We start from the raw sequence: 72,089 nt of genomic DNA on the forward strand, positions 1-72,089 counted from the left end.
GCTGGTTAGCACGGGTGGAGTCCAGGCCGTGTTGAACCTAAGGATTCCGTTGTGTTGACCTCGCCCAGGCTGTGCCCAAGCCGGTGCTGAGGCACCACGGGCCGTGGTGGAGGCCGTGGTGGCTACAGAAACCGTGCCAAAAGGCACTATTGGAGGGCAGATAGTTGGCAATTCAGCACGGTTGGAGGCCAGGCCGTGCTCAACCCTCGGGGTGCTAGTCCTCATCCAATTTGATGGATTTTGGTCCGTAATCACGCGTATTTCCCTCGATTGTTGATAGTGTCCTTCAAAAATGACCTAAAACGTGAAAGGAAACAAAAGATAGGCGATTCTAGCATAAAACGAGATAATCATGCACAAGAATGTAAACAATCGGGCATGTAAATACGTATAATATGATGCCTATCACTAGCATTAATGTTATGCCATATAAATTGTTTAACGACTAACACTTAGAGAACCTAAGCCAACACTCATGAGTATTTAATTAGCTGATAAATCTATTGTATATCCTAGGAGTATCATTGAGGATGTCTTAGTTAAGGTTCAAGAATTTATATTTCTTGTGGATTTTGTAATTATGGATATGGATGAAAATGTCGATGTTTCCTTTATTTTAGGAAGAACCTTTCTTACTACTACTATGGCCATTATTTATGTGCATGATGCTAAGCTTATTCTTAGGGTAGAGGAAGAGCAAATAACTTTTTAAATTTCCAATTCTATGAAACATCCACTTGTACTTGACAACCTAGACTTTAGTGATTATAAGATTGAACATGAAAATGTTAATTTGATTTCATCTATTGTTGCTAAAGACCCCCTTAAGTTGTGTATGGTACAGGAATAGGATAAATGTGAGATGGTAGATGCCTTAGAGCAACTTGCCTATCTTGAAGCAGTAAAACTAATGAGAATGAAGGCATTGGAGTCTATTGAAATGCAGAAAGAAGAGTGGACGAGACCATCTTGTAAGGACCCATCGACCTTAGAACTTAAGCAACTCCTATCTAATATAGAATACGCATTTTAATGGAAGGATCCAAACTACCAGTAATAGGTAGTGCTGAGTTACTAGAAGACCAGAAAGCTAGGCTATTAGAAGCGTTGAGGAGGCAATAAAGGGAAATAACCTAGAAAATTGCGGATATTAAGGGAATAAGCCCTTCATTTTGCACACAAAAGATTTTAATGGAAGAAGAATTTAAGATTGTAGTGCAGCCCCAAAGGCATCTCAACCCTAATATGAAAGAAGGAGGTGATCAAACATTTTAATGCAGGGATAATTTATCCCATTTTAGATAGTTCTTGAGTAAGCCCAATACAAGTGGTGCCTAAGAAAGGAGGCATGATGGTCGTGGTAACTGAAAACAATAAGCTTATACTAACAAGAATAGTAATACATTGGAGAGTGTGCATTGACTATAGGAAGTTGAATGATGCAACTAGAAAAGATAAATTTTCATTAATTTTTATTGATCAGATGCTAGAAAGATTATCAGGGCATAAATATTACTTCTTGTTAGATGGTATGTTAGGGTACTTTTCGATTCCAATAAGTCTTGAAGATAAAGAGAAGACCACTTTCACATGCCCATATAGAACCTTTGCCTATAGAAGAATGCCATTTGTTTTATGTAATGCACCATCTATGTTTCAAAGGTGTATGATGGCTATTTTCAATGATTTAGTAGATGATATTATGGAAGTTTTCATTTGTGAAAGTTATTAAAAATTTTCTTTGACATGCGGGTTTCTACCGTAGATCCATTAAAGACTTCTCCAAAATAGCTAGACCCCTTCCTAGGATTTTGGAGAAAGATATTGGTTTTGTGCTGATGAAAATTGTATAGCAGTTTTCTCCTCTTTAAAAGGAAAGCTTGTTAATGCCCCAATAATGGTAGCACTAACTGGAGTTTACCATTTGAGCTAATGTGTGATGCGAGTGGTTTTGCTATTGGAGCCATTCTTGGTCAAAGAAGAGAAAAGCACTTTCAACCCATCTATTATGCAAGTAAAATGATGACTGAATCGTAAAGAAACTACACTACTACTGAAAAGGAATTGCTTGCAATTATCTTTGCTTTTGACAAGTTTTGATGATACTTGATACTGTCAAAAGTAATTATATAGAATGATCACTCGGCATTGAGGTATTTATTCTGTAAGACTGATGCAAAACCGAGATTAATAAGATGGGTTTTACTTTTGTAGGAATTTGACTTGGAGATACAAGATAAGAGTAGGGTAGAAAACTTGGCGGCCAACCATTTATCACGCCTCGAGAACCCTCATTTGGAGGAGTTACATGAAAAGGATATTAATGATCATTTCCCATATGAGTAATTATATGCTATGGTAAATTTGATGAGTAATTCTAATTTTTCTATCCATGGTATGTTGATTCTGCAAACTAGTTGTTGCGAGAGAGCTTCCGAAAGATTATTCTTATCAACAAGAGAAGAAATTCTTTACTGATTTGAAATATTACTTTTAGAAAGATCCATTTTTGTTTAAAATATGTGCTGATGGGATAATAAGGAAGTGTGTGGAATGGCTGGAATCCATGAGCATTCTTGGTCATTGCCATAATGAACCAGCAAGATGATAATATAGGGCAAGTAGAACGGCTCAAAAAGTACTAAAAGTTGGGTTTTATTGGCCAACTCTATTCAAGGATAGCCAAGCATTCACGCAAGAATGTGATCGTTGCCAACATGCAAGTAACATTTTGTTTCATGATGAGATGCCCCAACATGGTATACTCGAATGTGAAATTTTTGATGTATAGGGCATCGACTTTACGGAACCATTTCCTAATTCTTTTGGTAATAAATATACTTTGGTGGCTATTGACTCTGTTTCTAAATGGGTTGAGGCACAAGCTTTACCTTGCAATTATGCTAAAATAATAGTAAAATTCTTAAAAAAGATTTTCTACAGGTTTGGCATCCCTAACGCCATTAGTAGGGATAGGAGAACACACTTTCACAATGCTCAGCTAGAGAAAGTGTTAAGAAAGATTGGTGTCATGCATAAATTTGCCACTGCCTATCACCCTAAAACTAGTGGCCAATTAGGATACCTGAATAGAGAACTCAAGAGAATTCTTGAAAGACTGTTAAGTAGTCTAGGAAGGGTTGGTCTGTGAAACTTGATGATGCTATGCGGGGTTATAGAACTTCTTTTAAAATAGCACTAGGCACTACTCCATATGGAAAATCTTTCCATCTACTTGTTAAGATTGAACATAAAGCTTTCCGGGCTATAAAATAGGTTAACCTTGATCTAGCTAGTGGAGGTTTGAGAAGGAACTTGCAGCTTAATGAACTAGATGAATGGTGGCTTCATACTTATGACAATGCCTGTCTAACAAAGGAACACACAAAGAGATGGCATGATTCAGCGATCAACCCAAGAAGAGAGTTTCAAGTTGGAGATAGGGTACTCCTATTCAATTCGTGACTTTGACTTTTTCCAAGTAAGTCAAAATCACGTTGGTGAGGTCCATTTATAGTTAAACATGTTTTTCCATATGGAGCAGTTGAGTTAATGCATCTTGTTAAGTTATTAACCATATATTGAAACTATACCTTTGAATAGAGGTTGACTCAGGAAAAGAAGTCTTACAACTTCTCGAGTCAACATGAGAAAATATCTTGATGTCTAGCTAAGATGACATTAAAGAAGCGTTTGGTTAGGGGCAACCTACTCTTTATATTTATATTTATTGGTTTATTATTATTATTTGATTACATTTAGATTATGTTATATTTAGTTTTTATTTTTTTAAACAATAGTGGGCTCACATTCCTCAATTATCTAGGCCCTAGTTCAGTTTTTATATGTTAAGCCCATTTTAGTTTTAGTTAAGATCTAATATAGGATATTAGTGTTTTATTTAAGTTAGGAATGACCTACTAGTTATATTTCAATTGTTCTCTTATTTTCCTTTTTTGTAGGGATTAGGAGTTCAGCTTTATTGAGATATATAGAATCCTAGTTTTGTTATAATAAAGATTCAAATTTCAACAAGGATTGCAACTCGTGAGATTAGCTCTATAAATAGAACCTCTTCCACTTCCTCTAGATTTTACATTCTTCTCGCCATAAGCCATGAGTTCTAGGGATAATCATGTATATGATGTTTCTTCATCACCATCTCCATCTCTACCACCATTTAAAGCTACGGGTAGGTCGAGATCACCTACACCATATCCAACTAAGTTTGGGAGGAGGAATTTCTCCATACCCCGTCCATCATCTCCTAGAAGGTGGGTGTTATCATTGGAAATCAGAGACTAGAGTTATATAAAGCCCGATGATGAGAAGGTTTAGTTGGCTGCAGAATCGATAGACAAAAAGGAACCATAACCCTGACATCTTAGAAAAATTGCCCAAGAACATAATAATAGAATAATTAGTATTAAAATGAATAAAAAGTACCATTGAAAATAATGGTGATAGGTCTAGAAAATTGTACTCGCGTGGGCTTAGTTTAAGCTCATGCGAGCTCAACCTGAGCTTACGCCAGCCTGTCTAGGCAGCACATGGCCCATGACCTCACGCGTGCCTTAAGTAAGCTCACGCACACTCAACCTCAACTGGCTAGACTAAAATGTGTACACGCACGAGTCGAGTAGTTGACTTGGGGGCATGGACTCTGCATCTGGCCTCGCGTGTCCTTGCTATGACCTCGCTCGAGCTCAGCCTGGACAAAGCTGACCTGTCGCTCATCCGTTGGCTGGGAGGTGTAGGCGGGAAATAAGGGAACAACACTTAGCAAACCCTATAAAAGACAAATGTGAACTTTGTGGCAGGGGTTGGAATTTTTAGGATTTGAAACTTCTGTCAAGGAATCAAAAGCTTACGGAAAAAGAGAGTTTTTGGTGGTTTTCTAAAATTTATTGCTAAAACAAGATTTCTTTTCAAAAGAATAAACATAAAAATTAAATTTTTCTTTGGGCAATCTTTCTTTGAGCAAGGCTATTTCATTCTTTTCAGATTTTGGGAAGATTAATTCGTACACCAAGAAAAACAAAGGTAGCCACTAGAGGGCAAAAAACTACTCAACTCCGCTTTCACATTCTTCGCATTCATTACATCTAAATTTTGCTTATTTTCTTAAGTTTTATTTATCTAGTTTATTCATTATTATTGTCCATTTGTATTATCCCATGCATCATAATTTTTAATTTTTATCCACAAACATTTTCTCTTTTTTTCATATAATAATCTTAATTTAAATAACTTTATGCTATTTTTTTAATTTCTATCATCTTCTAGGGGGGTTGAGCTCGCACGAGCTTAACCTGTGCTTGCGCGAGGTCAACCTCTTTCACCTACAGAATTCTTGTCCTTTCATTTGTATGCTTCTATGTTTTGACTAAAACGATGTCGTTTAATAGACATAGGGACCTAAACCATTAAGCTCTCGCGAGGTCAATCTCTGCGCACGCGAGGTCAGGGGGCGTAAGGCCTTAAACCGATAGCGTTTACCTCTTAGAGTTGTGTTTGGAGTGTTCTAGGGACTGGGTTCTAAGCATGCGCGAGGTCACCCTCTACCCGTGCGAGTCCAGTGAACCCAATTAGAGACTCTTTAGGCAAAATGATTTCGTATTGATCACGATCAAAGTTTACGGTCTAACCTCATACGAGCTTAACCTGTACTCGCGCGAGCTCACTCTCTCTCTTCCATAACAAGTGGCCTAGCATCCAAACAACATTGTGAGCTCTCTCTGTGTCCTGAGGGACTAACCTCGCACGAGCTCAATTTGTACTCACACGAGGTTAGCTCTTTGATGAGACATAAAATATTTCTCAATTATTTCATTATGTTGCTCTTATTTTCATCTAATTCACTCCTGCCTACTTTAATTGAATGACATACCTATTTAATTTACTTTATTGTACTTTTATTATGCCTTAATTCTAACCCCTAAATGCAGAGTAGTTAGCCCATGGAGGTCCGCCCCCAGAGGAGGACCAAGAATTTATTTGTTTACCCATTGTATGATTAAACTTTTGATTTGTACTAAGGCCAGTAAGGCCATTTACATGCATAGTATTCCCCTCATTACTCCCGTTTTCCTTAATCCCTTTCTAGTTATATTCTCCTCCCCCTTTCTATGTATGTCTAAATTCGTGCTTAGGAGCACTTCACATGCATATAAAGGATAAAACTGGACTTAGTAAATGATATGATCATCCCACATGCAAATATAATAAAATGGAAGCTTGCTAAAGTAAGCCCCCCACGTCTTGCATGCTTTCACCTAAAATGCTAAGGCTAAAATGAATTCATCACCTAGAATTAGGATAACAAAAATGGCAAATAATATGGACACCATGGCATGCCAAATATAAAATCGAAGGCACCAAAGTGCCTCCCAATTAGGATTAGTAAAGGCACCAATGTGCCTCTCATTTAGGACTAGTTGAGGTACCAAAGTACCCCTACCTTAGGCTAGGTTCTTGGTTGCTTACCTCACATGCTAAGAAAGATAAAAAAGGTTGATAGATAAAATGAATATAAGGTAAACCTAGGCTAAGATAATTTTATTAGGCTCGAGAAAGTTTCGTCTACTTTAGTGGAGGTTAGGCTTCACTGCCTAGGCAGATAAGGGTGCTTTCAGAAAACCTTCTCTATTCATACCTAACTTTCCGAACTTAGAGTTTATGATTTTAGGGAGGGGGAAACTTAGACTCTCCGTGAGGAGTACTAAGCTGACATCCTCACTCTCGAAAATGTCCCAATCTCAACGGGTGGAGACTCCTTCTCCGAAGTCATCTTAAGACCGTTTAATAATCCCTTACGGCGCTCGACAAGTGGCTTATGTCGAAACGGCCTTAGTATGAAGAGCGAACCCTAACCAGCAGTGGAAATCCATTCGAAAAGTTAGCCGCTCATAGTGGCAACTCTATTGTGGAACTCGAGAAGTTGACTCCGAGGAGTGGATGAGCTTTTGCCTTTCCTAACATTATTGACTTAGCCCTGCATTGCATTTGCATTAGAATTAAGGAAGGCCCTACATTCTCGGTGGCTTCGCTGTAATGGCTTACATTGATGATGATCACCACCCTTGGGCTATAATAAGGAGGTTACAAACTTATCATGTTGAGTAGCGCCAATAAAATTCCCTGCTACACTAAAAAAGGGATAAGTTTCTCCAAAGTATAAAAGGGTACTCCTTACTAAGTGAAATTCATTTTTGTTATCCCAGCCAAAGCTCATATAGTAGAATCTAGTCCCGTCCTCTAAGACTTACACATTGTTTACTTGTGTAATGGTCAGAATGTTGGAAGAAGGATCCGAGACTAGCCAAAGTACTCACTCATTTAAACTGAGAATCTGTGTCTTTGTATGACCTAAATTGACACGTTCGATGGGTAAACCTGAGGAGACTTATTGTAAAACTGGTGGGCATGAGGCTAATCCCCTAACCTTCTCCCTAGTATCCCAAATCTCTTGATGCCTAGACCCAAAATTCTTCTAAAATAGTCAACCCGCTTCCAGGTAATCAGTACAAGGTAAACTTGATGGGATACTGCGAAATCTGATCGACTATTTTCCAAGAAAGTATGTATGATATGTACTAACTAATCTCCTTTTCGGTTTGCTTCAGAGGGACCATGAGAGCTTGCCGGGGCATGTACATGACTGTCAATGCTAGATCGAGGTCCAACAACACAGGTTCGATACTCTGATTCTTCAATTATCTACTCTTCAAACTCAGGGGATGGATATCGACTCTGACAACAGGATGGGGGATTCGAGAGAGAATCCCGACTTTTGATTTCACCACTATTCTCTATTCTTTTGTCTTTTTGCTACTTTTGCAGAAGTTCGACTTTTGATATAAAATTTGAGCATTTCAATTCATTCTTCATCATTAATTTCTTTTAATTTTGCATATTCTATACTTATATGCAACAGAATCCGAGAAAATGCCCAAAAGACTCAAAATTGGCCAATATTACATGATTAGACCATACAACCGATCGGCTCTACGATGGTAGAGTCTAGATAAAAAACTAATTTGGGGTCTTTAAATACACATGCACACCCTACGCTTACCCATACATAATTTTCACCTTCAAAAGTAAAAGTACAAGACTCAAAAAAAGTGCGAAGAGCATACATACACTTCTAAAAACCGTAACTAGTGATAAATGGATCAAACTTGGAAAACTTTATCTTTCTTCCTTCAAAGCCATGCAACATATCAAGCTTGATTATGGGTTTCGTTATTCTGCTGTCACACTTTTAGTGCCAAAAAGACCATGTCATCATATTTAATGGGCAAGAGTTCTCTACTATTCTTGAAGCCTCATGGATCTTCCCATCCGATTACTTTGCCAAAGGTTGATAATCCTTTTCTCGGCAAATTGGTGGAACTATTCAACATGCCCCCAACTGAAGTACTTACCCATTATGTTGGTGAGTACATTACCCTTACTTCTCTAATCTCTTGTGGTGAAGAAAAGGAAAGGGGTACACCCGCTTGGATCCGGATGCTGGGCTTTTACCTCTATGCCCAATTCTTTTTTATTTGTCCCTAGGGAGGGGGAGATATTAAGATTGTTGGCATCTTTGATCAGATGGTGCATGGAGCAGATTGAGTTCCCATCATCTTGGCTGAAACTATCATTAGGTTAGACATGTACAAAACCCATTAATGGTATGGATGAGAACCTATGTAGCACAAAAAATCCTACTCGAACAAGGAATCCTAATTCAACTAGGAATCCTATCCAACAAGGAGTCCTGATGATGTTAGAAGTTCAAATGAAGATGGGAATCTTGATTCAGCTAGGAGTCCTACTCTGACTACGAATCCTACTCAAGCTAGGAGTCCTACTCCAACTAGGACTCCTAATCCAACTAGGATTGTACACGAGCCACTCAAATATGATGGACCAATGACTAGAGCTCGCATGAAAAAGTTCAAGGATGCTTTAGGAGTGTTCGTGAAGCAAGAGTTGAAGCTTGGGTTAGAGATCCAAAGTCCAATTGAGATTTGGTTTAATCAAGAGAATGGGACTCAAGATACTCGTATCAACTTAATTCAGTATATGGAGACATGAACAAGACAAAATACGCCCAAAATAAAGAAGTCAAGCTAATTGGAGTCCAATACTCAAGAATGGCCTGCTTATTACATGCTACTTAAACCCAAATGTCATGTTTATTATATGGGCTAGGGTTGGACGGATTTTAGGAGTATTTGCTCATTTAAAGAAGTCTTTTAATAGTTAGGAGTCTTAAGTTATCTTTTTAGTTTAGGAGTTCTACTCCTAGTCTTATTATTATTTGCTTCCTTATCATTATAGAATTAGGATTTTTCTAAGGCCTATATAAGCTAGTACAAATGTCTATGTAAAGGGAATTGTTGAATATTGATTATTTTGGAGTTAATTCTCTTCTTTTGTTCTTTATGAACTTGGTGAATTTATCAAGTGAAGGCTTAGTATTTTACAAATTTAGTTTAATTTAAACTTTTGTTTATGTTAGATAGCCTTTAATTTTTATAATTAGGTTCTTAAGTACAAGTTATTTAAGGGTCTTGTTGGGAGTTAGAGTTTCTTTGCTTGATTAGTTAAATGATCCTTAGCAAAGACATCAACATTGAATACGAGTTTGGCACAAGTTAGCCACGTAAAAATAATAATCAATCCTTTATTTTCTTCTTCTTTCTGATTCGTTTTCTTATTTAGAGTAATTTTTTTGTTCAGTTCATATTCTTTGCTATTTTTTAGAGTCCAATTCATTTTTTTCCTTTATTTCTGAAGTGTTAAATACGTTTTTTATTCTACATAAATCAAATCTATCCTTTTCGTTTAATTCATTCATCAAACTTAGTTCTTTGTTCATTCATCTTATTCTTGTGTGTTTTATTGTGTTTAGACTTAATCTTGGTCATTAAGTCTAGTTTCATTTTTTTAGTTTGTATTCTTGTGTGTTTTAAATCTGATTCGTTAGTTGTTGAGTCGTTACAAATTTGGTTCTTTGGTATTTGGTTAGTTGTTTGGAGTTAATTCTCTTCTTTTATTCTTTATGAACTTGGTGAATTTATCAACTGAAGGCTTGGTATTTTACAAATTTAATTTAATCTAAACTTTTCTTATGTTAAACAGCATTTAATTCGTTATAATTAAAGTTCTTAAGTACAAGTTATTTAAGGGTTTTGTTAGTTAGAGTTTTTCGCTTGACTAGGTGAACGATCCTTGGTGAAGTTATCAAAATTGAATACGAATTTGGCACAAGTTAGCCACATTCGTATCAGGTATGTTGGCAGCCTCATCCTCTTGTAGGTATGCAACCAAATCTCTATTCTTTTATTATTATCATTTTTGCCTATGCGAGGTCTCTAGTTCAAGTCCAGGATGGCCCAACTACGCTAAAGAAAAGAATAGAATAAGCATCTGACTCCTTTGTGCATGCTCCACTTGGCTCGGGGGGATATAGCTCAGTTGGTAGAGCTCCGCTCTTGCAAGTGGGTCGCTTTCGGATTTTTAACTTAGCAGGCTTTTGTTTTAACTTTTGCCTAAATTGCCCTTTCGGGTTTTCAACTCAGCATACTTTATTTTTGCTTAAGCCACCCTTTCAGGTTTTCAATTCATACTTTATTTTTTCCTAAGCCACCCTTTCGGGTTTTCAACTTTCTTTTGTAGATTTGGTTGTGTAAAAAGCTTTAGATACTAACTATCCTGAAGCACGTGCAAGTTCGATCCATTATTACCCCACGAGACCATGATGGCTGGATTTCTTAGTTGAAAGGTATTCCAGACACACTCATTCGCTGGACTTGGCCCTGGTGGAGGATTAAGCATGCCGCGCTCATGTTATGGCGATTGCGTACCTGATACGCTATTTATGTAGCTACAATCTAAAGCAGTGAAGCTATCGATGCAGACTAGTACTAATGGAGAGTATCAAGGTTGTATTCTCGGGAAAGGGTGATCCTAGAACTACTCCAGCATCTTATGTTATCTAACCTTAAACAAATTTGATGAAGTTACTATTCTATGACTAGATGCAAGCTAAGTGATTAGCTAAATGTCAAACAATCTGCAAATGTTTAGTGAAATAATCAAAGGGAGAAAGCAAACCCAAGGGGACCTAAGCTAGTTGTATTTTAGTGAAGGTAGAGATTAGATTGATTACCAGTTGTGATTACCTGTGAGCAGATTCTAAATTGAATTTGATTTCCCTCTCGAGAACACCGAATTCCTAAACCTAAGAACCAAAACGACGGAATCTCTTCCTAACAATTGATTTTAGGTTAGTCTTAAGATTAATCCACTGCTATTAAGAGTTGTTAATTCTTAATTCGGCTAGTTAATTGCCCTTATCTCTAAGTGATCATTAACCAGTTCTTGCTATTCAAATTTCCAACTACCAAATGAATTTCTTAATTATATAAAGCAATCTGAACAATACAATTCACAATGTCTCATGAATAACGTGATATCTTATTAATAATGAAAGCAAGAAGAATACAAGCATTGATAATCAAAATCTCATAAACATTAAGTGCAATCCAGTAACAAAGGAACCCCAACGGGTTCAACAGTTCTAGTTACTCATGCTAACGAATAACACAAAATAAGGAACAAATACAAAAAAGAAAATTGAAAACATGTACACCCTTCTTCTTTAAGTCAGATGAACAATCCTAAATCTTCAAATCTGAATAATGAACCTCGAATTGCCTCTTGAATGCCTCCAAATCCACTCTTGATCTTCAATGTGATGCTTGAACCACTAGAACCCGCCCTTCAATATGTGAAATAGTCTCCCAAAATCGAATATTGAAGTTTGAAAAAGGGTGGCTCACGCGCGTATGTGAGATCTAAAGTCAGAAAATTGAACCCTAGCAAAATATATCGATTTTTGCCTATATAAATGTCCCACCACGGCCATGGTCAAGCCCGTGTTGGTCAGCACGGGCGAAGTCCAGGCCGTGCTGGACCTTCGAGTCCTAAAAAATGGTCTATTTTCCCTAACCGTGCCCTTGCCAATGCTAAGCCACCACGGGCCATGATGGAGACCGTGGTGGTCTCGAAAACCGTGATGAAAGGCCACCTTTGAGGGTCAAATGTCGATGGTTCAGCACGGCCAGAGTCGAGGTCATGCTCAACCTTGAAACGCTAGCCTTTGCTCAATTTTTGATGGATTTTGGTCCGTTTTTGCACGTATCTCCCTCGAATACTAATAATGTCCATCGATGATCACCTGAAAAATCAAAGGAACCAAAACACAGGTAATTCTGGCATAAAACAAGATAACTATGCACAAAAATGGAAGTAATTGGGCATATAAACATGTATAACATGACGCATATCAAATCACCCACACTTAAGCTTTTACTTGTCCCCAAGCAATCAATAACTCAATACATATACAAGCAATAATCACCCCTCAAAATCCATTCTAAGGTTCACAACTTAACCTTATTCAACATTTAAAGAATGAAACTCAAGTAGCTAAACAAATTATACACCTTCAAAAAGCTATAGTAATACCATCTCGAAGTACAACTTATATAACAATTCAGCATTAAAGACCAGGAACCATTGCCTTACAGGGATCTCTCAAATCACTCATAGTGTTTACAGGTAAACAAAAAGATTCCCTCAATGCAACTACACAAGACCTGTTTACCATAAGCTTGCTCATAAATCCCATCTTCGCTATTGCGAATAAATGAATACCAAGATCAAAGGGTCTTTACAAGGGTTGAAATGTGGCTAAGGTAAAGATAAGAAAATTTGGACAGAAGTGTAAAGTATACTGAAAAATCATGTAATTATTTAGAATGAATGCTTCAGGAGCTGAATGCCGAATCAACAAAAGTACTCACTAAGCCTTATTTGAAGTAGAGGATGCTCAAAAGAATTGAATCCAGAAGAGAAAAGAGCTAAGAAAGAAGTCTGAAAAAAAAAATTTCTTTTCTTTTTTTCTTTTTTATATGCCACAGCAGCTTACACAGAGGCTGCATGGTTAATGACATAAACAATGAGAATAGTTATACAATTTGGATTGAAGGGAGCATCAAAGAATGATTAAAAGAACTAAGTGAATTTATAACAAAATTAGGCACTATAATTCCATAAAAGAAGAAGCATAACATATAATTATTCAGTATACAGGGTGAAAGAAAAGACAAATGTAGAGAATGGTATAAATATAGTGTATAGGTGTAAATCATGAAGAAAAGTTTAAGGCTCAAAACTGGCTGACTAATGGAAACAAAGGGTAGGCTTTTGGCCAGATGTGGTGAATCCTAAGTTGCCTAAATCATTTAATAGTATTCAAAAATTCATGTAACCTCAACAAGTATTACAAAGCAAGTTCTAGAAACAACATTAAGTACAGCGCACACTAAAACATAAAAAATCATGAGCATAATTTGCAATGGATGCTCAAATTTTGGTTTAAAAACTGAATGATGAACTTTGCGCCTATAGGAGGGTAAAGCCAAGCCTGAATGGAATTCATATCTTCTTCGTCTGGTCGAGAAGGGACTGTGACTCTTCTATTACATTATGGAGAAGTCCATTTTCGTCATGATCGATCCACGTCCTACCTAGGCTTAGAAAGCTAGCTTACTAAGGCGAGGGACTTTTTTTTTATTGCACGAGCTAGCTAGCCAATCCAGCCGTTTTCTTACTTCCATCCACCTATCTAATCTTTTGAACAGGCCTTCAGCTTCAATCAAATAGGCCATAGATATAGATCGAGATTCACTCATAAGACAAGCGACTACCAACATGGATAAGGTTTGGAGCACTACAACCAGCCTTTATACCCATCGAAGAGATGGATCCTCTGGACACTGAAGGTAGAACACCATAGAAACTTCGCTGACTTTCTCATAAACCTTGATTTTGCTACGCTCAATAAGAATCTAGAATAGCGAAAATCGGTTCGTGTTCCGGTGAGTGTCGTCGAGGGACGTACCCCCTACTATAAGGTCTTTGGGGGTAGGAAGTAAACTTGGAAAACCATCCTTAATAAAAGGTATTGATCGAAAATGGAGCTACAGTCAATATCATCCCCATTCAAACAATTAGAAAACTCGAAAGAAAGAAATAGAGAATATAGCGATATTTTAAGGCTTCAATGATGGCAAAACAAAGGCTCTTCCATTCTCTTAGAGGTCTAGATAGGCTATTACAGAAGCCTTACAAAGACAAAGTTTTATGTGATCGACGCCCCATTATAGTACAACGTACTCTTGGGAAGAGAATGGATACACAAGCGACCAACAGCAACAGGTTGGAGAGGATTTGAAGTTGCCACTTGGCAGCCTTTTTGTCCCATCTCATTCGCTTTTTCCCATATCTTCTGTCAATAGAATCCTTTTTCAAATTGAAATCTTTTTCCATACCGCTACTTTGTCCTAGTGTATCCTTGATCCTTACAGATCTTCTCACATGATGGTCAAAATGCTTTTTGGCAAAGGAAACTGATAGTCGCATTTTGTTTCTTGCAACATGATTATAATTATAAAAATCGCATTAGCTTTCCCCCTTGTGAAGTGGCTAAATTTGCAATTGGTTCCTAGAGTTATCAATTGAATCATCACATAAATTGTATAAGAGATTGGCATAATCAAAGTTCAAAGATGAAGATTGAAAATTTGCAAAGAACTCAAGTAACACCGATTTAACTCGGCCAAAGTGAAATATTGAATACAGTGAAATTGCATTCCAAGAACAAAAATCGAGAGAGACAATCAATTACAGGTGTGTGAATTAAATCATTATTTACAAAAGAACAAACTAAGCTTAAACGACATGAAGAACCTAGGTCCTAACATCCTAAGAATAGTCCATTATCATTACTTAAACACAACATATATGAATAAATACAATCAAGGGATAATAAAACCACAGATTCCTACCTCACAGTTAAATAGAACACTGCCCTCAATGTTAGAAAAAGTGGGTATATGACACAGCTAGAACATAAGAAGAGTGAAGATCATATTAAATATTCATAGCATAGGGGCAAGGCAAAGTGTTCAACTAAAATAAATAAGATGAAACAAAAATAAAATAAAATAAAATAAAATAAAAATGCGAAAGAAATAATAATAAAATAAAAAATAAAGAAAGAAAATAGAAAGGAAAAGGAAAAGAAATAGAACACAAATTTTTCACTACTAGTAGTCTGCCGGAGGCACATCCACACTGGCTGGATGGGCTGGTGGGTGAGGAGTAGGGGAAGGCACTGAAGGAGGGGGCGGCGGTGGTGGCATAGGATCCGTTAAACAACCTACTAAATCAAACTCCATGTCATCAATGAATCGCTGAGATTGTGCTCCGGAATCTGCCATCTTTTGTATCTACTCCGCCATGAGGTCCGTCTGGGTGGCCTGCCTATCCAATCCATGCATAAGCTGCTGGAGCATATCATTTAACCCCCGGAACTGTGCCCTAGTCTCATCTTGAAACTACCCAAACTCCTTCCTGTGCTGCACAAACTCAGTATAGTGTTGCTACTGTAAATCACAAACTTGATCTAGTCGGTCAGCCAAAGCACTAATCTGAGCACTCGATGTCCCTACAGAGTAAGAAAAGGAAGCTCCAGATGTAGGCATAAATACTCTAGCTGGGTTAGGAATCCTAACATCTAGAATCCCAGCAGTAGGGTCTTAAGCTCCTCGAGCTGCTGCCACTCTAGCCTCCTTGATTATTGTACTGACGAGCCTGTACTCAATGCCATGTGGGTGTAGAGTGGTCGTGATCATTTGCATGTTGATCATCTGTCTAACCCCTAATGGTATCATGTCGCCAATCCGAGAAAGCTCAACTAGACAGTCGTCCAGTACATCCAATCTCTTGGCCAATCTAGTCACATATGGGGCAAAGCAGTAATGCATTTTCTTTTAGGCGTCGACTATGAAGGAACGAACTTGACGAGCAAACAAATACCCCATGTCAAGCTTCTTACGGTGTTGCATAGCCCAGACAATGAATACATCGGTCTATGTGACTGCTCCAAAACTATCTCCTTGGCCTGTAATAGTGTAAGCTAGAAGTGCATGAAGATAGCGGAGATGATTTGGAAGGCTAAATGCCTTAGACCTACTGGGATATTACGGTTCTGGCCTAAGTACTATTGAATCCCACATGGTGTCATACGAGATGGGGTGGACGTAGATGCATCCCTGATATTCCTCGCCTGAGATCTCATGCTCAGCCTATAAACCCAAGTGCATCCTGAACTGCGAAACTGACATTGAGAACTCCCTTCCTCCAAGTCTAAAGTAAACTGCATCAGGCTGATGCTAGTTTATGATTTGTTGCTGTAGGAAGAAGGTGCTTAGAAATTCAATAGTGCGCTCGTGGCAGGTAGGCTCAATGATGTCGAAGAAGCATGAGTAAGGCAGTGTGTCAAACAGTGCACGAACATCCTGAGGCAATCCAACTCTCTCTAGGGATACAAATCAATGCGTCGTCCGGCCATTACTTGCTTCCATCTCATGACTTGGAAAAAGCTCTCGTTATCAGCATTTTGAAATGTCCATAACGGGTGCGGGTGGATTTGCAGCTGTTATTCTTCTTGCTCAGACTAGCTACTGTTGCGGTGGGGGTGCTGGTGCTGGTGGTTGCCCAGGTGAAGGTAAAGTAGAAGAAGAAGTTCCCTCGGCATGCGAGTGCTTGCTAGTAGCAGCGTGTTGTGGTTTCTAGCGACAGGCTTGATCTCGGTCCCTCATATTGCCTAATACAATCAATCATTAGTAATCGAACAAGTAATCAAGTTAACACAAATTCCACCAAAAATTTAGCAGTATAACGGCTAGAAATTTATTAACAAAAAGCTTTAGGCTTAACACTAAGACTAAAGCCTCAATTTCCTATAGAAAACTAATGTCCAATGGCATTCGGCCCACAATATTAATCACCAAATAAAGAGAATTTATGCTATGAATTTATCAAAATAAAATACCATAAATTAACTTTACTACTCCTGGACCCCACACTTAGCATGTCATTATTAAAATCACACAAATGCAATAACTAATATGAGCTAATTATAATCCAAATCAAACTCGAGCAGTATAAATAAAAAAAATTAAACCAATCAAAGCAATAAATATTGAAGAAAATACTAACAATTAAAAGGAAGTGATGCAAAGAATATAAGATAACAAAAATTGCATATCAAAATACTTGACCATATCAAAATGTCCTAAATAATAAAAAGAATAAATAAAGAACTCAAACTTAACCAAATAAAAGGCAAAAAGCAAAGAAACTTACTTGAAATTACCGTGACAGGTAAGAAAAATTGAGAAAAGAAGGAAAGCACCTTAGAACTTTAGAGAAGGAAACTTGTAAGAGGTTTGAAATGGCCTCTTTTTATAGTCACGAGGATCAGCAAGGGCGAGGGCATGGCTGTGTTGATCAGCAAGGCCTGGACTCGGCCCATGCTGAAGCTTGAAGTGGCTTCTATGTGCATATTCATCACGAGCAAGGGTGTGGCCATGCCGATCAGCACAACCTGGTGTTGCCGCCCGTGGTGCCTTCGGTAGCCGTGGTGGACAACAAATTCTAAGCTGCTTTACATGCATATTCAGCACGGGCTAGCGCATAGCCGTGCTAATCAGCATGACCTAGTGTTGCAGCCTGTGGTGCGTTCGGAAGCCATGGTGGGAAACCAATTCCCAAACTCTTATACGTGCATATTCATCACGGGTAGGACTCTGGCCGTGCTGATCAGAACGGCCTGGTGTTCCAACCCGTGATGCCCATGGAAGCCGTGTTGAACCACTGAAATCCAAGCCTTTCCTTATCCTTCTTCAGCAGGGCCTTGACTCTGGCCGTGTTGAACCTCCAAGTTCGACATCTCCAACCACCCATATCAGGCTAATATTCAAGTAAAAATGTATCAAACAGTGAAGCTAATATTCACCAATCACTAAAAATCTTACTTAAGTTATTAAAAACCTAGCTTTAAACAATTAAGTTTAGTAATTAAGCAAGTGCTCTAACTACCACCAATCATGCAAACGACTGATAGAAAATGTAAAGCTAAATATGGGAATGCCTCCCAAAAGCCCTTCTTTTTTGTTAAGTCTTTTACCTAGACTCAACATCGGACTACTCTCACAGGCAAAACACCATGTTCATTCGCTCCTCAACTGCTAGTGAGTTCTCGTGATAGTGCTTCAGCCTATGCCCATTAATCTTGAAGTCTCCCTCCTCCAGATGATGCAGCTCCACTGTGCCATATGGAAAGACCTATTTAACTACGAATGGTCCTGACCATCGGCTCTTTAGCTTACCTGGAAACAACCGAAGACGTGAGTTATATAAGAGAACCTTGTCTCTAGCTTTGAACTCTTTTGAGCCTTTTAGTCGTTGATCGCACCACTTCTTTGTCCTAGCTTTGTAAATTATGGAGTTGTCATAAGCTTGCTAACGCCACTCCTCTAACTCATCCAACTGCCATTGTCTTTCTTTACCTGACCGCTGGCATGCATCACAAACCTAGACAAAGGTTCTTGCATCCTGAAAGATTGTAGGCCAATAGAATCTCGCATCCAACACCTTCCTAGCCATATGATTGGCCGCCTGATGGCCTCAAGTTGGTTCCTATGGAAATGCTCAAGGATTTTGAGAGTTTCCTCCCCATATACACATTGTCGGATCACTTGATTTGCATAAACACGAAATAGAAAGGAGTCTTCCCAAATGTAGTATTTCAAGTCAGCAAAGAATTTCTTCTTTTGCTGATATGTCATACCTTTTGGTAGGACCCTCACAACCAAATAATTCGCATAATCCGAAAACCAAGGGGAATTAGTATATACCTGCAATGAACACAAATGCTCATCAGGGAAACTATCATCAATGGCCCTCTCATCAAGTGCCGCCAAGCTCGGGTTCTCCAACCTCGATAAGTGATCCGCTGCCAAGTTTTCAACGCCTTTTTTGTCTTTGATTTCTATATCATACCCTACAAGAGTAGAATCCATCTAATCAGTCTTGGTTTAGCATCATTCTTTTCGAGCAAGTACCTCAATGCTGAATGGTCCGTATAGACGATGGTCTTCGATAGCACAAGGTATGAACGGAACTTGTTGAAGGCATAAACCACAGCTAACAACTCCTTCTCAGTGGTGGTATAGTGCTCTTAGGCATCTATCAACATCTTGCTAGCATAAATGATAGGCTGGAACTTCTTCTCGACCCGCTGTCCAAGAACAACTCCAACTACATAGTCACTAGCATCGCATATAAGTTCAAAAGGCAACCCCCAATCAAGTGAAACCATGATAGGAGCTGTGGTTAGTAACTTTTTTAATAACTTAAAAGCCTATAGGCAATCCGAATGAAATACAAAAGATACATCCTTAACAAGAAATTGAGTAAGAGGCCTAGCTATCTTAGAAAAATCCTTAATGAATCTCCTATAAAAGCCAGCATGCCTGAGGAAGCTCCTAACAGCCTTAACAGAACTAGGGGGTGGCAATTTCGATATGGTCTCTACCTTAGCTCTATCTACCTCCATTCCCGCATGTGAAATCTTATGCCCCAACATAATACCCTCTCTCACCATAAAATGACATATTTCCCAATTAAGAACTAAATTTGCCTCAACACATCGTGCAAGCATGCACTCTAAATTAGACAAACAGTATGAGAAAGAGTTACCAAACACTGAGAAGTTGTCCATGCAAACCATAATAGACTCCTCAATCATATCGTGGAAGATTGCCATCACACATCTCTAAAAAGTGGCAGGTGCATTGCATAAACCAAATGGCATCCTCCGGTATGTGAATGTCCCATAGGGGTAAGTAAAGGTTGTCTTCTCCTGGTCCTCAGGTGCGATTGGTATCTGGAAATAACCTGAAAAACCATAAAAGAACAGTAAAACATATGGCTTGATAGACGCACAAGCATCTGATCAATAAATGGAAGGGGAAAATGATCCTTTCGGGTTGCATCATTTAGCCTACTGTAATTGATGCAAACCTAAAAATCGGTTACCGTCCTTGTTGGTATCAATTCGTCCTTCTCATTCTTTATCACAGTCATCCCTCCTTTCTTTCGTAAAACCTACACAGAACTCACCCACGAGCTATTAGATATGGGATAAATCAAACTTGAATCTAGAAGTTTAATTACCTCCTTTTTCACCACCTCCTTCATGTTCGGGTTAAGTCGTCTTTGTGGATGCACCACTGGCCTGAAACTATCCTCCATCAGGATCTTGTGCGAGCAAAAACTGGGGTTGATTTCAGGGATGTCTGCAATCTTATATGCGTAGGCCGTAGGTACTTCCTAAGAGACGATAACGTCATCTCCCTCTCCTCAAGAGTCAAGTTTGCTGCCATAATAACTGGCAGCCTCTTTGCCTCATCCAAGTAGGCATAACTCAGGTGCTTGGGTAGTTCCTTCAACTCTAGGACTGGGGGGTCCTCAATTGAAGGTTTCACCTTCTACACATCTGACCTGTCAAGAGAAACAAACAGGTCAGTAGAACAGCTGGGCTCACTAGCCAACAAATAAGCGAGTTATTCCAACACTTGCTCGTTGGACAACTCCTTCTTATCTCCCTATAAAGGATCATCAAGCAAAATCCCCTACATATGAGACTCAACAACATCATCTAAGACATCCATAAAAAATATAGTATCATCATAGTCTAAGGAATGTCTCATGGAAGTCGCTAAGTCAAAGGTGATAGTCTCGTCATCTACCCTAAGTTGGAGCTTCCCATTACAAACATCTATAACGGCCCTAGATGTAGCAAGGAAAGGTCTACCTAAGATTAGTGGCACAACACTCTCATCCTCCATATCCATGACAATAAAATCAACAGGAAATATGAACTTGTCTACCTTAATAAGTACATTCTCAACTATACCTCTAGGAATCTTAATAGTCCTATCGGCTAACTGAATGCTCATCCTAGTGGGTTTAGGCTCACTCAAGCCAAGTCTATCAAACAAACTAGTGGGCATCAAGTTAATACTAGCTCCTAAGTCAGCTAAAGCACCACTAATAGGTAATTCACCAATGACACAGGGTACAATGAAACTCCCTGGATCACACCTCTTAACAGGCAGCTTGTTTTGTAGAATGGCGGAGCACTCCTCTTTCAGGGTCACCAATCCCAAATCCTCCAGTCTCCTCTTGTTGCTCAATATCTCCTTCAAAAATTTTACGTACTTCGGCATCTGCGAAATAGCCTCAACAAAAGAGAGGTTAATGTGTAGTTGTTTAAAAAGGTCTAGAAATTTACCGAACTGCTGGTCAACCTTTTTGTGCCTTAGTCGAGCAGGATCTATGATAGGTGGTTGGTACTCTCTTACTGGACTCTTCTTCTTGTCCTCAGCTCTCACAGGCTCTATCTTCTCAAGCTCTAGCTCCTTCTAGCAGGCTCATCCTGCACAACAACATCATCACTATCAGCTACAAGTAAGGAACTAGACAATTGCCTACCTAATCGCAAGGTGATAGCCTTCCAGTGCTCCCTCAGGTTAGACTCTGCAGTGCTAGGGAGTGTCCCTAGTTGTCTCTTAGCCAACATCTTAGAAATCTGGCCTATTTGATTCTCCAAATTCTGAATGGAGGCCTGTTGATTCCTAAGTGCGCTGTCCGTCTACTAAAATCTATTATCGGTAGAGGACACAAATTTCATCACCAACTCCTCGAGATTGGGCTTCTTCTCTTGAGGTGGAGGTAGTTGGGATGGACCAGCTTGCAGCTGGAGCTGTTGCTGATGCAATCTCTGAAAGCCGGGTGGTCCCCGGGCATTTTTATTCCTCTAACTAAAGTTAGAATGATTGCGCCAATCGGGGTTATATGTATTGTTGTAGGGCTTGTTCTGCTATCTAGGTGCATTACCCATATAATCTACCTGTTCAAGGTCAGCAGAAATAATAGAGGATAAGAAGTGGAAGGTGAAACAAACATACATCTCGCATTACAGTTTGCACCGTAGTGCAGGCCACCACAGAACTCGCAGCTTATCTGTGCTGCATGAACTGGCATCTGAAGTTGGTCTAATTTCTTGGTCAGAAGCTCCACCTAAGCTGCCAAGGCTACTATGGAATCTAGCTGGCTTACCACTCCTTGCTTGACTGGCCGACTACTAGAGGATTGCCACTGGTAGTTGTTCATGGCCATCTTCTCTATCAGATTCTACGCCTACTCCGGCGTCTTACTATTCAGGGCCCCACCTGCTGTAGCATCTACCATCTGCCTAGTAGAGGTTCAAATCGCTATAGGAAGTCTAAACCTGCATCCATACTGGTAGTCCGTGGTGCGGGAAACATCGAAGCAAGTCTTTGTACCTCTCCCAAGCATCATACATGCTCTCGTCATCGAACTGCACAAAAGAGGATATGTCATTTCTCAATCTAGCAGTTTTAGCAGGAGGAAAGTACTTATATAAAAACTTCTCAGCCAAAGATCTCCATGTCATAATAGTGTTGGCTGGGAGTGACTGCAACCATCTTTTCGCTCGGTCCCTTAAAGAAAGAGGAAACAACCTCAACCAAATGGCATCATCAGTCGCTCATTTATCTTGAAGGTGTCATAGATCTCCAAGAAGTTGGCTATATGAGCGTTTAGGTCCTCGCTCGGCAGTCCCCCAAATTGTACACTATTTTGGACCATTTGTATCACATTCAGCTCTATTTTAAAAATATTGGCTACCACAGGTGGTCGCAATATACTCGTCTATGTCCCCTCAAGAGAAGGTCTAGCAAACTCGTACATTGTCCTGTTTTCATCCACAGCCTGGTTGTTGTCTTCCATCCTTGCTGGTCTATTCACAGGGGCTTTAATCTTTATCCACACCTCCTCTTCTTCTTGCATACGCTTCCTCAAAAGATGGAGGGATCGCTCTGGTTCAACAAGAGAGTCTACAGGAGTAGGATTAGAGCTCCTGGTCACAAACTACCTGAAATTAAGAGGCAGCAACCAAAGAACACAAAAATGAATAAAGTAATAAAGAATAAAAAGAAATGAAAAGATAGAAAATAAAAATGGCTAGATTAACACAAACATAGATTCACTCTAGTTCACACAAAAGTTCCCCGGTAGAGGTACCAAAAACTTGATAGGCTATTTATGTAGCTACAATCTAAGGCAATGAACCTATCGATGCAGACTAGCACTAATGGCGAATATCAAGGTCATATTCTCGGGGAAGGGTGATCCTAGAACTACTGCAACGTCTTATGTTATCTAACCTTACTAAAATTGATAAAGTTACTATTCTATAACTAGATGCAAGCTAAGTAATTAACAGTCTGCAAAGATTTAGTGAAACAATCAAAGAGAGAAAGAAAACCTAATAGGACTTATGCTAGTCAGATTTTAGTGAAGGTATAGATTATATTGATTACCAATTGTGATTACCTGTGAGCGGATTCTAGATTGAATTTGATTTCCCTCTCAAGAACATCGAATTCCTAAACCTAAGAACATAAACGATGGAATCTCTTCCTAACGATTGATTTTAGGTTAGGCTTAAGATTAAATCCACTATTATTAAGAGTTGTTAATTCTTAATCCGGCTAGTCAATTACCCTTATCTCTAAGTGATTATTAACCAGTTCTTGCTATTCAAATTTCCAATTGCTAAATGAACTTCTCAATTACATAAAGCAATTTAAACATCACAATTCACGTCTCATGAATAATGCGATTTCTTATTAATAATAAAAATAAGAAGAATACAAGCATTGGTAATCAAAATTTCATAAACATTAAATGCAATCCAACAACAAAGGAATCCCAATGGGTTCAACAGTTCTAGCTACTCATGCTAATAAATAACACAAAGCAAGGAACAAATACAAAAAAGCAAATTGAAAACATGTACACCCTTCTTCTTCAAGTCAGATGAACAGCCCTAAATCCCCAAATCTCAATAGTGAACCTCAAATTGCCTCTTGAATGCCTTCAAATCCACTCTTGATATTCAATGTGATGCTTAAACCATTGGAATCCATCCTTCAATATGTGAAATAGTCTCCCAAAGTCAAATATTGAAGTCTAAAAAAGGATGGTTCGTGTGTGTATGTGAAATCTCAAGTCAAAAAATCAAACCCTAGCAAAATAATTTGATTTTGCTTATATAATTATCCCAACATGGCCGTGGTCAAGCCCGTGCTGGTCAGCACGGGCGGAGTCCAGGCTGTGCTGGACCTACAAGTCCTGAAAAATAGGTCTTCTCCCTGACCGTGCACTCGCTGGTGCTGAGCCCCCACGGGCCGTGATGGAGGCTTTGGTGGCCCCCGAAACTGTGCCTAAAGGATACTTTGAGGGTCAAATGTCTATGGTTCAGCACGGCCAGAGTCCAAGCTGTGCTCAATCTTGAAATGGTAACCTTTGCTCAATTTTGATGGATTCTGGTCTGTAATTGCACGTATCTCCCCCGACTACTGATAATGTCCATCAATGATCACCTGAAACATGAAAGGAACCAAAACACAGGTGATTCTGGCATAAAATAAGATAATTATGCATAAAAATGGAAGTAATTGGGCATATAAACATGTGTAAAATAATGCATATCACCAATCCTGATCTAGTAGACCCTCTACCAGAAGTAGAGTGATCCCTCAGGCAGTTGAGGAAGCGGTTAAACATAGAGGAGAAAGATATTTAGGTTGGGAAAGCCATACACGAGAGTGACCGGATGATGTATGCCTTTGCAAAACCATCGTTGGAGGGGACACGAACATTGCATTATGAGACAGCTATCGCCGCCAATAATTTTGAAATGAAGCCTAATATGATTTAGATGGTCCAGCAAACGGTTCAGTTCGGAGCCTTGCCAGATGAGGATCCTAACGAGCATAAAGTGAGTTTCTTAGAGATTTGTGATACCTTCAAGATTGATGGGATAACAAACGGTGCAATTCGTCTCCACTTGTTTCCATTTTCTTTGAGGGATAGAGCAAAGTGGTGGCTACAGTTACTACCTCCAAACACTATCATTACTTAGGATTCTTTGTAAAAAAAAAAATTATTTAAGTACTTTCCTCCCTCTAATAGTCTATACTTAGAAATGACATATCTTCTTTTGTGCAGTTTGACGATGAGTCGATGTACGACACTTGAGAGAGGTACAAGGACCTACTGTGATGCTGCCCACACCATGGACTACCAATCTGGTTACAGGTACACACTTTTTATAATGGTTTGAATTTGGCTACTAAGCAGATGATAGATGTAGTTGCAGGTGGTTCTTTGAGCAAAAAGACACCAGAGCAAGCCCAAAGCTTGATAGAGGAGATGGCCACAAACAATTACCAATGGCACACTACTAGGAGCAGGACGGGATGTCAAAGGAGTGTAAACCAGTTGGATACCACTGCAGTATTGGCGGCTAAAGTCGAGTTATTATCCAAGAAAATTGATCAACTCTAGATGCTTGTCCAAGAAGCTCAAGCAGGTTGTGAGTTTTGTGGTGGCTCGCATTTCAATAGTAATTGTATGTCGGGAGGTATGTTTGCTTCTTCTTCAACTAACCTTGAGCAGGTAGACTATATGGGCAGTCAGCCTAGGCAACAGAGCAACCTGTATAACAACACTTATATTTCGGGATGAAGAAATCATCCGAACTTTGGATGGAGGAACAATAACAACCAGGGGCCACCAGGGTTTCTTATTTGCATCTTAGAGATAAGTGTAATAACTTACTGGAATAAGAACTAGACATTCTTATTAGTGGTAATTTAGAGATTAATGCTATTCTAAAATCAATTGTTAAGAAGAGATTCTAACTTTAGATCTTTAGGATTAGGAATTGGTTAACTCGAGAGAGAGGCCAATTCATTTAAGAAATTATCCATAGATCGCAATTCTTAATCAATCAATTCATAATTTATTATTTTTAAGCCGGCTAGCTAAAAGGACCCAAAATTGGGTTAACTCATCTCCTTGTCTTTTCCAAACTTTCATTCTCTTTGTTAAAATTTAGCTTTCATTTGCATTCTCATTCATTTTTAGTTAATGATCTTCACCACCTTTTGATCAGTTAGATAAATGGAATAGCGTAAAAGCAGTAGCTTCTCAGTTCTTGTGGGATACGACATTGATACTTGCCATAGCTAGATTACATTCGATAGGTGCACTTGCTTGTAGATTGCTAGTCGTGTTTAGCGAAGCATCAAAATTGCACGCGTCGAGTGGATTAGAGAGGGTAGGGTTCCTCTACAAACCATTCAGGCTAAGATTGATTATTGTTCATATATAGTTAGAACTACTTATGGGGTATTAGGCATAAAAATTTGGACAGTTCTAGACAAAAAATAATAAACCCTTACTTGACTTGTCTTTACATTCTATCTATTAATAAAATAAAAATGACAAACTCTTTGATTTTTTTTAATAATAAAAAAAAGAATCAATTCGAATTATATTTCTATAAAGTTGTTGCATAAAATAAAGAATTCGATTGATAATTTGATATAATTGCTATGCTTAGTGTGTGACTTGTTGGTTTTTTAGGTTCAGGATTAAAAAAAAGGACTGACTCATACTATGAACTAATAAGTATGAATATACAACTAATAACCAACTCATCGCTTTGCATTATCTGGATCGAAGGAAACATTCAAGATATGATATATTGCTCATATTATTATTTATTATTGGAGCAATTAAAATCCTTTTTGCATAAATAAAATAAAAAATAAGAGAAAAACCAATATGATTTGATTAGGAGTTATAAATCAAAATAAAAATTATGCAGATAAATGGAAGGGTGAAAGAAAGAGAGAAAAAATATCAATGATCTATGATTCCAATATGTAAGGTCTATGAATCATCAGATAAAGGCTAATGTACTAAAGCATCAATACCAATTAATCTATAATGAAACTAATTCATTCATAAAATAAAAAATCAAGAGCCTCGAGCCAATAAAGACTGAGAAGATTGACTCAAGAACAAATCAAATTAGAGGCTCCATAATAAAATTAAAACCTAACCATTAATGGAGAAGCAATAGGAATGACGGAACCTGTAAACATATAAGAATAGCTTTTTGAGGTAATCATATTTTTTTCGGTAAATATGCTCTTCAGGCACTTGAGCCTGGTTGGATTACATCTAGACAAATAAAGGCGGGATGATGGGTAATGACACAAAATGCACGCCGCGGTTGAAAAATATTGGTACGCATATTTCCCGACAAACCAATAACTTTAAGACCTACAAAAACACGTATGGGTATAGGGAAACGATCTCCTGAATATTGGCTGGCTGGCATTAAACCAGGTAGAATGTAACACCCCCATTACATGCTAACCAATAGACATTAGCCAGAAAACATACAAGCGTCGTAGGCTATATACTACATGTAGATAGGTCAATATGCAGATTGTTAAGAATCAAGACATAAGGTTATTAACATATAAACATATGATTATACTTAAACATCATTTAACAAGTATTCAAAACATCTTCTTATGCCTTACAAGGCACACTTCTATATACATCACATAACTGCATACAAAATGCATCAGGAGGAGACTCCACAAAACTGGCCCAACCTGACAAAACTGCTAAAAGCTAGACTTCGGATACAACCAACGGATGCACTACTATTTACAAACCTGAAAAGAAAAATTTTGGAGAGGGGTGAGCCTCCAGCTCAGTAAATAAATAATCAACATAATCTATATCACATACACTTAATACAATTTCCACCCAATCACATAACTTACCATGATTCATAGTTTAGGTATAAATTCATACCATTCTACTCAATTCAGTACAACCATCATAGAAGAAATACAATACAACAATTGTGGTTAGTTCTCACAGCTTATGGATCCCCTTTAATGTGCTGCTCCGCCTCATCCTCACCCATCGCACAAGTAAGCTGCTCCGCCTCATCCTCACATTATACACTTTTATAGCCTCTCTAGGCTTTAGCCTCCCAAGGCTTTTATATATAGATATATTTTTTTTTCACAAGGGAATCCACCATTCACATGCACATATGCACTTAACATCACAATTCAATCATTTTACTTATATCATATTCAAGCAATAACAATTGTTCCACTCAACACCAATCATTTCCATCTCATTCATTCAAACAAAACACAATATTAATCAAACACAACCATTCGTAGAACATTTGATTAAATATATGGATATAGCAAATATTAACTATTTACTTACTCAAAATACACTTATTCCTTCAGCATATAAGAACCTCCTTTCTCCACAACTTCCTTTCCAGGCCTTTGAGTACCTGTTAACACATTCATCAATTCACATTTCATGCATATTCCAAATATTCATGTAAATGCTAGTTCTAATGCATTACAAGATCATCCCCTTTGTAATTCATAGGTCTAACTCTTCCTCTAAGACTCTCAATTACTATTTTAATATCATATAAATATTTTCCATTTAGTTATATACCAATTTAACTCAAATTAACATCAAATAAATTGCATAAAACTAATCTCTAACATCTCTGTTTTCTAGACAAAATTTAGTACCAAAGTATATTTATTGCTGGGCAAATTTGGCTCAATACAAAAATCTCGTATTAAATAGACATATACGCTTATGCGTCTAGTTTCATCTCCAAGAAGAATTACTCAATTCCGACTTCTATAGATTTAATTATTCTCAAATTACTGAGCAAGGGTCATACAGCTAGTTGTATCCGAGCAGCAATCTGTTTACTCAATTTAAGCAACCAAAACGGTAAAAATAGCAAAATCACAAAACTACAAAGTTATAGTGGACTCTTCAAAATTTCCATAGACACCAATTGAGCTTAATTTGGACTTATATAACCCATGTTATGCCCAAAATACAGAACATCAAGGTTGCTGGAATTTTGACAGTTTTCTATCTTGACATACTTAAACTTAAATTAAGCTTAATCTCTATGCAATCATTCAATACTCTACTAATTCATGATAATCAGACCTTTAATTAATCAATGAAAGCATCAATTGAAGTTTTTTCAATTTGTAATCAAGAACCCTAATGAAAAATTAATAATACTCAAGTAACAACTCACCAATTTCAGCTTTTAGGTTGCTAATATGCTTAAATCCTTTAGCTTTAGCTTGGCTCCTTCAATAGTTGGTAAAATCCTATCTTAATCTTAAGTTTTTCTAGGTATTTCACTCCTCTCTCTTGTTCCAAATTTTGAGTTTTTGGCTATGTACGAATTTTAGAGAAATGAAGAGGTAAAATGAGCTTGCTCATGGTTCCAATTTCCAAGATTCATCTCTCAATGCCACCACCTACTTAACTAGTTTTATCATCCTAAATTAATTCTTACTAACCATATATAGGTACTAACTTTTAATTGTATCTTTTAAGTCCAATCTATTTACCCAACCTTCAGCTATTGGTTCAATTAATTCTTAAGGCTTAATACACATAACCCAAATACTTAATCAACTTATCTAAATTAATAATCTAATATCATGCTTCTTATTCTCTACTTATAATTAATATATATTTATTCCCATAAAATAAAAATATTATTAATATACCATCATATGCCCAATGATTAAATGTAAATACACATAACATGTATGATGAGAAAATGCAGGCGTTACATAGAATACTTTATGAAATGAGTGGATTAGTAGAAAACATAGCAAGAAGGGCTATTTCAATATCAGCACCAAAAATGCCTATACGAACTCAATTCATTATTTCGGGAATAGGAATATAGAACTAAAGGAAAAGGACTTTTGTTTTGGGGTGCTAAAATAAATCAAAAGTTTTTTTTTTGTTTTGGACAAACAATATATCTTTTTTCCTTTTCATTGAAATAACAGATAAAAGAATGATATGATCTAATCTCAGACCCATTTGAATGTAGCAGATAATAGCGGAGCTCGAGAATTAATGTGTATTCGAATCATAGGGACTAGTAATCGCTGATATGCTCATATTGGTGATGTTATTGTAGTTATGATCAAGGAAACGACACCAAATTCACCTCTAGAAAGATCAAAAGTAATCAGAGTTGTAATTGTACGTACTTGTAAAGAACAAAAATGTGATAACAGTATGATAATACAATATGATGACAATGTTGCAGTTGTCATTGATCAAGTAGGAAATCCAAAGGGAACTCGAATTTCTGGTGCAATCACCTGAGAATTGAACAGTTAAATTTTACTAAATAGTTTTATTAGCGCATCAAGTATTATAAAATAAAAAATTCTAACTAAAATAAAAGATAATACCATTTAAAATTAAGATGAGACCATGATACAGTTATAGTATATAGTTATCGTACTTATTATATAGTTCTTATTGTATAGTTATAGTATCTGAATAAAAATGAAATAGAGTTTCATTAGTAAATAATGTTCCACACATATATCTTTAATAAAATAAGTAATTCAAAAAAAAGAAAAAAAAAAGTATCAAACAATATCACTGAAACAATTCGAAATGCTGAGATAATAACCTCTATTCGAAATGCTGACATGAATAGAAAAGGAACCATTCGAATAGCATTCACTAATATCACTGAAACATTATTAAAATACTTTTACAAAAAGGATAGGACTCTATAGAACTAGTATGTGTGAAACATTATGAAAATGTCAGCAAACACCAGGAAAGCAATAAAAAAATTTTGGTTTTAACCTTACGACATAGAAGGAAGAGGATAGGACTCTATAGAACTAGTACAAATCTAAAACGAATTAGCCAACCTGGTCTACGAATCTATTCTAACTATCAAACAATTCCTATAATTTTGGGCGAGATGGGTATTGTAATTCTTTCTACTTCTCGGGATATATTGACTGACCGAGAAGCCTAACTAGAAATAGTCGGTGGAGAAATCTTGTGTTATACATGGAAATCTTTCGGATGTCCGAATTATATCCCAAGTTCTTATTTGTGAAAAAAGAAAAGATAAAGGAGAGGTTTCTAATATTATTCCTTTTACATTAATTGATATTTGAAGGGGATTTTAGATGGAATGAAAGAATAAAAAATGGATTCAATTCGGGAAGGTTTAATTTCTAAATCACTTTTTCAATAGTATGTTCCAAGTTCCTTTAAATAATGAAGATCTGGTTTTAGGTTATGCTTCAAGAAGGATCCAACATAGTTTTTTTATACCTATACTGCTTAGAAATAGTGTTAAGTACTTAGAATTCGACCAGAGCACTTCCAATTTGTAGACTCCGTAACAAACAAAGATTTGAATGATTAGTTTTTTTTTTTCCAACTTTTAAGGGATACAATTTGCGATTTCAAAGTTTAGAATAACTTATTTTCTTCAAAAAAAGTAAGTATATTCAAAATTTAAAGGACGACAAATATGAAAATAAGAGCTTCTGTTCGTAAAATTTATGAAAAATGTCGATTGATACGTAGACGAAGGCGAATTATAGTAATTTGCTTTAACCCGAGACATAAACAAAGGCAAGGATAACCTTGCTAAGCGGAAATGCTCTAAAGGATCTGATGTACAAATAAAAAAAAAGGATCTATTTTGACATGAAATGGATATATCCATAGACCCCTCACTTATATTTATGAGATAATAAAATATGGCAAAACCTTTACCAAGAATTGGTTCATGTAAGAGTGCGCATAAAATACAAAAAGGAGTTATTCATGTTCAAGCAAGTTTCAACAATACTATTGTGACCCTTACAGATGTACGGGGTCGAGTGATTTCTTGGTCCTCCGCCGGCACCTGTGGATTCAAGGGCACAAGAAGAGGAACGCCATTTGCAGCTCAAATTGCAGCAAGAAATGCTATTCGAACAGTAGTAGGTCTGCAACGGGCAGAAGTCATGATAAAAGGTCCTGGTCTCGGGCGAGATGTAGCATTAAGAGCTATTTGCAGAAGTAGTATATTATTAAGCTTCGTTCGGGATGTAACCCCTAAGCCACATAATGGCTGCAGGCCCCTTAAAATAAGACGTGTTGTAAATATAAATATCGAAGAGATTTCAAGAAAAATAAATAATTCAATGATTTCAATATTATTATGATTCGAGAGAAAGTAACAATATCTACTCGGACACTACAGTGGAAATGTGTTGAATCAAGAACTGACAATAAGCGTCTTTTTTATGGATGCTTTATTCTATCACCACTTATTAAAGGCCAAGCCGACACAATAGGCATTGCGACGCAAAGAGCTTTGCTTAGAGAAAGCAAACGAACATGTATCACACGTGTAAAATCTAAGAAAATACCATATGAATTTTCGACTATAGCAAGTATTCAAGAATCAATACATGAAATTTTAATGAATTTGAAAGAAATTGTATCGAGAAGCAATTTGTATGGAACTTGTGACGCGTCTATTTGTGTCAAGGGTCCTGGATATATAACTGCTCAAGACATCATTTTACTGCCTTTTGTAGAAATAATTGATAATACATAGCATATCACTAGCCTAACAGAACTAATTGATTTGTGTATTGGATTACAAATCAAGAGACATCGCAGCTATCGTATAAAATCAACAAATAACTTTCAAGAGGGAAGTTATCCTATAAATTGTGTATTTATGCCTGTTCGAAATGTGAATCATAGTGTTCGTTCTTATGGAAATGGGAATGAAAAGCAAGACATACTTTTTCTCGAAATATGGACAAATGGGAGTTTAACTCCTAAAGAAGCACTTCATAAAGCCTCCCAAAATTTGTGATTGATTTAATTATTCCTTTTCTACATGCAGAAGAAGAAAACTTCCATTTAGAAAAAAATCAACATAAGGTTACTTTACCTCTTTTTACCTTTTATAATAAATTGACTAAATTAAGAAAAAATAAAAATGAAATAACATTAAAATACATTTTTATTGACCAATCAGAATTGACTCCTAAGATCTATAATTGCTTCAAAAGATCTAATATATATATGATGTGTGCTACTTGTGTTAGCTACAATCTAAGGCAATGTACCTATCGATGCAGTCTAGCACTAATGGCGAGTATCAAGGTCGTATTCCTCGGGAAAGTGAAAGCCCAGAGTTACTCCTTTGTTCTTTGTTATATTAACCTAAAATGAGTGATGAATAATTTCTAAACTAACTAATAGCTACAAGCTAAGTTCTAAGGGAGATGCAGGAGTAATTGATAACTAAAATAACCAAAACAAGAAAGCAAACCCAAAGGGAACCTAAACTAGTTGGCAATCAAACAAAAGATAAAGGATTGGTGAGTCTAATTATGGTACCCGTGGATGAATTCTTAACCGAATTCAGTTTCTCTCTCGAGATAACTGAATTCCTAAACCTAATAACCTAAAGTTGAAATCTCTTCCTAACGATTGATTCTTAAATTAGCATTAAGCTTTAATCCGCCTCTATTAAGCTTTGTTAATTCTTAATCCGGCTAGTTAATTATCCTTATCTCTAAGCGATTATTAACTAGTTCTTGCTATTCAAAATTCCAATTGCCAAATGGACTTCTCAATCACACAAAGCAATCTAAACACACAATTCACAACGTCTCATGACTAATGCATTATCTCATTAATACTGAAAGTAAGAAGAATACAAAACTAACCCAAACAATCCAACAATATAATACTAAGCCAACATAGTAAAGAAATCCTAATGGATTTAATCAATCTAGCTAATCATGTTCATTATCAAAATCCACAAGAATACAATTACAACAAAGAGTAAAGGTAGAGAAAACCCGATTACACCCTTGGATGAGAGTAAACAGCCTCAATTCCTCTTGCTCGAATTGAATCGATTCTTGTTCCTCTTGCTCGATTTGAAAACCAATCAACGAACCTCGCCCAATCTTCAATCTTTAAAGGGAATCCAATTAAAACCTTGATCCAAGTCTCCTCTTTCCTTGGTTTCAACTTAGAAAACCCCTAGAGAGAGAAAAATTAGGGTTTGGGATGTTCTCCCCCGCTCTCCTATCTTTTCTCTTGCTCTTTCTTTTAATTAATTCGTCCTGTCGCCGCGAACACGGCCGTGTTCCTGGCCGTGTTGGGAACATGGTTTAGTGTTCCTGGCCGTATTGGGAACACGGTTTGGTGTTCCTGGCCGTGTTACTCTCTGCGCTCGTGCTCCCTAACGCCTCTTCTTCTTTGATGTCTTATGCACCCAAAACGGCCGTGTTGGTGCCTATGTTGGGAACACAGCCAGTGTTGAAACCAACACGGCCATGTTCAGCTTCCTCATACTCGTACTTAGCTTGTTTCGGCAGCTTTGACGTCCAATTATGCTCCAATTCTTCCCTTTATCATTCTTTGACCTCTTTTGGACCTAATGCACACAAACAGATGCATAGGGTGAGTGTTGGGACCAATTCACATCCAAATGTCCAAAAAATCAATCTTAAAAACCCCATTTAGATGTGTGTATTTTACGCACATCAATATACATTATCGAGCCTTTTGAATAGGAGTCAAGAAGATCTTACAAAAATTGAACATTTTCGTATAGATGATGTAAAACATATATTGGGTATTCTAGAAATAGAAAAAATTTTGCAATTTAATCTTTTTACCAAAGAATAAAATATAAATATGATAGATGTTATCTAGGGAGAATTCACTTTGAAGCAACTATTCCCTAGATACACATACACATCATGATATTTTATTTTACAATTGAATCAATTTAAAAAAGACCTAAAGTTATGGATTTATCAATAGGCAATGTGATAGGCTATTTGTGTAGCTACAATCTAAGGCAGTGAACCTATCGATGCAGACTAGCACTAACGGTGAGTATCAAGGTCGTATTCTCGAGTAAGGGTGATCCTAGAACTACTATAGTGTCTTATGATATCTAACCCTAACAAAATCAATGAAGTTGTTATTCTATGATTAAATGTAAACAAGTGGTTAACTAAGTATTAGACAAACTGAAAGGATTTAGTGAAACAATCAAAGGAAAAAAGCAAACCCAAGGGGACCTAAACTAGTTGGATTTTAGTGAAGATAGAGATTATATTGATTACCAATCGCAATTACCCGTGGAAAAATTCTTAACTGAATTCGGTTTCCCTCTTGAGATAACCGAATTCCTAAACTTAAAAACCTAAAGTTGGAATCTCTTCCAAACGATCAATTATTAAATTAGCATTAAGCTTTAACCCGCCTTTATTAAGCTTTATTAATTCTTAATCCAGCTAGCCAATTACCCTTATCTCTAAGTGATCATTAACCAGTTCTTGCTATTCAAATTTCCAATTACTAAATGAATTTCTCAATTACATAAAGCAATCTAAACACCACAACTCACAATGTCTCATGAATAATGTGATTTCTCATTAATAATGAAAGCAAGAAGCGACAAGCATTGATAATCAAAGTCTCATAAATATTAAAAACAATCCAACAACATAGGAACCCCAATGGGTTTAACAAATTTAGTTACTCATACTAATAAGCAACACAAAGTAAAGAACAAATTCATAAAAGTAAATTGAAAGCATGTACACCCTTTTTCTTCAAGTTGGATGAAAAACCCTAAATTCTCAATTCCGAATGATGAACCCTAAATTGCCTCTTGAATGCCTCCAAATCTCTTCTTGATCTTTAATTTGATGTTAAAACCAATGTAAATCCTTCATTCAATAGATGAAATGGTCTTCTAAAGTCGAGTATTGAAGTTTGGGAAAAGATGGCTTATGCATGTATACATAAAATCAAGTCAGAAAATCGAACCCTCCACAAAAGAACTCAATTTTGCCTATATAAATGTTTCAGCATGACTGTGCTCAAGCCTGTGCTGGTCAACACGGTTGTGCCCAAGCCTGTGCTGGTCAGCACGGCCGTGCTCAAGCCTGTGCTGGACCTCCGAGTCCCGAAAAATCAGCCTCTTCTCCCTGACTGTGCCCTCGCTGGTGCTGAGCTACCATAAGCCATGATGGAGGCCATGGTGGGCCTCAAAAACCGTGCCGAAAGGTCACTTTTGAGGGTCAAATGTCAATGGTTCAACACGGCCAGAGTCTAGGCCGTGCTCAACCTTGAAATGCTAGCCTTTGCTCAATTTTGATGGATTCTAGTCCGTATTCGCACGTATCTCCCTCAAATACTAATAATGTCCATCGATGATCACCTGAAACATGAAAGGAACCAAAACACAAGTGATTCTAGTATAAAACAAGATAACTATGCACAAAAATGGAAGTAATTAAGCATATAAACATGTGTAAAACAATGCATATCAAATCACCCCACACTTAAGCTTTTGCTTGTCCTCAAGCAATCAATAACTTAATACATATACAAGCAACAATCACCCCTCAAAAATCCATGCTAAAGTTCATAACTCAACCTTATTCAACATATAAAGAATGAAACTCAAGTAACTAACAAATTATACACCTTCAAAGAAAAACTATAATAATACCATCTCGAAGTACAACTTATATAACAATTCAGTATTAAAGACTAGGAACCATTGCCTCACAAGAATCTCTCAAATCACTCACAGTGTTTACAGTTAACAAGAAAATTCCCTCAACGCAGTTGCACACAACCTGTTTACCATAAGCTTGCTCATCAATCTCATCTTTACTACTGTGAATAAATGAATAACAAAATCAAAGGGTCTTTACAAGGATTGAAATGTGGCTAAGGTAAAGGTAAGAATATTTGTATAGAAGTGTAAAGTATACTGAAAAATCGTGCAATTATTTAAAATGAATGCTTCAGGAGCTGAATGCCAAAACAACAAAAAAATACTCACTAAGCCTTATTTGAAGTAAAGGATGCTCACAATAATTAAATTCAAAAAAGCTAAGACCTAAGAAATAAGTTAGAATATTTTTTTCTTTTTCTTTTTCTTCTTTTTTCTTTTTTTTATCATATATATATGCCACAATAGCTTACAGAGGGGCTACATGATTAGTGACATAAACAATGAGAACAGTTATCCAATTTGGATTGCAGGGACCACCAAAGAATGATTAAAAAGGCTAAGTGAATTTATAACAAAAGTAGGCACTATGATTCCATAAAAGAAAAAGCATAACACATAATTATTCAGTATACAGGGTGAAAGAAAAAGAAAAATGTATATAATGGTGTATGTGTAGTGTATAGGTGCAAATTATAAAGAAAAGGTTAAGGCTCAAAACTGGCTGACTAATGGAAACAAAGGGTAGGCTTTTGGCCAGATGTGGTGAATTCCTAAGTTGCCCAAATCATCTAATGGTATTCGAAATTCATGTAACCTCAACAAGCATTACAGAGCAAGTTCTAAAAATAAAATTAAGTGCAGCACACACTCAAATAAGAAAAATGATGAGCATAATGTGCAATGGATGCTCAAATTTTGGTTCAAAAAGTCACGTTTGAAGTGGCTAAAATTTGCAATTGGTTCTCAGACTTATCAATTGAATCATCACATAAATTGTATAAGAGATTGGCATAATCAAAGTTCAAAGTTGAAGGTTGTAAATTTGTAAGGAACTCAAGTAACACCGGTTTAACCCAGCCAAATTGACATATTGAATACAATGAAATTACTTTCTAAGAACAAAAATTGAAAGGAGAAATCAATTACTAGTGTGTGAATTAAGTCATTAATTACGAAAGAATAAACTAAGCTTAAATGTCATGAAGAACACAGGTCCTGACATCCTAAAAATAGACAACACCAGTGATAGCAATTTCAGACACATCCAAAAGTCATGGGAAAGAGAACAGAATATACGGTTTACCCACACCCACCCCACACTTGACGAACACACTATCTTTAGTGTAAAACGAAGTGGGTACCCTGCATGGGATGTAGAAATAAAGAAACATTACATGGATGAAAAATAAAGTAAATCAACCCAGAAAATAAAAAGAAGATCTAGGGGGACTGCCCTGATCATCCGCCGAGGCTGGTGGAGTGGAAATTTGGTGGGTACTCGGCATGAGTTGAAAATGAAAAATAAAAAAATAATAGAAACTGAAAATTAAAATTAAATAAAATATGAAAACTAAAACTAATAAAATGTTTCAAAATAAAAAAATAAAATGTTAAAAACATAAAATAAAATTTGGGGTGCTTCCCAAAAGCGCTTCTTTTTGTCTCGAGTCATTTAGCTGGACTTGGTAACCCCTCCTTTCGTGTGCGGGTTTAGCTTGCTCTGCGGTCCAATTGCCAGGTTATTGATATCATCTATAAGAATGTAGGTTGGGCAAAAAGTGAGGCTAATCCTTGGATTGTCAGCATTTTCCCAAGCGAACCCCTATAGGTACTCCCTTAGAAAGGGTAAAGGCATCTCCCTCTCCTCAGGTGTCAAGTCCACTGCTAAACTGACAAGCAACCTGAAATCCTCATCCAGATATGCATAGTTGAGATGTTATGGAAGATCTTTCAGCTCGAGTATTGGTGGTTCCTCAAGTGATGGTCTCAACTGATGCACACCTACCCTGTCAATCTCACGAAATTCCACAGTATTGTCGCTTGGCTCGTGTGCTAACCAAAATTCAAGCTGCTCCAATACCTCCTCATTTGAAAACTCATGCGCATCTTCCATTAGCGAAGCAACTTCTAAAAGGTTTATTCGATCAGAATTAGACCTCCTGGTCATACACTACCTGTAATTAACAAGGTAGCAACCAAAGAACATAGGAATGAATAAAATAATAAAGAATAAGAAAAAAAAGAAATGAAAAGACATAAAATAAAAATGGCTAGATTAACACAAATACAATTTCATTCTAGTTCACACAAAAGTGTTTCCCTGGCAACAGCGCCAAAAACTTGATAGGCTATTTGTGTAGCTACAATCTAAGGCAGTAAATCTATCGATGCAGACTAGCACTAACGATGAGTATCAAGGTCGTATTCTCGGGTAAGGGTGATCCTAGAACTACTACAGCGTCTTATGATATCTAACCCTAACAAAATCAATGAAGTTGTTATTCTATGATTACATGTAAACAAGTAGTTAACTAAGTGTCAGACAAACTGAAAGGATTTAGTGAAACAATCAAAGGAAAAAGCAAACCCAAGGGGACCTAAGCTAGTTGGATTTTAGTGAAGATAGAGATTATATTGATTACCAATTGTAATTACCCATGGACGAATTCTTAACTAAATTCAGTTTCCCTCTCGAGATAACTGAATTCTTAAACTTAAGAACCTAAAGTTGGAATATCTTCCTAACGATCGATTATTATATTAGCATTAAGCTTTAACCCGCCTCTATTAAGCTTTGTTAATTCTTAATCCGGCTAGTCAATTACCCTTATCTCTAAGTGATCATTAACCAGTTCTTGCTATTCAAATTTTCAATTACTAAATGAGTTTCTCAATTACATAAAGCAATCTAAACACCACAACTCACAATGTCTCATGAATAATGTGATTTCTCATTAATAATGAAAGCAAGAAGAGACAAGCATTGATAATCTAAGTCTCATAAACATTAAAAATAATCCAACAACATAGGAACCTAAATAGGTTTAACAAATTTAGTTACTCTTACTAATAAGCAACACAAAGTAAAGAACAGATTCAGAAAAGTAAATTGAAAGCATGTACACCCTTCTCCTTCAAGTTGAATGAAAAACCCTAAGTTCTCAATTTCGAATGATGAACCCTAAACTGCCTCTTGAATGCCTCCAAATCTCCTCTTGATCTTCAATTTGATGTTAAACCCAGTGTAATCCTTCCTTTAATAGATGAAATGGTCTCCTAAAGTCGAGTATTGAAGTTTGGGTAAAGATGGCTTATGCATGTATATGTAAAATCAAGTTAGAAAATCGAACCCTCCACAAAAGAACTCAATTTTGCTTATATAAATGTTTCAGCATGGCTGTGCTCAAGCCTATATTGGTCAGCACGGCTGTGCCCAAGCCTGTGCTGGTCAGCACGGCCATGCTCAAGCTTGTGGTGGACCTTCGAGTCCCGAAAAATTTCTTCTCCCTAACCGTGCCTTCGCCGATGCTGAGCCACCACATGCCGTGATAGAGGCCGTGGTGGCCTTGGAAACCTTGCCGAAAGGTCACTTTTGAGGGTCAAATATCAATGGTTCAGCACGGCTAGAGTCCAGGCCGTGCTCAACCTTGAAATGCTAGCCTTTGCTCAATTTTGATGGATTCTGGTTCGTATTCGCAAGTATCTCCCTTAAATACTAATAATGTCCGTCAATGATCACCTGAAACATGAAAAGAACCAAAATACAGGTGATTCTGGCATAAAACAAGATAACTACGCATAAAAATGAAAGTAATTGAGCATATAAACATGTGTAAAACAATGCATATCACAATGTTGCTCCAATACCTAACCAAAGGGCTACTGCAATACCAACAAAGGAGACAGAAAATCTTTCTTTTGTCTATATCCAGTTCATCCTTTAGAACCATATCACATCCCAAATCTGGTGAAATAGGATGAATTAAGACGGTATTTTGTTAATACATGATTATCTTGAATATATTAACTATTTCTTTATTTTTCGATCGCCTGGAAGGAACAAAAGAAACATCTTGTTCTTTTTTCAACAATTTCTGATCTCTAGTGAACCTCCCAGTAGGATTCAAACCCAGCTGAAGTTTTGACGATCTGTCAAAGAAAAAAGAACGAATGAATCTTGTAGGATTCCCAAGAAATTATTCGATTTCTTCAGGAAGCAAATGATTATTCATCTCCTTCTCACATTTTGTTATAGCCGGGACATTAAGGAATATCTAGAAAGGCATTTAGGGAGTCGATCTGATTCTATCTCTATTCGTTCCGTTTGAAGAAAGGAAGGATCCCAAAGAATCGATCTTTCTTTTAGTTGTTGAATCTTTCTTTGATTGATCAATGTATGATATTCTGAATCCTCATTACTAATGGAATCGAAATGATCTCTGGATTGATCAGAAGATCCTTTCAATTGGTTAGAATTTGTTCTTTGAATGAAACTAGATCTTATGGAATCATATTGAATATTTGACGACATATTCTATGCCTTACTAAAAACCGAGTACTAGAAATTCCTAGAGGCATGCCATCAGAAAAGCTTCCTTGATTGATTGGATAGATCAAGAGAACAATAGTAGCAGCTGCAACAGGAGCTGAATATGTAACAGCAATCTAAGGGCGCATACCTAGACGGAAATTAAGCTCCTATTCATGGCCCATGTAACAAGCTACACCAAGTAAGAAGTGTAGAACAATTAGCTCATAAGGACCGCCATTGTATAACCATTCATCAACAGACGTCGCTTCCCATATTAGGTAAAAGTGCAAACCTATAGTCGCAGAAGTAGGAATAATGGCACCATAAATAATATTATTTCCATAAAGTAAAGATCTAGAAACAAGTTCACGAATACCATCAATATCTACCGGAGGGGCAGCAATGAAAGCGATAATAAATACAGAAGTTACGATCAATAAAGTTGGGATCACCAGAACACCAAACCATCCTATGTAAAGACGATTTTCAGTGCTGGTTATCTAGTTACAGAAGCAACCCCATAGGCTTTTGCTTTTACGTCTCTCTAAAATTGCAGTTATGATAGAATCTTGGTTTATTTAATCATCAGGGACTCCTAAGCACAAGAATTCTCTATAAAAGGAAATAAATCGAAATAGATGATTGAGGACTTGTTATTCAACAGTATAACATGACTTATATATCCGTGTCAACCAATATCAACATTGATGGATATAATTTTATGATCTTATCTATCCATCATTGATCTAAACTTTTTTCACTAAATTTGAAGTGAATTAAAAAATAGAATTCAATGTTCTATTTATATATTATGATATTATTATATAGATATATAGATATATTATATATCTATGTAGAATATGGAATTTATATATTAGATATTAGAATTTGTATTTCTATATATTTATAAGTCGATATCAAATTAAATAAAGAATCCTATAAAAAAATCCCATATTCTTTTAAGAAAATATATTTCAAGTTTCCAACTCAATAAAATATGGGATTCTTTATAAAAGAAAATATATTAATTCCCCCCCCCCCCCACATAACCGTGATTTTGAATCAAAAGAGAGATTTCAAGAAGTGGCATATCTATTCACTCTATCAGTAACCGAGCCGAATGTAGTGCATCATAATGGATTTACCTTTTTTATTGATTCTACGGATTGGATAAAAAATAATTCTTGAATGAGGTATCCAACTCCGGGGATGAATCAAAAAAGAAATCTTTATTGGTTCTACCTCGGTCTATTAGTGAACTATCTCTCTAGGGATTGTGAAAGATGTTCCACTAGAAATATTCTTGTTATTGCTCTGAATAAATTAAATACATGCATTAAGATATGAAGGCTTCTTATTCCACAACAACGAAAGCACTTTTTTACTCTTTCATATACTAGGGGATTTCACTTGAAAAATAAAATGTTCTGTACTAATGGATTCGGGTCCAAAACCATAGGTTCTAATGTACGAGATCTTGTAGCACTTACCAATAAGGCCCTATCAATTAGTATTACACATAAGAAATCAATTATAGACACTAATATAATTAGATATGCTCTTCATAAACAAACTTGGGATTTAAGATCCCAAGTAAGATCGGTTCAGGATCATGGGATCCTTTTCTATGGATAAATCCATGGTTTGTTTATTCCTTATTTCAAAAATCCTATTTTGTTCAATTGGATCAAAAATGATTTAGAATTAAGAAATAGGATTTTGCTTGTTTATTTTATATTTAAATATATATATATATATAATTTTAATATATGTTAATGTTAATATATATTAACAATATATTAACATAACATATTATATATTAATATGTCATTTATGTCATTTTTCATCTTTCTTGTAAAGGTAACACGCAGGCGACCGGTTCCATCTATTTCTTTATCTCTCCGTGAATTGTGTGTTTATAACAATAAGGACAGAATATTCTCAATTCCAATCAACTAGGCGTATTATATCGATTCTTTTGACTAATATATCTAGAAATGCCTATTGATTTTTATTAACACTGTTTTGAACATAGCTAGTACATTCTAAAATAACCCTTACTCGAACATCTTTACCCTTGGCCATGAACCTCCTTGGGGTTTTTATTCACTCAACTCTTCTATTTTCCGATCTGAAGTGAAGAAGAAAGGAGTGCTCTTAGCTCGACATCGTTTGTTCTGTTATACACTGGAACCTTCATTTTTTATTGGGTTATAATGTAAATAGTACATGATTGAGCTCAAGTAGAAAGTATTAATTTATTTCTTAGGAGCAAGAATCTAGGGTTAGCCCTAATCAATAAGTTGGAACAACTTCGTAAGTATATTTTCAATATCGAAATAGAAAGGATCCAATTCTAGCAAATTTCAAGTCCAAGAATAAGGTTTGTTGGAATTGACCAAATTCTTTTAATTAAAAAAGTGTATCACATAGGAATCAATTGTTAGATAGATTTAGAATTATTCATTAAAAACAAAGATATTAGATAGATATAGGATCAACAAGTTCTGGTGTTGAGGGAACTGCATGTATAAAGATTCAAAAAAGAATTGATGTGATTCAAGTAATAATATATGTGGGATTTATAAAATTACTAATAGAAAGTAAACCTAAATGAATCGAGGAATTATAGATAAATGTACAAAAAGAACTAAATTGTGTGAACCAAAAACTCAATATTACTAATACAAGAATTTCAAACTATAGAAATGAATTAGTAATATTGAGTTTTTGATTCTTTTTTATACATTTATCTGTAATTTCGTAGATTAATATATAAATAGAAAGTAAACCTAAATGAATCGAGAAATTACAAATAAATATACAAAAAGAACTAAATTGTGTTAACCAAAAACTCAATATTGTTACTACAAGAATTTCAAACTATAGAAATGAATTAGTAATATTGAGTTTTCAGTTCTTTTTTGTACATTTATCTGTAATTCTAGGAAGGTAGATGATGGGCTACTTATGCAACCTACACTTAAGGCAGTGAACCTATCGATGCGGTCTAGCACTAATGAGTATCAAGGTCGTATTCCTGGAGATCGGGTAAACCCAAAGTTACTACTGTTCGTTATGTTATTTAATCTGAAATAAGGTGTGAGAAGTCTAAATTAATTAACTAATGATTATGAATGCAAATAAAGGAACAACAACAACTGACAATCAAACAAAACAACCGTAACAAAGAAGCAAACCCAAAGGGGACCTAAGTGATGGAATTCTAAGGTTGATTTTATAAACTGCCAATCTTGCTACCCGTGCCTAAATCCTGAATCAAACTCCGCTCCTCTCTCAAGCTCACTGAGTTCCTAAATCTGCACTAACCTAATGAAATCTCTTCCTATCAGATTATTACAGATTAGCATTAAGCGTGATTTAGAACTATTAAGAGTTGTTAATTCTTAATCCGGCGAGTGAATTAACCTTATCTCTAAGTGTTAATTACTAGTTCTTACTATTTAATTTCCAATTGTAAAAAGCATTTCTCAATGTCAAGAAACAACCCAAAAGACAATTAATTTAACGTCTCAAATTAATTGAATAAAATTTTATTACTAAACAGTAAGAAGATTACAAAAATGGCAGATAAAAAAAATCCAATATTTAAACATAAACCTTCAACAAAGATGAACCCCAATGGGTTCGGCAATCCTAGCTACTCATAATGAAAGAAACAAATACAAAAGAAAATAAATAATAGAAAAGAAAATGAAACATATAACCGCTCTTCTATCGAATCGGAGTGGGAATGTCGCAAGTGCCAATTCTGAAACCAGCCTCAAGTATGGATCTCGGATGTCTCGGTCAATCGTCTAGAAACTTCAATCTTTTCTTGAATCCTCCAAATCAATCCTTTGAACTGACGTTGGTCTCCCAAAATGTCAAGAACAGAGGTGCAGGAGTGAGGGGTCGCGCACGTAAAGAAGTTTAGAAATCAGAAGCGGAAGCCCGTCTCGTTTTGCATGCGCCTATTTATAGACAGAAATGCCTTCGCCGTGCCACGGCCCGTGCCATGGGCCGTGCAAATATGCACGGCCCGTGCAATGGGCCGTGCACCGTGCAACGGGCACCAACCTCCATGAAATGCAAAATTTCTGAAATTGTCCAGAGGAGGTCGTGCAAAAGCCTCAAAACTGCGTGCTAACAAGGAATCGACTCCGATAAGCATCTAATACGCGTAAATCATCCAAATAGCTTGGTTTCTGCCCGTAAATCAATCAATCTCTATCGAGGAGTCCGAAAACCTGAAAAATTCATAAACATACCACAGTGCGATCAAACAGAAATAAATATTACTCAAATACGCGAATAAAGGACTGATAAACAGTCAATAAACATGCATAGAATCATCTACATCAAACTACCCTACACTTGAAGTTTGCTTGTCCTCAAGCATTCAACAACTCTCTCCTCAAAATAGAAACCAAATGACTCAATCAAATACATTGGAGAAGGTTAACTCAAAACAAGTCTCGAAACTCCGTGACAAATTTCCTTAAAATCCCTAAATCACTAAATCCTTGAGACAAAGAACAAAGTTAATAAAGCTGCTAAAATTAAAATGATAAACTATCTAAACTGAGAATTTGAGAACCATGCCTTACAAGATGTCACTCGAAACACACAAGTGTATATAGATGAGAAGAATATTGCCAAGCTCTCAGCGCAAAAGTACAGAACAAAGTGCTTACCATAGGCTTGCTTATAGATCCGATCTCCACTACTGTGAAATAGTCAATAAACATGATCAAAGGGTCTTGAGCCAGGTTGTAATAGGGTTAATGGTAGGGTACAAAGAATTATGGAAAGTAAGCTGAAAGTTGTTGGAAAATTATGCAAGTAATGCAAGAATATGGCCAAGGATCAAACACTGTACCAAAATCAAATACTAAGTTGTTCTAATATTAAGATGATGCTCGAACTAAACCCTTATTCTTAAAATTAATTTTTTTTCTCTCCTGCAACAACAAAACGCAGGATGAAGTAATACAATGCTCAATGAAAGTAGTAAAATGATATGTATCATTTGGATTGAAGGGAGCATCTATGAAAAATCAAGTAACTTAGTGAATATATGCAAATTGATCCAAAATAAAATGCAGCATAAACGTACATTATTTCCAGAAATAATGGTAGAAAGAATGGTGGAATGAATAGAAGTGGTAAAATGAGTGTCAGATTTAATTTATAATGAAAGAGAAAGGCTAAGGCTCAAAATGGGTTCACTAAGGGAAAAAAAATTGGGTTAGGCTTTTGGCCAAATTGTGTAATACCTAAGTGCCCAAATCATCTCATGACTATCAACAATTCATGTAATCTTAAAAGTCATCACAAAGTAAGTTCTAGAAACAAAAATTCTGCACATTGCTCACTAATCAAAAAAAAGAATGGAGCATAAAGCCTCACCATTGAATGGGATAAAATTGCACGAATTCTCAAACCGGAGTTTAAACAATTAAACAGTCTAATAAGCATCAAAATTAACAGTGTTCTATATCCAAGATAAAGTGAAATGAAAGGATTAAGGAAAAACACCAGTTTTACCTGGCTTGATTGAAACTAAGAGATTCGTTCATTGCCTTCTTCCTACAAAGATTCGATACAAGCAATAAGGGTCCATTCAAAAGAAAGAAAATCATCAACTACTCAATTAAAACAAAACTCAAGATAAGGACAATAATAATGAATGGACTCAATCAATAAGGGAAATTAAAACAAGATAAAAACAGCAAAGACAAAATTGGTACCTGCACAAATCTACGGTACCTACCCCACACTTGTGAAAAACACTGTCCTCAGTGTGAACAAGGTAGGCACTCCAAAATAAAAGGAATAAAATACGTAAAATGAAGCTAATTATGGGAGTCCATAAAAGAAATTGGAAAACTAAGAGAAAAACAAGACGACAAAAAGAGATAAAAACTAGAAAGTCTACTAGATACTGCCCTTGATGTGTACTTTAACACTTCAAAATATGTTAGTCCTTAAAATTACATACGAACATCAAGTAGGCTAACTCCTGCAAAACTCAAGAATAAACACATCCTAAGCAACATCTAGTAAAAAGTTCAATAAGATAGCATCTCCTCAAAATCAAACTCACTAAAAACAGACTGAAATATCTAACTACAAATAACTACATAAAATAAAATAAAATAAAAATGTCCAAAAATTCAGAAAGCAAAATTAGATTCGGGATTGCCTCCCGAAGGCGCTTCTTTTTGTTTGAGTCGTCTAGCTGGACTCTGCATCAGCATTCCTACATCGTGGGCAAATTAAGAAGGTAGGCTCAATGTAAGTTGGGGCTCAAGGCATATAAGCGCAATGAGAAGGTCCGATGTGTGCAGTAGATGACCAAGGAGGCGCTCTCTGGACCGATTTGGGATGTCCATTCATCCACTCTGAATTCCGCCTAAGTGACCTGTCAAAAATAAACTTGCAACTACCCTTCTCGGGTCTATCATAGCACAAAGTCTCATATTGATACAAGTTGTTTTTTTTAGATGAATAACACATACTAATAGGGGAAGAAACATGTATAGCATCATCCATTTGTACATCTTGTGGTTGTGTATTACATGCAAGATCAATTCCATCAATACTACAAATGGCATGAACATGGTTGGTGGAAGAACTATCAAATGAGGGTAAACTAAAAGTGACACAGTCATCCCCTGCATTAAGTTCTAACTTCCCCTCAAATACGTCTATTTTAGCTCTAGTTGTGGCAAGGAAAGGTCTCCCCAAAATTAATGGTACACCGTGCTCATTGTCCATATCCAAAACCACAAAGTCCATAGGAAATATGAACTTATCTACCTTAACTAGCACATTTTCCATAATTCCCCTAGGAAGCTTAACAGAACGGTCAGCTAATTGAATGCACATCCTAGTGGATTTTGCCTCCCCCAACCCTAGCTTATTGAACAAACTAGTGGGCATGACATTTATGCTAGCCCTCAAATCAGCTAATGCATCATCAACACACAAATTACCTAAAGTGCAGGGAATAGTGAAACTCCTTAGATCGTGACGTTTCTCTAGCAACTTGCTCTGAAACACCGTTGAGCACTCCTCGTTAAGCTGAACATAGGCGACCTCCTCCAACTTCCTTTTTCTGCTAAGTATGTCCTTTAAGAACTTAGCATACGTCGGCATCTGCTCCAATGCATCAATAAAAGGCAAGTTAATATGCAGTTGTCTAAAAATATCTAAAAACTTACTAAACTTCTCTTTCGCCTCTACTTGTTTAGCTTTATCAAGATAAGGAATCTTAGGTTGATATTCCCTGACTGGAATTGATTTCACCTTTTGTCCCTCAGGTTCCCTAACCTTACTGCTCGCCTCAACCTGCACATCAATAGTGGCATCATCAAAAACAGGTTTAGAAGGAGCCGGAACTAACTTACCTGAACGCAAAGTGATGGCGTTCACGTGCTCCCTCGGGTTAGACTTAGTGGTGCTCGGGAGTGCTCCTTGCTGCCTCTCAGACAACATCTTAGAGATTTGGCCAATCTGGGTCTCCAAGTTCTGAATCGAGGCCTGCTGGTTCCTAACTTCACTATCAGTTTGTTGGAACCTCATCTCCGTAGACGTCACAAACTTCATCATAAGCTCCTCTAAATTTGACTTCTTTTCTGTTAGAGGAGGAGCTTGTGCAGGCCCAGCTGAATGTTGCTACGGCTGCTGATGAGGTCTCTAAAAACCAGGTGGACCCTGAGCGTTATTTTTCCTCCAACTGAAGTTGGGATGATTGCGCCACCCAGGGTTGTATGTATTGCTGTAAGGATCGTTCTGCTGCCTTAGGGCATTCCCCATATAGTCAACCTGCTCAACATCAGAAGACATAGCAGAATTAGATGGAAAAGTAGTAGAGGATGAAGCAAACATACCTCTTGCAGTACGGTTCGCACTGTAATGTGAGCCACCATAAAACTCGCAGCCAACGTTCATTGCATGAACCGGCATCTGGAGTTGGTCGATCTTCTTGGCTAGAAGCTCCACCTGAGCTGCCAAGGCTGTTGTAGAGTCCACTTGGTTGACCACTCCCTGTCTTCCTGGTCGGCTCTTAGAGGATTGCCACTGATAGTTGTTCATGGCCATTTCCTCTATCAAGTTCTGAGCCTGCTCGGGCATCTACTGTTTAGCGCCCCACTGCGGCATCCACCATCTGCCTCGTTGCAAGGTTCAACCCGCTGTAGAAGGTCTGAACCTGCATCCACACTGGCAATCCGTGATGTGGGCAGCATCTCAAAAGATCTTTAAACCTCTCCCATGCATCGTACATGCTTTCATCATCAAACTGCACAAAAGAAGATAAGTCATTTCTAAGTTTAGCAGTTTTAGCGGGAGGAAAATACTTATATAAAATTTTTTCACCCAACGCCCTACAGGTAGTAATCGTTTGCTGTGGAAGGGATTGCAACCATCTCTTAGCTCTGTCCCTCAAGGAAAATGGAAACAATCTCAGCCGAATGGCGTCATCGGTTGTTCCGTTTATCTTAAATATGTCACAAATCTCCAAAAAATGAGAGATATGTGCATTGGGATCCTCGCTGGGCAATCCTCCAAACTGCACACTCTGCTGGATCATCTGAATCACGTTGGCTTTTATTTCAAAATTGTTGGCCGCTACAGCAGGTCTGACTATACTAGTTTTCATCCCATCCAAAGATGGTCAAGCAAACTCGTCCATCGTCCTCTGATCCTCATCGGCCTAGGGGTTGAGGTTCTCCATCGCGTCAACTCCTTGAACCTGAACTGTAACTCCGTCCTCCTCCTCAACTGCCTGCAAACGTCGTCTCAATAATCGAGAGCGCCTGCAGTCGATAAAGGGTGCTATGGGATCAGGGTTAGAGTTCCTGGTCATAAGCTACCTGAAACGGAAAACCAAACAACCACCAATCAATAAAATAAAATAAAATAAAATAAAATAATTTTAAAAAATAAAGAATGAATAAATAAACAGATAATGACTAAATTAAGACAGAAACAATTCACTCTAGTTTACCGTTACTCTCCCCGGCAACAGCGCCAAAAACTTGATGGGCTACTTATGCAACCTACACTTAAGGCAGTGAACCTATCGATGCAATCTAGCACTAGTGAGTATCAAGGTCGTATTCTTGGAGATCGGGTGATGCAACCAAGGATTCATCTAAGTCAACTAGCATGGATCCACTAGCCTATGGAGGACCAATGACACGAGCAAGGAGTAAAAAGTTCAAGCAAGCCTTAAATTCTTACTTGGAGCATGTTTTGAAGATGGCTAATGATGGTGCTTTTAATGAAGATAACAACGCCTTGAAGATAGTGACATTAATTGCTATTAATGAAGCTTAAACTTCTGGTCATGGAACAAGGTCAAGGTCAAAGATCAAGGATCAAAGTCAACAGGTTTTCCTAGGGTTTCTAGAAGCATTGGGCCGCACATTAGGGTTTCTAGAAGCATTGGAGGTCTCACCTAACCCTAAGGCAGCCACCACTTATGCTTAGAGAAGGAGGCAGCCGCACATTAGAATTCTTTTAGGGTTTGATTCTTTATTGCTTATCTCTTAGTCCTTTTTAGGGTTAGAATCATTTCAAGACTCTATAAATAGAGCTATGTATTTCGGCTAAAGCACATAAGATCAATATACATTTCTGAATGAAGTTTTATTTGAGTTGTTAACTCTTATTCCTTAAGGTGTTCCTTATTGAATTTCTTGAGATTAAATTAACTTGCTTGATTTAGTTTCACATCTACATGTTTGATCAATCAATTAACTTTTTATTAGTTTCTTGAGTTGTTTGAACATTCTTCATCTATTTATAACTAAAGGGCTTAGTAGTTCTATTGCTAAGTTTGTTAGTTCCATAATCAATTGCATACTTTCAAGTTAGATTTTGGGGCGACAAATTTGAACTTATTGGTAAGGGTGCTTCCTCTTAAATAGGGAGAGCATTTATCAGTTTGATTTTCTCACCATTACTTATCTTGGTGTTTGAACGTATCCAGTTCGAGTTCGTATCATTTGGTATCAGAGCCAAACTTGTAAGTTGGTTCATTTTTTTCAATTAAAGAGTCTGTCTTCTATTTCATCTCAATTTTTGTTCGCATCATTATAAATAAAAAAAAAGTATACTATTTTCATTGCTGCCCGCATACCAAGGCAGATTTCCAAAAAAAAAAAGGAAGGAACGGAAAACTAACCCTAACCATTTGTGTTGGGTAGTTCTTGAAGAATTGACTCTTGATTGATTCATTCTGCAATTCCTTTTAATTAATTGGAGCTGTTCTTCATTCTTATAATTCTGATTTGGGTAATTTTGTTTGTTTTCTCTTAAAAAGCTTTTCTTTTGGGTTAATTGACTCTTGTTCGATTAGTTGTAAGCTTGTTTTGTTCACACGCTTATAATTCGTTTTATTGATTCACGAGTGTTCTATTGAGCTTCAGAATTAATAAACGTTAAGAGGTTGTGAAAAACTTGTTTTTGTGATTACTAGAACAATTTGATTTAATTTCTATAAGGAATTCAATTCTTTGTGAGTGAAACACATGAGGGAGTGATCTTTTCTTGTTTTGCCTTTAACTATAAGAAGCCTCCAGAGTATAACACTTGATCACGTCCTTTTTTTTGTTTTCTTTCCTAGTCTTTTGGTTGAACCATGTCATCTGAACCATCATTGACTTTGGAAAATTTAGCTTATACATTGAGAGATGTAGTAGAACATATGACAAAACAATTTCAAAAACAAGATGACAAATTAACTAGGTTATTGAATGATATGCCTAAAACGTCTAAAGGGGATGGTTCTGATAATGACCAAGAAAGTGAGTCTAAAGGGTCTAGACATAATCTCCAACCCAAAATTGACACTAATTTGGGTAGCATTAAGATGAAAATACCATATTTTCATGGTAAGAGTGACCCTGAAGTTTATTTGGAGTGGGAAAAGAAGGTTGAAAGGGTTTTTGAATGTCATAACTATAGTGAGTCTAAAAAGGTTAAACTTGCTGTTGTTGAATTTTATGATTATGCTGCCATTTGGTGGGATCAATTGGTGAGTGGTCGTAGGAGTCATGGAGAACACGAAGTTGGTTCATGGGATGAGGTTAAATGCATTATGCATAAAAGGTTTGTGCCATCGTAATACCAAAGGGATTTATACAACAAGTTACAAAATTTAGTACAAGGTAGTAAGAGTGTTGAGGAGTATTGGCAATCTATGGAGATAGCTATGAATAGAGCCAATATAGATGAGGATAGGGAAGCCACAATGGCAAGATTTTTGTATGGTTTGAATCGTGATATTGCTAACATAATTGAATTGCAGCATTATATAGAGATGGAGGACATGTTGCACATGGCCATAAAGGTGGAAAAGCAATTAAAAACCAAGAGCAGAAGTGCTGCCCCTAGCTCAAAATGGAGTAACGCATGGAAAGGGAGCAACCAGCCCCCTAACAAGGGTCGTGAGGCATCAAAGGACATCAAGCCAACCCCTAAATTTGATGTTAACACTAAACCAACGATGCAAAGTGACCTCAAATCAAAGAAAGTGCAATGCTTCAAGTGTTTGGGGTATGGACATATATCTTCCCAATGTCCAAACAAGCGAACCATGGCAATTCGAGGTGGTGAAGTGGTCTTTGAGAGTGATGAAGAATCCGAACCAGGTGAGGAGGATTACCTAGACATGCCTGAGTTGGAAGAATGTGATGATGTGCAATTGGGTGAGGTTAGTAATGTACTTATAACTTTTAGAGCTCTTAATTTACAACCTATTGATGATGATGCTCAAAGGGAAAACATATTCCATACTACATGTAAAGTACAAAACCATGATGCTAATTGTAGTTTAATCATTGATGGGGGTAGTTGTACTAATGTAGCCAGTGCTATGATGGTTGATAAAATTAGACTTCCAACTATTAAGCATCCTAAGCCATACACCTTGCAATGGCTTAATGATCAAAGTGGGATTGGAGTTACTAAGCAAGTACGGATTGCATTTAGTGTAAAGAAGTATAATGATGAGGTATTATGTGATGTTGTTCCCATGCAAGCATGTCATATGTTACTAGGTAGACCATGGTTATATGATAGATATGTAATTCATAATGGTCGAACCAATGCATATTCTCTTGTAATGGATGGAAAACCGTATGTTTTGGCACCATTAAGTCCTAAAGAAGTTTGTGAATTACAAAAAGTTGTAAAGGACCGAATGGAAGCATATGAGAAAGAAAAAAGAAAGTGTGAGAGTGCACATGAAAAAGAAAAGGTGCACAAGCAAAAGGGGAGTTGTGTGGAAAATAATGAGGGGCGAGAGCAACGAGTGGTAAAAGGAGAGTTTAGCGAGGGTTGAGGTTCTCCATCGCGTCAACTCCTTGAACCTGAACTGTAACTCCGTCCTCCTCCTCAACTGCCTGCAAACGTCGTCTCAATAATCTGAGAGAGCGCTCCGGGTCAGATAAGGGTGCTATGGGATCAGAGTTAGAGTTCCTGGTCATAAGCTACCTGAAACGGAAAACCAAACAACCACCAATCAACAAAATAAAATAAAATAAAATAAAATAATTTAAAAAAATAAAGAATGAATAAATAAACAGATAATGACTAAATTAAGACAGAAACAATTCACTCCAGTTTACCGTTACTCTCCCCGGCAACAGCGCCAAAAACTTGATGGGCTACTTATGCAACCTACACTTAAGGCAATGAACCTATCGATGCAGTCTAGCACTAGTGAGTATCAAGGTCGTATTCTTGGAGATCGGGTGATGCAACCAAGGATTCATCTAAGTCAACTAGCATGGATCCACTAGCCTATGGAGGACCAATGACACGAGCAAGGAGTAAAAAGTTCAAGCAAGCCTTAAATTCTTACTTGGAGCATGTTTTGAAGATGGCTAATGATGGTGCTTTTAATAAAGATAACAACGCCTTGAAGATAGTGACATTAATTGCTATTAATGAAGCTTAAACTTCTGGTCATGGAACAAGGTCAAGGTCAAAGATCAAGGATCAAAGTCAACAGGTTTTCCTAGGGTTTCTAGAAGCATTGGGCCGCACATTAGGGTTTCTAGAAGCATTGGAGGTCTCACCTAACCCTAAGGCAGCCACCACTTATGCTTAGAGAAGGAGGCGTACCGCATTAGAAGTCTTTTAGGGTTTGATTCTTTATTACTTATCTCTTAGTCCTTTTTAGGGTTAGAATCATTTCAAGACTCTATAAATAGAGCTATGTATTTCGGCTAAAGCACATAAGATCAATATACATTTCTGAATGAAGTTTTATTTGAGTTGTTAACTCTTATTCCTTAAGGTGTTCCTTATTGAATTTCTTGAGATTAAATTAACTTGTTTGATGTAGTTTCACATCTACATGTTTGATCAATCAATTAACTTTTTATTAGTTTCTTGAGTTGTTTGAACATTCTTCATCTATTTATAACTAAAGGGCTTAGTAGTTCTATTGCTAAGTTTGTTAGTTCCATAATTAATTGCAAACTTTCAAGTTAGATTTTGGGGCGACAAATTCGAACTTATTGGTAAGGGTGCTTCCTCTTAAATAGGGAGAGCATTTATCAGTTTGATTTTCTCACCATTACTTATCTTGGTGTTTGGACGTATGCGGTTCGAGTTCGTATCATCGGGTAAACCTAAAGTTACTACTGTTCGTTATGTTATTTAATCTGAAATAAGGTGTGAGAAGTCTAAATTAATTAACTAATGATTATGAATGCAAATAAAGGAACAATAGCAACTGACAATCAAACAAAACAACCGTAACAAAGAAGCAAACCCAAAGAGGACCTAAGTGATGGAATTCTAAGGTTGATTATATAAATTGCCAATCTTGCTACCCGTGCCTAAATCCTGAATCAAACTCCGCTCCTCTCTCGAGCTCACTCAGTTCCTAAATCTGCACTAACCTAATGGAATCTCTTCCTATCAGATTATTACAGATTAGCATTAAGCGTGATTTAGAACTATTAAGAGTGGTTAATTCTTAATCCGGCGAGTGAATTAACCTTATCTCTAAGTGTTAATTACTAGTTCTTACTATTTAATTTCCAGTTGTAAAAAGCATTTCTCAATGTCAAGAAACAACCCAAAAGACAATTAATTTAACGTCTCAAATTAATTGAATCAAATTTTACAGTAAGAAGATTACAAAAATGGCAGATAAAAAAAATCCAATATTTAAACATAAACCTTCAACAAAGATGAACCCCAATGGGTTCGGCAATCCTAGCTACTCATAATGAAAGAAACAAATACAAAAGAAAATAAATAACAGAAAAGAAAATGAAACATATAACCGCTCTTCTATCGAATCGGAGTGGGAATGTCGCAAGTGCCAATTCTGAAACCAGCCTCAAGTATGGATCTCGGATGTCTCGGTCAATCGTCTAGAAACTTCAATCTTTTCTTGAATCCTCCAAATCAATCCTTTGAACTGACGTTGGTCTCCCAAAATGTCAAGAACAGAGGTGCGGAAGTGAGGGGTCGCGCGCATAAAGAAGTTCAGAAATCAGAAGCGGAACCCCGTCTCGTTTTGCATGCGCCTATTTATAGACAGAAATGCCTTCGTCGTGCCATGGCCCGTGCCACGGTCCGTGCATATATGCATGGGCCATGCCATGGGATGTGCAAATATGCACGGCCCGTGCAATCAATGGGCCGTGCATATTGCAACAGGCACCAACCTCTATGAAATGCAAAATTTTCGAAATTGTCCAGAGGAGGTCGTGGAAAGCCTGAAAACTGTGCGCTAACAGGAATCGACTCCGATAAGCATCTAATACGCGTAAATCATCCAAATAGCTTGGTTTTTGCCCATAAATCAATCAATCTCTATCGAGGAGTCCGAAAACCTGAAAAATTCATAAACATACCACAGTGCGATCAAACAGGAATAAATATGACTCAAATACGCGAATAAATGACTAATAAAGAATCAATAAACATGCATAGAATCATCTACATCAGTAGAATAGAAATTAGTATGATAAAATATGATGATAATATAATCAAATATAAAGTAGTCAAACTGAACAAAAACATTCAATAAAAAGATTTCTTCTTACCCAACTCGCTTTTTTTTCTTACGACACGACACTTAAATTTTGATTTTCAGATTTTTTGAACAAAACATTAATCTAGGTTCAAATTCGGATTTGAATTTTGATTCAATTGAGGAGTAAGCCTATATTTATGGTTCTAATATCAGTAATTATAGTGACCAGCTCGCTTTTTTTTCAAATTGTTTTTCATTATTAAGAAAAGGTAACAAAGATAAAATACGAGCTTGTTTTATAGCAATAGTAATTAATCGTTGTTGTTTTAAACTCAATCTATTCACCCGTCTAGATAATATCTTTCCTTGTTCACTAATAAATCAACTAATTAAACTCATGTTTCTATAATCAATTCGATCCTTCGATTGGATTGGGGGCAAACGCCTATGAAAAGATCGCTTGGACTTAAGAAAAGCTTGTTCGGATTTATCTATGGTCTTTTTATTCCTTATTTCGAAAATCTATTTCTTTCAATTGGATCAAAAATAATTTAGAATTAAGAAATAGGATTTTTCTTGTTTATTTTACATACATATATACATATACATATACATATACATATACATATATACATATACATATATACATATACATATACATATATATGTATATATGTATATGTATATATGTATACATATACATATACATATACATATATACGTATGTATATATGTATATGTATATGTATACATATATGTATATATATATATGTAAAATAAATAAGAAAAATCCTATTTCTTAATTCTAAATTATTTTTTATCCAATTGAAAGAAATAGATTTTCAAAATAAGGAATAAAAAGACTATAGATAAATCCGAACAAGCTTTTCTTAAGTCCAAGCGATCTTTTCATAGGCGTTTGCCCCCAATCCAATCGAAGGATCGAATTGATTATAGAAACATGAGTTTAATTAGTCGATTTATTAGTGAACAAGGAAAGATATTATTTAGACGGGTGAATAGATTGAGTTTAAAACAACAACGATTAATTACTATTGCTATAAAACAAGCTCGCATTTTATCTTTGTTACCTTTTCTTAATAATGAAAAACAATTTGAAAAAAAAGCGAGCTGGTCACTATAATTACTGATATTAGAACCATAAATATAGGCTTACTCCTCAATTGAATCAAAATTCAAATCCGAATTTGAACCTAGATTAATGTTTTGTTCAAAAAATCTCAAAATCAAAATTGAGTGTCGGTCGTAAGAAAAAAAGCGAGCTGGGTAAGAAGAAATCTTTTTATTGAATGTTTTTGTTCAGTTTGACTACTTTATATTTGATTATATTATCATCATATTTTATCATACTAATTTCTATTCTACTGATGTAGATGATTCTATGCATGTTTATTGATTCTTTATTAGTCATTTATTCGCGTATTTGAGTCATATTTATTCCCGCTTGATCGTGACCGGTATGTTTATGAATTTTCGTGTTTTCGACCTCATAGAGATTGATTGATTTATGGGCAAAAACCAAGCTATTTGGATGATTTACGCGTATTAGATGCTTATCCGAGTCGATTCCTTGTTAGCGCGCAGTTTTAAGGCTTTTGCACGACCTCCTCTGGACAATTTTGAAAATTTTGCATTTCATGGAGGTTGGTGCCTGTTGCAATATGCACGGCCCATTGATTGGGGGCAAACGCCTATGAAAAGATCGCTTGGACTTAAGAAAAGCTTGTTCGGATTTATCTATGGTCTTTTTATTCCTTATTTCGAAAATCTATTTCTTTCAATTGGATCAAAAATAATTTAGAATTAAGAAATAGGATTTTTCTTGTTTATTTTACATACATATATATGTATACATATATGTATATGTATACATTAACACATATACATATACATGTATACATGTATGTATATGTATACATATACATGTATACATATATGTATATGTATACATCTATGTATACATGTACATGTATGTATATGTATACATATACATGTATACATAGATGTATACATATACATACATGTATACATATATGTATATGTATACATATACATGTATACATGTATGTATACATATACATGTATACATGTATGTATATGTATACATATACATGTATACATATATGTATATGTATACATATATGTATATGTATATGTATACATATACATGTATACATATACATGTATACATATATGTATATGTATACATATACATGTATACATAGATGTATATATATATATATGTATATATGTATATGTATATGTATATATACATATATAATTTTAATATATGTTAATGTTACCCGAACCTTTTTGTATATATGCTTTGCTGTCCTATATAGTTGCATCCGTCAGACCCTTTCCTTTTTTCAATTCAATTAGATGTTAATTGTTAATGTAAATGAACCATAACTATGTAGTCCTATTCCTAATAAATTAACTCCAAAATAGCATATCCAAATTATAAGAAAACTAATAGATGCTACATAGGGTCTTTCTGTCTAGGTGCAGGTGGTCTGCATCTTAACAGACATGTCTATTTCACCGAGCCTCTCTTCGAGACAATGCCCAGATCATATAATATACAAATAGAAATCTGAATTCTATTTTTTAATTCACTTTAAATTTAGTGAAAGAAGTTTGGATGAATGATGAAGCTAGATAGATAAGATCATAAAAATATATCCATTAATGTTGATATTGATTGACACGAGTATATAAGTCATGTTATACTGTTGAATAACAAGCCCTCAATTATCTATTTCGATTTATTTTCTTTTATAGATAATTCTTGTGCTTGGGAGTTCCTGATAATCAAATAAACCAAGATCTTACCATGATTGCAATTTTAGAGAAACGTGAAAGCGAAAGCCTATGGGGTTATTTCTGTAACTAGATAACCAACATTTAAAATCGTCTTTACATTGTATGGTTTGGTGTTTTGATGATCCCAACTTTATTGACCGCAACTTCTGTATTTATTATCGCTTTCATTACTGCCCCTCTGGTAGATATTGTTGGTATTCGTGAACCTGTTTCTGGATCTTTACTTTATGGAAACAATATTATTTCTGGTGCCATTATTCTTACTTCTACGGTTATAGGTTTACATTTTTACCCAATATGGGAAGCGGCATCTATTGATGAATGGTTATACAATGGCAGTCCTTATGAGCTAATTGTTCTATACTTCTTACTTGGTGTAGCTTGTTACATGGGCCGTGAGTGGGAGCTTAGTTTTTGTCTGGGTATGCGCCCTTGGATTGCTGTTGCATATTCAACTCCTGTTGCAACTGCTAATGTTGTTTTCTTGATCTATCCAATCGGTCAAGGAAGCTTTTTTGATGGTATGCCTCTAGGAATTTTTGGTACTTTCAACTTTATGAGTGTATTCCAGGTTGAACACAACATCCTTATGCACCCATTTCATATGTTAAGCGTAGCTGGTGTATTCAGCGGCTTCCTATTGAGTGTTATGCATGGTTCCTTGGTAACCTCTAGTTTGATCAGGTAAACCATAAAAAATGAATCTGCTAATGAAGGTTATAGATTCAGTCAAGAGGAAGAAACTTATAATATCGTAGCTGCTCATGGTTATTTTGGCTGATTGATCTTCCAATATGCTAGTTTCAACAACTCTCATTCTTTACACTTCTTCCTAGTTGCTTGGCCTGTAGTAGGTATTTGGTTCACTGCTTTAGATATTAGCACTATGGCTTTCAACCTAAATGGTTTCAATTTCAACCAATCTGTAGTTGATAGTCAAGGTCGTTTAATTAATACCTGGGCTGATATTATCAACCATGCTAACCTTGGTATGAAAGTTATGCATGAACATAATATAATGCTCATAACTTCCCTCTAGACCCAGCTACTGTCGAAGCTCCATCTACAAATGGATAAGACTTTGGTCTTATTAGTATGCGTGAGTTCGTGAAAATAAAATAGAAAAAGGAGCAATAGCCAATTTCTTGTTCTATCAAGAGGGTTGGTATTGCTCCTTTTTTTAGTAATTGTTTTTAGTAATATAAATATTTATTTTACATAAACATTAAAAAATATATAAAAAGTTTATTTTCTTTTTTTATTTTATTTAATCTTTAAAATTTAAAAATAAAAATAATCTTTTAGGAAAAAAAAAACTTTTTGTGGGTCGTTTTGTGAAGATTATATATATAGTTTATGTACTTATTTTAAATTGAGTATATGTTCTTTTTTTTCTGAAGTTCTCCTTTTTCTATTGAAAATAAAAGATATAAAAGATAAAGCTTTTACTTTTATGTCTTTTTATTTTTGTAGTTGTATTTTATTCTTGTATTATATCTTATAAAATCTTTTAAGAGAGAAAAAATTGAAATTTAAATGCTAGAAATTGAAATCTTTCTACTTCTAATATTTAATCGAATATTTATTTTTAAATAGTTATAATATTAGGGGCAAATGTAGCCAAGTGGATCAAGGTAGTGGATTGTGGTTAAAGATTAAAGAAAATAAAAAAAAAAAAACTTTTTCAGTGTCATAAACTTTTTTGTTTTCGTACTGGAGGGCTTTTAACATTATTTATGTTATAAAAATAAAAGAGTACGAAAAAAAGAATTATTTTCAAATAAAATAGAAAAAAACTTTAGGATTGCTAAATCACTGATGAAATAAAGCAATGGGACCACCATAGTTTTTTGTTTCTTTTTTAAAATAGAAAAAAACTTTAGGATTGCTAAATCACTGATGAAATAAAGCAATGGGACCACCATAGTTTTTTGTTTCTTTTTTAACTCCTCCAAAGACAGGAGAGGGTGGTTATTTGATCATTTACTAATTTAAACATGATAAACTTTATGTTTTATTCAATAAAAAAAGGTAAGTAAATGTGAATTCCATTGTGGAGTCGTATGCAATGTGTAAACAATGCATGTACAGTTGTTCAATTCTATCTTTTTTTTCTTATTATTCTTCATCTCTTCTTGTCATCTTTTTATTTATTATGCGAGATAGAATAGCCATTTTTTTCTTATATCATTAGGATAATTATTCATCAACTTATTGCTCGTTTTTATGAGGCCCAAATAAGAGAATTTATCCTGGAAGCAAAAGAACTACAAAACTGCGTGAAATCCTCATAAAGATTTATGCACAAAAAATGAGAAGACCTTTACAAGTCGTATCTGGTTCTATATTTTGGAAGAACACATATCAAATTGATTTCCTTAAAACTGCCAATTGATGCTGAGGATCTATCTCAATCTGGTACTGCATGGCTCCACTCTGCAAGAACTCTGAATCATTCTTTTGAAGCTCATCTTCTTCATTATAAATGATCCACTTGCCCCGAAATGACTTGGCCCAATAGGGAAATCCCAATTCATTCGGCCTTTCGATACAATCAAATAGAAAGCCCCAACGGTGCTATATTCTAGGAGCCCAAACTATATGATTGAATAAATCCTCCTCTATCTATTGCGGGTCCAGGACTTCTTCTCCTTCCCCTTCTTCAAACTTCAATTTGTATTTTTCATAGAGAAATCTTTGATCAATGATAGAATAAGATCCATTTTGCATCATATCTAAAGAACTTCTTGGTTCAAGCCGAAGAAGCAATGTCACTCGATCATTATCAAACTGACTGCAATCTTTTTCTGTCTATGAGAATTTCACTAGAGCGCTTTCTACTTCTAATAGTCCATGAACTAGTTCAGAATCATTCTCAACAAGTCCACAATAAGGACGGAGTCTCAAATAAGTACTTCAAATGGTATATCTTTGAAATTGCTTGCACCTAATAAGATTGGAAGTAGTGCCTTAAATTCCTTGTAGCCCATATAATGGCTAGGCATGTCTTTTCCACAAGGTTATACTTTGACTCGTAAGGGCAACAACTCTTGCCAAGGTAATAGACCGTACGTTCCACGTCGTTAGTTCGGTACTTTTGATCAAAAAATCAATCTTACCCTTCGCTCGATGAGAAAATGGGTCAGATTCTACAGGATCAAACCTATGGGACCTAAGGAATGAAGGAAGGGAATAAAAAAAGAATTAAAAAAAGAAAAGAGAGGACTACGCTACAATTGCCCCCATAGCTTCTTCCTCTAAGGCCAAATCTAGGATTAGCGGCTTGCCATCCTTTGTCAGCTTGAGTACCGGTGGCTTCATCAGATATTTCTTGATTTTTTCGAAGGCCTCTTGACAATGTATGTTCCATACAATAGGTTGATGTTTCCTTAGAAGTTTGGAGATGGGATCATATACCATCGTCAGCTTAGAAATGAACCTGCTAATATATTACAGCAGTCCCAGGAAACCCCTGACTTCTTTCTCTATCTTTGGTGCTGCCATCTTTTGAATGGCTTTGACCTTATTCGAGTCGATCTCAAAACCTCTATGACTCACTATGTGCCCTAGCAGCTTCCCTGATGTAACTCCGAACACGCTCTTCTTTAGGTTGAGCCTCAGGTCATTACCTTTCCACTCATCCTAAGAACTTATCAAGAGCCTGTTGAAAGTGCCCTTCCCTTGTTTCAAATTTTATCATCATGTCATCAACATACACCTCCACTTTCTTGTGCATCATGTCATGAAACAAGGTAGTGGCTGCTCTCTTATAAGTTTCCCTGCATTCTTCAATCTAAAAGGCATAACCTTGTAGCAGTATGTCCCCCACCCAGTGATGAACGATGTCTTCAGCTTATCTACTACTGCCATTATAATCTAATTATACTCGGGGAACCCATTTGTAAAGGAGTACATTGCATTAGAAGCAGCACTATCGACTATGATATCTATGTGAGGAAGAAGGAAGTCATCCTTTAGGCATGCTTTGTTCAAGTCCTGGTAGTTCACACACATCCAAACCTTACATCCTTCTTCGGGACTGGACAATGTTTGCCAACCACTCAGGGCAGTCGACCATATCGAGAAAATTAGCCTTAACTTGCTTAGCAACCTCCTCTTATATCTTTTCTACCCATTCCAACTTTAGTCTTCTCGTCTTCTATTTAACCGCCTTAATGTGTGAATAAGTTGGGATATGGTGCTCTACTAATTTTCTATCTAGACCTGGCATGTCGTCACAGGACCAAGCAAATACCTCTTTTCTTTTCATTATTATTCTTTCAAATTCCCTTCTTTCCTTAGAAGTTGTATCGTGAGCTATCAGAATATTTCATGGATTTGCATCTGTGCCTAAATCAAATGAATCAATTTGTATAGAATTGATGTCAAACATGCACATGTCATGATTATCAAAATGCATACTACCATCAGGAGAAACATCACACAAGTAAGCAAAGTTGTTCATATCATTAATCTTAAACAAAAAAGAAACATCATCCTCATAAATGTTGGACATTATTACATCATCGTCATAGAATACATCAATAATATTGCTTTCTATTAGAGCAACTAGCTCCTCTAGGCTGATCCTTTCCGATTGAGTGGTAGGCTTTTCTAGTTTTAGCTTCTCCATCTTGGTGGTGTCCTTTTCATGGACTTTCTTAATACTTAGCTCGATCATCCTATTGATGATCAGGTCCTTGAAAATCTCAAACCCTAGTATCTCAGTCCCAGCTACACGAATAGGTTCGGGCTTCCAAGAGTAAGGCTTGAACTCTTGGACGAACACATCTTTTAGAGTCATGCCCTTTGGCTTACCCTTGTCTTCCTCCTCAGAATACCTAAGCCTCGCTAAGTCTTCTGACCTTTAAAGTTTGGCAGCTTTGCAACACCTTGCTGATTCTTTCCCAATCCCATTCTAAGCATGAAGTTCTTTTTTTTCAACACATTGGCTACTTTAGGATCTATGTAATACTCGTAGAGAACTGCCACTTGGAATCCAGTAGGAGCATCCACCTCTTTGACAACTTCCTGAATTATCGAGATGACCTTACAACCTTCGGCGTGAATAGTGACGATCTCGCCTTCATGATGGAACTTCACCTTCTGATGGACAAGAGAAGGGACTCCTCCTAGGGCATGGAACCATGGCCTTGCCAAAAAGTGTAAACGTTACTGGGATGTCTAGGATAGTAAATCCCACCCAAGATTCAATTGGACCCGTCTTCACCAATGTTGAGAACGTCCCTTTTTGTCTCGTCGTATGCCCTTATAACGATGTCTGATGGTTTTAGGTCCTTTGCAATCATCCCTAGTTTAGGGAGTACGCGAGATGGACACACATTGATAGTTGAATCATCATCAACCACCACACATGGGGTTCTTTTCCTTTTCACCTCTGTTGCTATGTAAAGGGCCTTATTATGGTCTCTTCCCTTAAGTGGTAGGTTCTCGTCTGAGAAAGTAATCATCACGGTAGTCTTGTCAGTTACCATTTTAATCATCTCCTCGAGGGTAGCTGTTGTGCTGAAACTTTTACTAGATAAGGCCTGCATCAAAGCCTTTTTATGGTTTGATGAATGCATCAGCAGTTCCCAGACATTAGCTATCTTCTTCTCTTTCCTTCACCGTTCTAACAATACAACATCCTCGTCTTCAGGTGCTTCCTTCAGCTCTTGTATCTTGGCTTCCTTACCCTTACCTGCTAGCTCAGTCTCGGAGTCACTATCTGCCCAAATGTCTTTGGCCTCAGCGTCTTGAACCTCATTCTCATCCTCGGAACTATACCAGATGTCGATAACCATTACTAACTTCTTTTCACCCTCTTTCTAGATTTCCATGAGACAAGGCTCACAAGTGGCTTGATCGTCATCTGACCCTAACCATTTGGCACAATATCTTCGATGCGAACATCAGGTGAGGCTAGCCTTGAGTACCGGACCCTAAAATCATATTTACCCGAGGACTGCCCAAGCAGGTCTTCACACTCATATCGAGGAAGTTGCTCAATGTCCCATATTCCAGAGTCGATTAAGTCCTGGATCTCATGCTTGAGATAGTTGCACTGGTCTGTCATATTCTTGAGAGTCTAATGATACTCATAATACTAACCATTGTGAGTCTTAGGACTATCTTTTAGTGATTAGGGCTTAAGCTTCCCACTCCACTTTAGGTGTCGGAACACCACGGATAGTGGTGCCCCCAGCTCGGAGAAGGTTCTTTATGGGCTTTTTGGCTCAACTGTTGGCTCGGCTATTGGCTTGGCTTGGGGTATGTCTATGAAGGAGTTCATGATTTCCTCTTCACTAAAGTCAGGGTTAATCATGGACACCTGGTTTGGAGGTGGTGTATTGTTAAAGCTTGGTAAGGGGTTCCTTCTAGTGCTGGGTTGGTCTAGGTCAGTGAGCTTTCCGGCGTCAATGAGGTCCTAGATTTCATGCTTGAGCTGGATGTAGTTATCAGTGTGGTGGCCAAGTGCTTAGTGGAATTTGCAGTAAGTGTTGGACTTATATCCGAGTGCATTTAGGTTCGGCGGGTTCTTTAGGGTGGTAGGTTGGAGCATGCCATTATGAACCAATCTCTCAAAGATCTTGGAGAGAGGTTGCTTGAGGTTAGAAAACTTCCCCAATTGCTGCACAGCATTCACATCTAGGGTCCTAGTTGCTCCAGCTTGGTAGTTTGCCCTTCCGCCAATTCTCAAGGTCTTTTCTCTTGTCATTCTCTATTCCCTGGACTTGTAGCCCATCATCATAAAGATCCATGAAGATCATTAGTTTCATCATTTCCAACCTTTTAACCCATCCAAGGAGGACAATTTGGACCACCATACGAACCTGGTCATTTTCAAAGGGCTTGTTCTTCAACAGGCGAGCCTTATTTCTCCATCTAGTTAGGAAATCAAAGAATGACTCATTTGGCTTCTATTTAGTGGACTCAAGATCCTTGATTGACACCTCCAAATGAGTGTTGTAGTCGTATTGCTTGACAAAAGAGTTGCACAAATCACGCCATTCAGCTTTGGCGAATTTCTCCAAATTGTGGTACTAATCAACTAGAGGACCTTCCAGAGACAGCACAAATAGCTTAACAATCTAGGTCCTGCTCAGTTGAGTAGTTCTCATGATGGTCATGTACTGCTTCAAATGGATTTGAGGGTCACCAGCCCCATTGAATTTGTTCATGTCAGGCATCCTAAATGTCACAGGTAGCTTGTGTTCCCCCGTGAATACCAACTCTTTGAAATCATAGTTTGGGTCCAAACCTTTGATTTCTAGTATACCCTGCATCTTGTCAAGCCAGGCAATCAGTCTGCTTACAGCCTCATTGGTGCCAAGGGCAGTCTCTCTCTTAGCCTGGTCCAGCATGAATTCATCGAAATCCTAAAAGTTTCAGGCACTCCCCTTCTAGCTGGGTCTTCGGCATTGGTCAGACAATAGGGGCACTCTGAGGCAGCAGCCAGTAACCATAGTCGGGTCAATAGCAGTGCAATAGGAGGCGATAGGTGGGGCTTGGTTAGGTGCCATCCCAGCCAGAAGTTCCTGAAGTTCCTGTCAAATTACACCCCTCAAGTCTTCAATTACAACATTCTTAAGGATCTCAACGTCTTGTTTGTTAGCTCTTTCATTGGCCATCTCTTCTTGGTGTCTCAGTCTTTCTAAATGCTCTAACACAATTCTGATTCTCGGGGAAATAGGCACTCTTTCCAGCCTCCCACCAACTTGCCTCTTTCAACCCATAGGAGAGTCTATATGGCTAAAAAAGAAAAGGTTAGTATGATGCATGTGATGCATAGGATGCATGATGCACATACTATGCACAAGGACAAAACGAAAGAAGGTTAGCACACATAAAGTAGTATACAATTCATCCTTCCAACCTTATTACTCCTACACACAGTTCGTGGTAAGTCTTTCTTCCCTAGGATTTTTGGCTTGGGCTTTCTATCAATAAGGGATAGTAGGCCCCATGCGCATGCCATAATATATTAAAGCATAGTTACAAGGTGATGTTCTTCAATGTAAGCATAAAAGAATGCATATTTAAGGCTTGGTGCCTACTTCCACATTTGGGCCAAGGCTTTTCAATATTTGGACTTGAAACACTTATAAGGAAGAAAATCTCATATAGCAAGCAACAGGTTACCTAGGGGAGATTACTACGGTCATTACCATGAGCTGAGTTTTGGGTAAGGATAAAAGGCTCCCACAAGCAAAAAAAAGTATTCTTCCTTGGCTCGTCTCCCCACTTAAGGGTCCATTCGACGAAGGAAATACACTTATCACTTATGAGGGATAGTAGCCAGTGTCGCAATTATAGGATTCGAGTGGAATCAAAGAAACACTTGCCAACGCCATCGGAGCTATAGGTACCAATGTGTACAGTGTGTGAAAGTGTAGTTGTGCAAGAATAATTTATTAAATAATAAATTTAAAGATAAACATATACTCGAATCAGCTTCTCTTATCCCCAACAAAGTCGCCACTGTGGGCGGCAGTTTCGGCGCGCACCTAAGTGTCTTTAGCAACTACGGCACTGTAAGCCTTTTCAACCTAATTGGGCACACGCTAACTACTCACTAAAAGACTAGTGCGAAGATGGGAGTCACCATCTGGGTAATCACCAGGACACTTTTACTAATGAGTGGCTTTTCTCATTTTTCATAAAGAAGCTTAAGCCATAGAGTCCAGAGATGGATCCGAAAGCCAACTTCCTTATTTGTGTATATTAGTCTTTAAATTTATTATTTTAGAAAATATTCCCTATAAATGTAAGCATTTTATATATAGGCATGCCAAAACAACACACACTACACTTATGTCTAGCCCATTTTATTCAAGCCCATCCCATATTTAAGTTATTAACCTAATTTTACTAACCAATTATGTATAAGGCCCACCTATTCTAACCCAATTACATGTTATGCTCTTTGGATTCCAGCCTATAAGCCTATTGGACTACTTGTTATGAGAAAGCTCATTCATTATGATTTCAGCCTTAACTAAATTCAAACCCTAAGTAAACATGTCAAAGCCCACTAGTCTAATGGAATTTTAGGGTTTAGGCCCAAATTAAAGTGGATTAGCCTATTAGACTACCAAATTCATGTTGGATCAGTTTTTGACCTATTTTAATTAATCAATCATGTAATCATATATTGGGCTTAACATGCAATAGTCGAGCAAAAGTATAATAAAGAGAATAAAGCAGAAAAGGAAACCCTAGCTATTACAACCCGCCTACAACTACGATTATAGAACTGGAAAGGCCTAAAACTAAATAGGGGCAAAGAATACATTAAAAACTACTAAAAAAGAAAAAAATATGGGGGCCAGTATGGTTAGCCAATCGACTGTGCATGAAAGCCGATCAGCCGAGTATAGAGCCAATTGGCTCTATATTCAGCCTATCGGCTCTAGAGTCCAGGGAGCACTTCAGACATTTTTCCTTCAGTTCTCCCTCATTTGCCAATCTAAGCCCACACTCCAGAGGCAATTTTCACATGCACAGATATTTAAACAAAATTAGAATGAGATAAAATAGCTTAAAAAAAGACTAAACAAAGTTACAGAAGCTAAAGAAAAACCTAAATTACTAAAAACCCTAAAGTCCTATGAACTGACAGTAGGTTATCAAAATAAAGAATCATGTTTTAATTCAGGCTTAATTACTAAATTATATTTGACAAAAACTAAATATTAATCCTACAACATATTTTAAAGTAAATCTAAAACCCTAAATGGAAAAATATCATATCTAGTTCTTATTATCATACTTAAAACCCTACTAACATGCATATTCAAACTCTAATCTAATCATATTAATGAAAGATGAAAATCCTAATCATATTTCTAAGAGAAACTAATATTAGAAACAAAACAAAAAAGATAAAAAACAGAACAAAAGGACTAGTTTTTATGATTGATGCAGATGTATGGTGGTAGAAACCCTTAGGTTGTCACCCTGTATGTTGGATCTGCGAGTCTCGGTTGATAAGGAAGCAGTTGAATCAAAAATTGGGTAGGAATCTAGAGATGGATCTAACTTTGGGAAATTTTCTATTAAAAAAAGTTTCCAAAAGTGTTCTTTCTTAAGTGGCTAGTTTCCTAAAATCCTCCTTTCTTCAGTGGCTTGAATCTTTGAATACTGATTATGATCAACAGTGCAATTTGTTATATTTTCTTTCTTTCTTTCTCAGTGTTTCTTCTCTCTTAATATTACTCACGATCGAATCTCAATTCTTTTCCTCCTCCTTAAAACCCTAAACTCCTCTTACTATTTATAGGGGTAGGGTTTCAAAGGAAACCCTAGAGAATAAGATAAATTCTAGGAATATATCGATAAATATCTAATTTATTGATTTAAAATTAAAGTAATTATCAATAAAATAGTGGTTATCACCAAGGAAACCTTCTAGAAACTGTATTTGGATGTAAAATTGTCTGAAAAAATAATGTAGGGGAATCAAAATCTAATCAGTTCTATAAGGAAGCGATTGCTTTATCATTGAGCCGATTGGCACTATATAGAGTCGATTGGCTCTATAGAAGAAGTTTTGATTTTTGCAATTTAGTCCCTTTTTTTAAAATAATTGCCATTTTGACCCTCAAACTTAATTTTTCTAGCAATTAGGTCCAAATTTATTTCAAAAAACTAATTCCATGTAGATTAACCTCGACCCGAGCCTTAGATTCACTTGTTCTTCGCCTCCCAAGATCCGAGAAAGCAGTAACTCTCATTATAGGATTTTTCATTTTCCCTTAATATCTATATCCGGAAAAGGGATACTGATAGGTAACCCCTTGAATTTGATTAAAACAATGTATATATAAAGCTAGGATTTTATAACGCTAAAGAACATATGATAAGCTTTGGTTTTTAAATATTTTCTTAATATTAGTCATTAATATCCAATAAATAATCTTTAAAATCTAAATAAATATTAATAAACCATCATTTATCATTAAATACCTTATGGAATCTTCTTTTTATTAAGTTTTGGCATTTTAAAATCAAAATACGAAAAACAACATCAAATTTTAAAAATTAGCCAATTAGCACTAGGTAGAGCCGATTCGGCTATAAGTAGAGTCAATTGGCTCTAAGGAGCAAAAGGTTTCAAAATTTTGATAATTTAGTTCTTGAACTTGTAATTTTAACTCAAATTATTTTCAATCCATAATTGGATTCACCCATCCTCAACCTCCTGAGACTCAAGAAAGGCAGTAACATTTATCATCGGATTTTCCGTAATTTTCTCGATATCTAGATTCGGAAAATGGATGCTGACACTAATTCTTGATCAAACATCGACTATGAAAGAAGTTTAGGAATGTATATAATGTGAACCTCATCATTATAAACTCGCTTTATAATTTCTCATACATTTATGTTTAGATTCCATGGTGTTCAACTCTAACGGTTTGGATTATTCATTGATAATACCCGACTACTCGTACCATTAAAGTCGAACAATGCCTTTAGTACAATTGAATGCCATCAATTATGATGTCTATATTAACACAGGTCATATGACAACTCTTTGTCTTTAGGGCATTACTCAGACATTTTTCTAGGCCGAATTTGATGATCATGCACTCCAAACTCCCAAGCAGTCGATGTACATGCACAAGAACACGTGAATGTCAGTTAATACACATATAAAATGCGAGAAAACACTTAATTAAGTCAATTTTAGGGCAAAATAGTAAGATATGGACTTACAGTAAACAAGCAGATTCATTAGATTTAACAATTTTCCTAAAAGACATAAAAAAACAACAAATCTAAAGTAATCATGTGACTTTAATAACAAAACCCTCAATATAGTAATAAACATGGAAACTATCAGATTTAGATCTAATAAACATACTTCCATAAAAATTATCAGATTCAGAATCTTGTTTTGCAAATATAATGAAACTAACAAGTTATCATATTTAAGCATGGCATTCCTAAATCTAATCATGCAAAAACATATAAACAATCAACAAGCATCATTTATAATATAAACCCTATACATGTTGCTAGATTCATAAACAAAAGTATAAAAGAAGAAAGAATCAAAACGATGCAATGAGCTTAGAAATCCTCATGTTGTCATTGTATTAAGCAGATCCTTGAGTCTCAAGAGTAGAGGAGGAGATTGATTCAAAGATCGGGAAGGTATTGAGAGTGTTTAGGGTTTAGTGTTTAGTTTTCAAAAATCTCAGTATTTCTACCTTAGAAGCTTACTACTTATTTTATGTCAACAATTGCCAACCCCTTAGCCTAGGGTTTTCTTTTCTATTTGTAGAGAAAGAAGATGGAAAACCTAAAAGACAAGATATACATCTCCTTAATTGTTGATAATTACCTATAATTATTAAATAATTATAGGAATTATCAAAGAGTTTTTTGAATGATAATTATTAATAAAATATTGAATTAATCATAAAAATATTTAAAAATTTGAATAACTATTAATAAAACCTTCTAGAAGACATATTTTAATAATTTTTGGCATTTATAGTCGAAAAATGCCCAAAACAACATAAAAATTCATATTTCGAGTCAATCAGGACTGGGTAAACAAAGCCGATCAGCTTTATGTACAATTGACCGGGTGTATGCAGAGCTTATTGACATTAAGTTGGCAACTTTGGAATTCTTACAATCTAGTCTCTGAACTTTCTAATTATTTCAATTTCACCCCAAAAACTTAACTTATTCTATCAATTTTCCATATTCATTTTAGAAAATGATATTTGATTTAATTACTCATAACCCTAGCTGGAATTTGATCATCCTCAGTACCTCAAGACCTAGAAGAAGTAGCAACTTTCATCATCGGATTTTTCGTAATTCTCTTCGATATTTAGATTTGGAAAACAAGTTGCTTACAAATGGATTAGTGGAAATAAAAATCAAAGAAATGAGCATGCAAAAGGAAGAAAAAGTGGAGTCTAATCTTAGGCTTAAAAAAGGAAAAAAGCATTTTCTAAACTTATATTCCATAAGGCAGCTCAGCCTTATAGGCCACCTATTTCTTTTCTAAACCGGCTTAAAGAGAGAAAGAAGGATAAACAATTTTCTAAAAATATTGAGATGCTCTCTAAAGGCAATACTAATTTATCTTTATTGGGTGTTATCAGAAATAAGCTGGCGTATGCAGAGTTTTACAAAGAGTTGAATACTAAAAAAAGATGATATGCGAATAATGAAAAAATACAAGTATTAGAAAAAGCAACTATAGTGCTTCAACATCAGTTGCCTCTTAAGATAAAGGCCCTTGGTAACTTCACCTTGATAATATAATAGGTGACAAGAAGGTTACAAAAGCTATATTAGATTTGGGA

General features: G+C 36.4%; 1 protein-coding gene, 1 long non-coding RNA gene, 3 other non-coding genes and 3 pseudogenes across 5 annotated transcripts; 5 read left to right on the plus strand and 3 right to left on the minus strand.

Moving 5' to 3' along the window:
- Positions 1-20,228: 20,228 nt before the first annotated feature.
- LOC125369292 lies at positions 20,229-22,158 on the minus strand. The gene is made up of 3 exons (XM_048371308.1): positions 22,099-22,158; positions 20,631-21,401; positions 20,229-20,465 (listed from the first exon to the last, which is right to left on the minus strand). The coding sequence occupies exons 1-3, from the start codon at positions 22,156-22,158 to the stop codon at positions 20,229-20,231; spliced, it is 1,068 nt and encodes a 355-aa protein (XP_048227265.1).
- Positions 22,159-22,286: 128 nt separating this feature from the next.
- Positions 22,287-22,393, plus strand: LOC112534405. Its single transcript, XR_003078695.2, has one exon. It is a non-coding gene; the product is annotated as a small nucleolar RNA R71 (small nucleolar RNA).
- A 2,651-nt stretch (positions 22,394-25,044) lies between these two features.
- Positions 25,045-25,151, minus strand: LOC112534408. The gene has a single exon (XR_003078698.1). It is a non-coding gene; the product is annotated as a small nucleolar RNA R71 (small nucleolar RNA).
- Positions 25,152-31,975: 6,824 nt separating this feature from the next.
- On the plus strand, positions 31,976-34,513 carry LOC125369122 (annotated as a pseudogene).
- Positions 34,514-38,297: 3,784 nt separating this feature from the next.
- LOC112534391 lies at positions 38,298-41,464 on the minus strand (annotated as a pseudogene).
- Positions 41,465-49,126: 7,662 nt separating this feature from the next.
- LOC112534414 lies at positions 49,127-49,233 on the plus strand. Its single transcript, XR_003078704.1, has one exon. It is a non-coding gene; the product is annotated as a small nucleolar RNA R71 (small nucleolar RNA).
- Positions 49,234-49,560: 327 nt separating this feature from the next.
- LOC125369225 lies at positions 49,561-53,457 on the plus strand. The gene is made up of 2 exons (XR_007214868.1): positions 49,561-49,626; positions 53,252-53,457. It is a non-coding gene; the product is annotated as an uncharacterized LOC125369225 (long non-coding RNA).
- A 5,308-nt stretch (positions 53,458-58,765) lies between these two features.
- LOC125369360 lies at positions 58,766-59,832 on the plus strand (annotated as a pseudogene).
- The last annotated feature ends 12,257 nt before the right edge of the window (positions 59,833-72,089 follow it).

The sequence above is a fragment of the Ricinus communis genome, chromosome 2 (assembly GCF_019578655.1).
Source record: "Ricinus communis isolate WT05 ecotype wild-type chromosome 2, ASM1957865v1, whole genome shotgun sequence".
NCBI classification, from domain to species: Eukaryota; Viridiplantae; Streptophyta; class Magnoliopsida; order Malpighiales; family Euphorbiaceae; genus Ricinus; species Ricinus communis.

Excerpts from the sequence above, each read along its gene's own strand:
- LOC125369292 (XM_048371308.1), bottom strand. The coding sequence starts at position 22,158 with ATGGCCATGAACAACTACCAGTGGCAATCCTCTAGTAGTCGGCCAGTC. Across the intron at positions 21,402-22,098 it reads GGCCAGTCAAGCAAGGAGTG|AAGGAGCTAGAGCTTGAGAA; the intron begins GTAAGCCAGCTA and ends TGAGCCTGCTAG. Across the intron at positions 20,466-20,630 it reads TTATGGATGTCTTAGATGAT|AAGGTGAAACCTTCAATTGA; the intron begins GTTGTTGAGTCT and ends TCAGATGTGTAG.